General features: G+C 43.6%; 2 protein-coding genes and 2 pseudogenes across 3 annotated transcripts; 2 read left to right on the top strand and 2 right to left on the bottom strand.

Annotated features, from left to right (window-relative positions):
- Positions 1 to 10807: 10807 nt before the first annotated feature.
- On the top strand, positions 10808 to 34891 carry GJD4 (gap junction protein delta 4). Of its 2 annotated transcripts, none has more exons than XM_036350076.1 (3): positions 10808 to 10966; positions 30175 to 30310; positions 32147 to 34891. In XM_036350076.1, the coding sequence occupies exons 2-3, from the start codon at positions 30208 to 30210 to the stop codon at positions 33181 to 33183; spliced, it is 1140 nt and encodes a 379-aa protein (XP_036205969.1). In that variant the 5' UTR covers positions 10808 to 10966; positions 30175 to 30207; the 3' UTR covers positions 33184 to 34891. The 2 variants fall into 2 exon arrangements, with proteins under 2 accessions (XP_036205969.1, XP_036205961.1); XM_036350068.1 differs by lacking the exon at positions 10808 to 10966 and adding an exon at positions 29193 to 29243.
- LOC118669636 lies at positions 25738 to 27506 on the top strand (annotated as a pseudogene).
- A 405-nt stretch (positions 34892 to 35296) lies between the features above and the next one.
- LOC118676333 lies at positions 35297 to 35856 on the bottom strand (annotated as a pseudogene).
- An 18164-nt stretch (positions 35857 to 54020) lies between these two features.
- LOC118676320 (protein-S-isoprenylcysteine O-methyltransferase-like) lies at positions 54021 to 56504 on the bottom strand. Its single transcript, XM_036350042.1, has 2 exons — positions 55948 to 56504; positions 54021 to 55859 (listed from the first exon to the last, which is right to left on the bottom strand). The coding sequence occupies exons 1-2, from the start codon at positions 56408 to 56410 to the stop codon at positions 55459 to 55461; spliced, it is 864 nt and encodes a 287-aa protein (XP_036205935.1). The 5' UTR covers positions 56411 to 56504; the 3' UTR covers positions 54021 to 55458.
- Positions 56505 to 71409: the final 14905 nt, after the last annotated feature.

Below are 71409 nucleotides of genomic sequence, written 5' to 3'. Positions count from 1 at the left end.
ATCCATGTGCACTTGAGAAGAATGTATATTCTGCTGTATTGGGGTGTTCTGTTCTATAAATGTCAATTAAATCTATCTGATCCAGTGTGTCCTTTAGTGTCTCTGTTTCCTTGTTAAGTTTTTGTCTAGAACATCTATCCAGTGAAGTCAGAGGGGTTTTAAATTCCCCTACTATGACTGTACTGTTGTTGATCTCTCTGTTAAAGTCCTCCAGAAGTTTTTTTTACATATTTAGGTGCTCCTATATTGGGTGCATATATTTTTACCAGGGTTATATCCTCTTGTTGGATTGATCCCTTTAGTATTATGTAGTGATCTTTGTTGTCTCTTGTGATGGCCTTCATTTTATTTTATTATTTAAAAATATATATTTTATTGATTTTTTACAGAGAGGAAGGGAGAGGGATAGAGAGTTAGAAACATCAATGAGAGAGAAACATCGATCAGCTGCCTCCTGCACACCACCTATTGGGGATGTTCCTGCAACCAAGGTACATGCCCTTGACTGGAATCGAACCTGGGACCCTTCAGTCCGCAGGCCGACTCTCTATCCACTGAGCCAAACCAGTCAGGACAATTGCCTTCATTTTAAAGTCTATTTTGTCTGATAAGAGTATTGCTACTGCAGCTTTTTTTTCCCTTTCCCTTTGCATGTAAAATTTTTTTCCATCCCTTCACTCTCATCCTGTGTGTGTCTTTTGTTTTGAGGTAGGTCTCTTGTAGACAGCATATAGTTGGGTCATGGTTTTGTATCCATTCAGCTACCCTACACCTTTTGATTGGAGCATTTAGTCCATTTACATTTAGAGTTATTATTGATAGGTACTTATTTATTGCCATTTTAATTCTCTATGGCTAGGTTTCTCTCTCTGTTTTTTCTTCTCATTACACCAGTCCTTTTAGCATTTCTTATAATGCTGGCTTGGTAGTGATGTACTCCTTTTGCCTTTTTTCTTTTCTTTCTTTCTTTCTTTTTTTTTTTGTCTGGGAAGCTCTTTATTTGACTGTCTATTTTGAATGATAGTCTTGCTGGATATAGTAATTTTGGTGTCAGATCCTTGCGTTCCATTACCTTGAGTACTTCATGGCATTCCCTTCTGGCCTATAGAGTTTCTGATGAGAAATCAGGTGTCATCCTTATGGGAACTCTTTTGTAGGTAACAGTTTTCTTTTCTCTTGTTGCCTTTAAGATTCTCTGTCTTTATTTTTGGCATTTTAATGGTGATGTGTCTGGGTGTGGATCTGTTTGGGTTCTTCTTGTTTGGGGTTCTATGTGCCTCCTGAACTTGTGTGACTTTTTCCTTAACCAGGTTAGGGAAGTTTTCTGCCACCATTTCGTCAAACACTTTCTCTATCCCTTTCTCCCTTTCTGCCTCTTCTGGCACACCTGCTATTCTAATATTGTTATGTTTCACATTGTTCTACAGCTCCCTTAAGTGGTCCTCCTGTTTTTTAATTGTTTTTTTCTTTTTGGTTCTCTGATTAAATGATATTTTCAACTCTTTCTTCTAATTCACTGACTCAATCCTCAGCTTCCTCTAATCTGCTGTGTATTCCTTCCGATGTGTTCTTTATTTGTGTTATGTCATTCTTTATCTCAGACTGATCGTTTTTCATTGTTACTGTATCTTTTTGCATGCTGTTGCACATTTTTACCATCATTACTCTGAACTCTGTTTACAATAAGTTTTTTTTTTATTTTTTTTTATCTCTGCTTCATTTATCTCTTCTTCTGGGGAATTCTCTAGTTCTTTCATTTGGGGGTTGTTTCTTTGTCTCCTCATTTTGGCTTCTGTGGGTTTGTGACTATATAGTAAATAGATCCTCTACACCTCTCAATCTCTAGTGTAGGACAGTGTTAAAGGCTGGTTTCTGAATAATTAGATCAGGCAAAGACTCAAAGCCTCCCGAGACCACCTCTGCCTACAGACTGATAGGATTCTGACTTGAATTGCCCCCCCCCCCATAAATTGTTCTCAAGTGTGGCAAGAGTTTTTTCAACAGTGTGAGGCAGTTGCTTCTGCCTGGAGGCTAATTGTTATTTTTAATCTCTTAAGTGGCCTCAGGGCAAGGTGTTTTCCAATAGGGTGTGCCAACTTTATTCCCCCCAGGCAAGGCAAATTGGGAAAGATGTCCTCTGCTGAGTGAGGGAATGACTCAGCCCAGGAAATTTGGGGTGTCTGCCTCTGAGCTCTATTCCCCAAGTCCCTGTCCTGGCTTCTGCTCTCACAGCTCCAGTTCACTTCACACTCCCTCTGCCAGAGCACAAGGTTGGTGGCTCCACAGGGAATTTTGTGCATTGGCCCTTTAAGAGGGTGCCTAAATTTTCAACTGTCATTCCCTGGCAAACAGCATCCCACTACTTTTCACAGCCATATGTTATGTGGGTACCCTTCTCAGTTTTGGTGCTGCCTGCAGGGGGCCCCTGTTCGGGTATTAGATCCCAGAATTCTCAGTGGCAACCCCCCACAGCTGAGATATCTCTCTGGGACTTCAGTTGCTGTCTGTGGATGTCTAGCCAGCTCTTTTGCACCTCCATCTCTTCTGCGAATCTCTATGTAGTCTCCACTTTCAGTCCTTGGATATCAGGGTTCTCTCTGGTGAGTTTTCTATCAATTATTCAAGAAGTTTTTCTGTATTTTAGTAGTAATTCCATTTTGTTCCTAGTAGCATATCCATGCAGCATCCACTTACTCTGCCACCATTTTTAATCTCCAACCATTTTCTTCATTAGCTTTTTTTCGATGTTTGTGATTATAAAATAGAAATCTTAAAAAGGACCGCAGAGATCACTTAGTTCAACCTACTCACCTGAGAGATGAGAAAACTGACGTCACTCAACTATCTGGAAGATGAGGATTTGAATGGTTTTTGACGTCACTCCCACCCCACTATACCATACCATAATCATTCTTTTTAATATATATATATATATATATATATATATATATATAGTTGATTTCAGAGGGAGAAAAAGAGAGATAGAAACATCAATGATGAGAGGAAATCATCAATTGGCTGCCTCCTGCATCTCCCCCCCCCCCCAAACTGGGGATTGAACCCAAAACCCATGCATGTGTCCTGACTGGGAATCAAGCCATGACCTGTGGTCCATAGGTTGACACTCAACCACTGAGCCTAATCTTCCGGCCATAATCATCTTTAATTTGTACACATATTTGTGAGAAAGAAGAGGTGTGTACCTGGGATGTGAATAGTGCTGACAGCTTTAATGCCTGATTCCATGGACAACTGGGTGAGGACCACCAGTATAATCCATATTTAAATAATAGAAGATACCATCTCACTGCATGCTTTACTGGATATGGACACATTAGAGGTTATTATCATTGCCTGCACCCAGTTCATCCAGTGAACTTCTCTTAGAGACACATGGACCTGCTTCAGTGGAAGAACTCATGGGGGCACCACTTTTAATTCACCTAACAATCCCTGAAAAACCATACACAGATTTGAAGATTCTAAGAAACAACTTTGAGAATCATCTCTTGCATTTAAAAAAAATTCCCCAATTGTCCTATGCAGTGGTATTTCCCCCACTTGCCAGTTAGTAAAACTTAAGTAAAGATAAATTAATTAACTTAAGGATGGAAGAATAAGGATTCAAACTTACACCAGTTTGATTCCTAAATTCATGCTCACAATCTCTCTACCATACCACCTTCTAGTGGAGTGAAACAAACCAGTCCATTGTTAAAAAGCCCTCCAGGAAGAACAGCACCATGTGATTCTTGAATTTGCAGATTCTATTTGTTAATTTTGCTTCCCTGGAAATACTAGTGACATAATTTATTAACGACAAGGATGAATCAAGAAGATAATGCTTTCTATTTGTTCAATTCCTTTCAAGCAGTGAAAGGAATTGAACAAATAAAAAAGGATTTTTCCACCGAATGATCTATTTATTAAAGAGTCTAGTACTGATACCAATGAAAATATTTCCCATCTCTTGCCCTATTAGGTGTCCAGCTCATTAATCCACAACTTTGTTTCCTGTCACCACCTTCATGTTCTACTTAAATGGGCATGTTGAATGGCCCACTAGTTGGTACTAAAGTTATTTTGAACTTGAAATTATACATTTGTGGGTGCTTGAGGTTTTTAGCTCCAATTACATTTTATCTTTTCACTCACTGGTTAATAACATAAATTACAGCAAAGCATACTCAAATCCTATATTTTGTTGCTGCCACTAGAGGACCTTTTCTTTTGCAAATTGCTTGACTTTTCCCTTTCCTATGCTTTTTAAAAGTTATAACTGTGTTACAAACATAAGCTCTGGGGACACCACTACAATAGAAGAATTCAATACTAACAGGGAAAATAGTTTCTAAATCTTCCTCTGTGATGATTTCAAACCTGTTCTTTGGAGTTTACTGAGAATGCAGATTTGCCCTGCAGCAAATTTATTCCCATGCTGCCTGATTAGTCTAATTTGCTGCAACATCAAACTCATTCTACTACTTTCCCTGATCAAGGACCATGGCCTTTTTGCAACTTTCTCTGAATCCCAGTTATCAAATCTCTTGGAACCAAATACTGGGGGAAACCTGAATGTTCCTAGCTGTTGAAATAGGTTTGATTTTGTGAGTAAATATTTTCATGTCCTTTGGCAGTCTGTTGTATATGTAACCCATTATGAAGGAGAATTTTGGTATTAAATTACATTAAGACATTTTCCCCATCCAGATTCTGCCTGCATATGATACTTGTTAGAGTAAACAAATTCTATTCTTAAGCCCTCAGATCGAACAGTTTGTCAGCTTTGAATGAATTGGGTTGACAACTTAATGCTCCCATGGAAATTTTGTGCCAAACAGAGACAACCTGTTAGCAGAAAAATGTCCTGAAATAACTGCATAACAGGATTTGCCAGCACTGCAATTCACTTAGTTAGAACTCCAGCTCAAGGCTGATGCTCAGGGCCTTGCGGGTAGTGGGAGATTCTAGAGTGATACATACCAGTGCTAGATTTAGAGGTGCAGCTTTATGAGAGCTGACATTTATTCAAATCAAGTCTCTATTGATTCAAGAGGTCTTAATGATCACTTCCCTCCAGCTTCTCTTGGAAGAAGCCATCCAAGGCAAGCCAGTTGCCACCACTAAGCATATTCCTCACCAACTGGCCTAACCAGCTGGCATCTGAAGAGAAAACAACTCAGCTTCCCATTAATGATTCTAGCAGAAAAGAGTTTGTGAAAGTGCTGATGTGAGACATGTGACCTCATTCTCGTTAGCAAAAGAGGCTTGAACAAGTAGTCTGGGTACAAAGGGGTAGCTACATTTGGAGGGGCAAGGATGAAAGAGGAATAAGGAGCAGGTGGCAGCAAAAAGTTAAAGTTAGAGAAAGGACATTTTCCAGTGGGTTGAATATCTTTGCTTCAGCAAGTCCTTCCACAGACAGGCTGATACCATATATATCAAAATAGAGGTCTCACTCTACATGTACAAAAAAGAAAGTTATGTTTGGTGGGGATTTCTGGTACAGGTGATAGAAATGGAACCTTTCGAGGAATTAAGGACATGCCTCCAGAGAGCAGGCCAAGCACCAATAGGTCTTCTACTCGAGAATTTCCAAATCTTTGACTCCAACCCAGAACACTCTCATATCCAACTGTCAAAGACATCTCTGCTTGACTGAGGCTGCTTTTCCTCCCTCCCCAGCTCCACCCTGTCCTTCTCTGATGGCCCATCTCAATGAAAGGCAGCCCCACCTGCCTAGTCCCTGGACCAGGGAAACTTCCCTTCCTCGGGCACTCACTCTTCCACCCTAACACACACACACACACACACACACACACACACACACACACACACACACACACACACACCTATCACTTGGGAGAGAAAAACACCCTGCAGATAGCAGAGTACCATGTTGCTATAAAGTACTATGAATGATATTATCAGGTTAGTCATTTTATGAAGAATAGTTTCAGAGTGAAAACACACTAGGTAACCCAAGGCACAGAGAGAGGGAGAGGGCGGGGAAGAGAGAGAGAGAAGCCCATAGAAACGGTCTACATTAGAAGAGCATCTAGGGAGCTGACCTTGAAGCAGCTTGCAGTTCAGTAGGAGTTATTTATTCATTCTTTGTGTGAAATTGTTCAAAAATAGCATTGATCCAAACTTTAAGGCAACATGGGAATGCATAGATATTTCCCCTTCAGCTTGGCATGTTTGGTGGTGGCAGCCAAGGCACCTGCCACTTAGAGCAGGCTGGAGCCAGATGGAAGGGGAACAGAGAGCTTGCAGCTTAACTTAGCCCCCCAGTGTCATGGGCTTCCCCTTTGCTGAGTACTCACACATCACCCTTTAGGTAGTGTCTGAGTCCCAGGATACCAGATTTAGTGTTCACTACTCATTCTGCTTCTAATTTGTCTCCAGAGCTAGGCTTCTTATGACCACCTTAAGTAGTGTTTAAATTGTACATATTTTCCCATTATAGGCTTCTTTGCCTTCATAGGTCTCTACAGAAAAGACCCTCTTAAAGTATGAGTGAGTCCCCTATTACATATATACATGTGTATATGTGTGTAAGACAGCTCTGTGGTTAAATGAGAAGATCTCAGTCCTTAAAGATTGACCCCAAATTCTTAAGTCAATTTGGGCAAATTCCTTTACTTTTTGTATTAGTTTGACTACCATAACAAAATACCATAGGCTAGGTTGTTTACACAACAGCAATGTATTTTCTCATTTGGAGGCTAGAAGGCCAAGATCAAGATGTAGGTTGAGTTGGTTTTGTCTGCAGCCTCTCTCCTTGGCTTGCAGATGACTGCTTTCTTGCTGTGTCCTCATGCTGTCTTTCTACTGTGTGCACATATCTCCAAGGTGTTTCTGTGTGTCCTAATATCCTTTCCTAAATGGACACCAATTCTGAGGTATTGAGGGTTGTGACTTCAACACATGAATTTGGGAGGAACAAAATTCAACACATAACACTTTTCTTAACTTCATTTTTGCTTTTTTATGTCTGAAGTAGTTGGGTTAATGACTTTTGAGGTCCTTTCTCAATCTACCAGTGCTGCCTGAGAGTGTGTGCTTCTCTCTCTCTCTCATGAGACTATATATACTTAAATGCACTAGCCATGTTGTTTTTTTCTTCATATGTTTCCCCATCTAAAGGTAACACCTCTTCCCTCCTATCCATTGTTAGTTGTTGGGGCTGTCATTGCCAAGGTTATCTGAGTTGGTTCCCTATCTCGCTTGGAATTCAGAATGGCTGTGGATGAACAAAGGAGCCTCTTGGGAGAACTGAGCCCAACTACAGTGGCTGCTGTGTGCTCTGCCTTCCCTAGGTCACTGACACCCTTCCTTGTTAGAGCCCCACTTGTTGAGAGGCATAGGCATACCCCTGTGATCCTTGTTTTGAGAATGTAGATCAATGCACTCCCACCCCACAGGTCCTGACTGGCTCCCACATCTGCTCATAGTTCCATAGTTCTAACTTCAAATGAAGTTAGAATCAATGAGAGTACCCTCACTCACAGGAAGGAGAATGATGCACTGAGCAGGAAAACCCAGCAAACACTCATGTTGGTGGCTAAAAGAAATTCTTGCTTGAAATGAACCTTTAGGGGAAGGCTTTTCTCTTCTCTGCTCCAATTAGAGGAAGCATCCACATAGCTACTTTCAGAAGTTCATGCACATACTATCCTTGGTCACCGACATTGCTCCCAATGGCCATGTTGCAAAAGCTGTACTTTCAGACATCTTTTCACATCTTCAGCTCCTACACTGCTTCAGTGTTCCAATTTAACAAAAAAGAAGAAATAGGAAACAACCAGTTTTAGATTTTGGTTGATCCTGAGAAATAGTAGAAAAACGTACCCAGGAAATGTCCTGCGTTCCCAGCGTGTTTAGTCTATTGCTGAGGCTTTTTACTGAATGAGGACATTATTTCCCCACTGAGCCAAAAAACAAAACAACAAGAGCACATTATATTTCCAGCTATCTGTCTTGTCAGAAAAAAAAGGCCCTCAGTTTTGATAACCCTAACAACGGTATGGGTTTTGTTTCTAAAGAGCTAAGTTTGGAACAAAAGGAAGAAATGAGAAATACAAATAAAAAGTAAGAACTTCACACCTGTTGCCCTTTAGGATGGATTATTTACTGAGGTCATAACGTGCTGGTAGTAAGCCTTGTGCTCCAGAAAATGAAAGGCATTACAGTGCATGAGCTGTATTATTCAGCACAACTAGAATGCTTAGAAACAGTAACTCACTGAAGTCTCTAGCAGTCAACATCTATCTTCACTCCGGTGCCAAAATCCATTGTCTTCATTTTTTAATTTTTAAGTTAAAATATTTTTACTATTATTATCACTTTTCACTGCCATATTCTAAGAATTTCTTATCAGAAACATACCTTTCCTTGCAAAAGGGAATAAATGCAATGAGTAGAAATAAATAATTTGGCCTCTTTTTCTAATCGTGCCTCAATGCTCCCAGCACTCCAGGTGAGTCACAAGGATTAAGGCAAAAATGTTCTTATTCTTTTGAAAACTTAATTCATGAATTTGTAAAATTCTTTTTTTGTAAATCTTTATTGTTCAGATTATTACATTTGTTCCTCTCCCCCCCCCCCCCGCCATATCTCCCCTCCTCCCAGTTCCCACCCTACCCTCTGCCCTCACTCCCCACCCACTGTCCTCATCCATAGGTGCACGATTTTTGTCCAGTCTCTTCCCGCTTCCCCCACACCCTTTTCCTCCCCCAAGAATAGTCAGTCCACTCCCTTTCTATGCCCCTGATTCTATTATAATCACCAGTTCATTCTGTTCATCAGATTATTTATTCACTTGATTCACTTAATTCTTAGATTCACTTGTTGATAGATGCGTATTTGTTGTTCATAACAACAGAGTCCTGGCTTTTCCGGTTGGGTGTTTTTTGCTGTTTCTTCTTCTTCCTCTTCTTAAAGAATACCTTTCAGCATTTCATATAATACTGGTTTGGTGGTGATGAACTCCCTTAGCTTTTCCTTATCTGTGAAGCTCTTTAACTGACCTTCAATTCTGAATGATAGCTTTGCTGGATAAAGTAATCTTGGTTGTAGGTTCTTGGTATTCATCACTTTGAATATTTCTTGCCACTCCCTTCTGGCCTGCAAAGTTTCTGTTGAGAAATCAGCTGACAGACGTATGGGTATTCCCTTGTAGGTAACTGAGTTTCTTTCTCTTGCTGCTTTTAGGATTCTCTCTTTGTCTTTTGCTCTTGGCATTTTAATTATGATGTGTCTTGGTGTGGTCCTCTTTGGATTCCTTTTGTTTGGGGTTCTCTGCGCTTCCTGGACTTGTAAGTCTATTTCTTTCACCGGGTATGGGAAGTTTTCTGTCATTATTTCTTCAAATAGGTTTTCAATATCTTGCTCTCTCTCATCTTCTGGCACCCCTATAATTCTGATGTTGGTACACTTGAAGCTGTCCCAGAGGCTCCTTACGCTATCTTCATATTTTTGGATTCTTTTTTCATTTTGCTTTACCAGTTGGGTGTTTTTTGCTTCTTCGCATTTCAAATCTTTGACTTGATTCTTGCGCTCCTCTGGTCTGCTGTTGGGAGTCTGTATAATATTCTTTATTTCAGTCAGTGTATGCTTAATTTCTAGTTGGTCCTTTATCACAACATCGAGGGTCTCATTAAATTTCTTGAGGATCTCACTATATTTATCGGCGGTCTCACCAGTCTTTTCGAGGGCCTTGCTAAATTTATCGGCAGCTCCTAGACAGTTCTTAAGAGACCTTAAAAGTGTGGTTTTGAACTCTATATCCAGTAGTTTGCTTTCCTCCATTTCTGTCATTTGTGTCCTGTTTCTTTGTCTCCGCATTTTTTATGCTTTCTTGGTGCACCCCCTAGTGGTCTTTGTGCGCCATCTTGTAGTTAAGCCTTGGTTGTTGTAGGTAACACTGGGGGGGATTTGACCTCCAGGCCAACTGGCTGTGAGAATCAGCTGTGTCTACAGTGAGAGAACTTCTGTCCTCTAGGGAGGTGCTAATCTACCCTCTGCCTGAGGCTATCCAGCAAATGCCTCTGTGCAAGGCTTCGGCAGGGCGGGTCCCAGGGGATCAACAGGGTGGGCCGAGGGAGCAGTTATGGCTGCTCTCAGTCCTGTCCCCAGAGGCTCTGTCTCTCAGTGTCCCAGCAACCACTGCAAGTACCTCGGAGAGAAAGCTGCCCTCGAGTTCCGACTGATGCCAGACAGTCCGGCTTCTCCCATTTGAGTCTGGGTCCCTAGACACTCACCCGGAACTGGAGCCCAGAGCCTGAGACTCCCTCCCGATTGAAACAGATAACCGCGCCCTCAGCCGCCATCCCTCTGCACATGCACCTCCGCACCTTTGTATTTTACTTCCGCACCGCGCCTCCTCTGAGTCTCGGTATGCTTTTCTCTTTCCTTCTAGTTGTAGAATTTCCCCTCAACCAGCCTTCCTGTGGTTCTGGGTGATGTCCGTTCTGTCTTTTAGTTGTATTTTTGAAGTGGTTGTGTGGGGCAGCAATCTCCGGTGTTTACCTATGCCGCCATCTTGGTTTCTCTCGAATTTGTAAAATTCTTGTTCTTTTCCTTATCTGCTCTTTTGGTGTGTGTGATTCCCCCCCCCCTTCTCTTTCCTTTGTTCTTTTTCCTCTTCTATTCTCTTGCTTTTCACTTCTCTTTCTTTCCTAAGGGTACACAGTCTGTTCCACAGGTGATTATATCCAAGTTTACCTATCATTTTCATGGTTCGGTTAGATACTTCAGATCAAATTGCTTGCAGAGTCCTGGCATCAAATACATACCTTCATATAGCAAGGATAGATTAAGGATTAATGAAAGGAAAATTCTTGTTCTTTCTCTATGTCTCCAGGGTAAAGGGGAATTGGAGCCAAGGTTGACACAGATCATGAAGGAGGGTTTCTACCCATCATCATGACAGAATAAATGATACTGAACTAGACCTCCCACTGTAAGTAACCAACAAAGCACACCAAAAAACCTGATAAAATATGTGAAGTAAAACTTTTCAAATATTAAAAACGGGCAGCAAAGGAGTGTGATCCCTGACATAAGGGAAACATGGGCAGTGAACTTTATGATTATTTTAGCTTTTCATCTGGAGACAGTTTGGGACTGTACCCAGGGGAAACCCAAACAGATCATGGAGGCCTACTGAGTTGAGAAGACAGAGATTAGAGTTTGGGGAGACTGATACAGCTAGAGAGTGTAGGGGAGATACCAGAGAAGAGGGAGCTATATAGAACCCCAGAAATGTATACAAAAGTTCCCTTGAGTCTTTAGCTAAATGCTAAGCTATATGTTCAAAGAGTAAAACTAGGTAAGGTCAGGAAACCAACAACTTCAAAGAAGTTTTAAGCTGAACAATTCCTAGGTCTCACAGCTAACTTTTAAATTATGGCCAGCCAGAATGAAGATACTGCACCTTGTTAAACACCTGGGAAAGTGAAGACTAGAAATGCAATATGGCCAAATTAGATCCATTCTAACAAAGCTTAAAATAAGCCTCAGGAAGATCAAGCTAATCAAACAACTTAACTGCCTGTCAAATAAAAATTTAACACTTATTGGAGGGAGATAAAATCCAGATATTCAACAACATAACATACACAAGGTTCAGCATTCAATAAAAATAATGAGACCTATGAAGAAGCACATAGTAAGAAATATCAGCCAAGATCAGGAGACTAAGAAATAAATCCAGATGATGGAATTAGCAGGCAAGGACTTTAAATCTACTCAAGAATTTAAAAGGAAACAAAATGAGAAGAATGGCTATATTAACATTAGAAAATACACTTCAGAATGAGGAATATTACCATACACGAAGAGGGATATTTTATAATGATAAAAGGGCCAATTCATCAAGAAGACACAATTTCAATACATATGCACCTGGTAACAAAATTGTAAATTACATGAAACCAGGTAATCAGGAAATAACAACATATATGGCTACTGTTTTAAATTAAAAAGGAAAATACTACACAGCTATTTGCAAGGTCATGTTAATCATCATAGATTTATTGAGTAAGTAAAACATCCTAGGGCATTATTGGGGTGACAGGAAAACAGTTTAACAGATTTGTATTTAACTTCAAGGAGCTCACAAGAGTTGAAATACAGAACACACATGCACAAATACACCGGCAGACTGAAAAATTAAAATAATGTCGAGCATTTTTCCTTTAATGTCTGCCTTTCAATTTTTGAATCTAAGAAATCATTAAGCTCCTGTTGGCTGTTTCCATCCTGAACTATTAGTGGTTGGCCTTAGAAATATCATAGTAGCTGCTTAGTCATCCTGTTCTGCCAAGTGGCTAACTGACTACCCTCCTAAGTTTAGCTAGATACAGGGGTGGGCAAACTTTTTGACTCGAGGGCCACAATGGGTTCTTAAACTGGACCAGAGGGCCGGAACAAAAGCATGGATGGAGTGTTTGTGTGAACTAATATAAATTCAAAGTAAACATCATTACATAAAAGGGTACAGTCTTTTTTTTTTTTTTTAGTTTTATTCATTTCAAATGGGCCAGATCCGGCCCACGGGCCGTAGTTTGCCCATGGCTGACTAGAACCTACAGAACTGGGACCTTGATGGATGATCATTGTTAACATTGCATAAGACCAGAGATCTACTTTGGGGTTCTAATAAGGCTTACGATGAGCTGCTTTAGGCGCCTGTTTTCTACTCATTCTCAAAGCAAGCATTGAGCCTTTAGGGCACTTACATTAAGAGAATGTAAAAATATATTAGTTCTCAGGGTGATTCATATTCATTATGTTTAATTGAACCAATAAAGCCCCACTGAAAATGAGAAAGGAGCTACTCTTTTGGAAAAATCATTTTCAAATATCTACTTTATACACACAATTTAATCTTTTAGAATTCAGTCATATTTTCCAAAGAAACTGTCTGGAGGTAGTGTTGGGAATAAAATAGATTAACCCTTAAAGAGCCTTTTCATAAATCCAAGCTCAGCTAACAGGAAGGGCTTTTTGTTGCCTTTTAATAAATGATTAAATATTTTTATGCCACTTCTTTTCAAGAAAGATTAAAGTAGCTTACCAACAAACCTTCTATGGATCTTAGAAGGTTCCAGAAAGGAAGAGCAGAGGCTGAAAGATATGTTTCTTCTAGTCTTGCCTGAGAGTGAGAGCTTGTTTCTAAAGCTTGCTCCCATCTCTGTGGAACATGGAAAGACTATGGGCCTTTGAGTCAAATAAATTGGAATAAAATCCCAACCATTTCACCTACAACCTCTGTCTTAGGCAGTCATGAAACACCATGGAGCTGTATTTTCTTCATTTATAACATACTTCAACGCCCCCACCCCTGCCATACACACATTTGCAAATATTCTCTTCTTCATGCTCTCTTCACACCTCTATTAGAAGCCTTGAGGTTCAATACTGTTACATGACCATGTGTCTTAGATCTTTAGGGATCTGGAAAGTCAGTCACTGTTCTTACTGTTAGAAATGTACTTGTCTGCCTCCCTCTCTTTGTCTTACTCTCTTTGTCTTACTACATCCTTTTTTCCCCTCACAGTGTCTGCTATGGAGGAGATATCAATATATTGTTAAATAAAGCTCTTATTCTTTTTCAGGAGTATTCAACAAGCTTTTTGTTTCCTTCTTTAGAGAGGAAAAACAACACAAAACAACTTCCAGTTGCTCTTGCAGCTCCCTTACACAGCACTCTGATGTAGTAGAGGGTGAAGAGCTTTGAAGTCACACCCTGTGTTTCAGTTCCAGCTCCCCCACCTACTAGCTGTGTGACCTTGAGCCATCAAATTAGGAGATGTGTGTACATTGGCCAAGGTAGGGTTGGCTGATGGGAAAGACACAGGACATTTTGTCCCTGTCCTGTCCCCTGCTCCTACCCAGATTACACTCTTAGATCTAAGTGACCCCTTCACAAATGCTGCCTGATCCACTCTGCTCCATCAGGTGCTCTGCACTGCAGTCTGTCCATCCCCTCACACTCCATTCCCTGCCTTGTTGTCTTCACTTTCACATGGAAATAGAGCCTGGTAATTGTAGGGCTGGTTTCTGGGGAGGTCCTGGCTGTTCCCACAGCACTGCAGCAGTGAAAGGGGATACTCCTTAACTTCCTTTCATTCTTGTTCCTTAAGAGAAAACGAATTAAAAAGACTGTCTGAGGAGATCCCCATCTCTCAAATTGCTGAGGTACAGAGTACGACATTGGCTCAGAGACAAATTAACTGTCGTCTGCTCTTTGAGACACCCCTGTCTGGAACTTCTGAATATATCTTTCATTTGTAACAAACTGGCTGATCATTTGTCTCAAATCAAAGTGGTTGTGAATGTTTTTAGGATTAGTGTTCAACAGCTGTGCGTTTTAATATAGATCAAATTCCTTCATTCCCCCTCCTAGTATTTCCTGGTAGAAAACAGGCAGAGAGAAAGGCACAGAAAGGGAACATGAACTGGTCTTGTTGAGGCTCCACTAACTTGGCATTCAGAGGGGCTTCCAGTGTTGTCATATTTGCAGCCACTCAGTGTCTCCCTCATTTCCTTCCTCTTTCTCCCTTTTCTCTGCTACTGCCTAAAACATAAAAATGAATAAGAGGAAAGCACAAGGACTTATAAACCTGAATGTGGCATTTGAACTGTGTAAGAAGGTTGGAGCTTAGGAAAATGGGACAGTGTTTATTTATTTTTTTAAGATTTAAATTTTTTTAAAATTCTTTATTAGTTAAGGTATTATAAATGTGCCCTCATCCCCTCCATTAAACCCCCATTCTCCCCCCCCCCCCACCCATGCTCTCATCCCCCTGTTGTCCATGTCCATTGGTTTGGCTTATATGTATGCATACATGTCCTTTGGTTGATTTCTTCCCCTTACCCCCTCCCTCCCCTACTTTCCCTCTGGGGATTGATAGTCTGATCGCTGTTTCTCTGTCTTTGGAGTGTTTATGATACCCCACTGGCTCCTTTTCCCTAACCAAGGTCCTTACTTTTATATAAAAGCCTGCTTCCAGAAATGATGTTTCTAAACCAGGGGTGGGCAAACTTTTTGACTCGAGGGCCACAATGGGTTCTTAAACTGGACCGGAGGGCCGGAACAAAAGCATGGATGGAGTGTTTGTGTGAACTAATATAAATTCAAAGTAAACATCATTACATAAAAAGGTACGGTTTTTTTTTTTTTTTTTAGTTTTATTCATTTCAAACGGGCTGGATCCGGCCCGCGGGCCGTAGTTTGCCCACGGCTGTTCTAAAATCACACTATTGTGAAAATGACTGATAGGAATTAGTGTGCTGCCTCTCTCAGAGGTATTTTCGTTGTCATCACTTTTGAAAGCCAAAGGACTTTAAGCATTTAACATTGACTATTAGATAATAGGTAGAGGTATGTTTAGCAAGAGGTCCTACCTAGAGCCCCTTAAATTGCCTCTCAATTATTCAGAGAGGGAAATAATTAAAGCCATCATCACTCTTTTTCCCCTCATCTACCTGTATTGAAAAAAAACAAATATAAAAATAAAGCTTAATTAAAATTTTGTAACTTAAAAATTTCCAAAAACAAAGCACACACACTGGTTACAAATAGAGAGGACCTCTTCCCCACAACGTCATTTGTGAAATAAATTTAGTAGAATCAAGCCCTAGCCAGTTTGGCTCAGTGGATAGAGCAGCGCAATGACATGCGCTGACCACCAGGGGGCGGGCGCAGACATTGGCGGGCTTTGGCAGCAGGCAGCAGAGCGTGGAATATGGTGGGCATCGGCTGCAGGTGAGTGGGGGCGCCAGACCAAAGCAAGGTGCCAGTCGCTGTCATCAGGGTGAGCCTCTGGTGGTTACTGAAAATTCTTTGTTCCCACGTGCCATGGTCCTGCCCAGCACTCGCATCTGCTGCCGGCGCTGATGACTTGGTGCCATCACTGGGTGCGAGCACAGCTGCCGCCCCAATCTTCCCTCACGGCTTCTCCACCTCCCCCTGCTCCTAAGGGGCAATTGGAGCAGCAGCTGCCTCTCACACCTGCTGTCAGCAACGGCACTGCTCACACCCACTGCTGTTGCTGGCCCCGCTCACACCTGCAGCTGGCACTGGAGCCACTGCTTGCACCTGCTGTCAGTGCCCGGCACCCACCGGTCCTGATCGCTCAGCGCCATCAGTAGGTGCAAGCAGCAGCTGTCAGCCTGATCACCCCTGAGGGCTTCTCTACCTCCCCCTGCTCCTAAGAAGCAATCAGGGCAGCAGCCACCACTCACACCTGCTGATGGCACTGGCCCTGTCATACCCACTGCCAGCACCAGCCCCAATCGCTCTGCACCGTCAGCGGGTGCAAGTGGGGCTGGCTCCCTGGCTCTGTTAGCGCATGATAGTGGTGGTGGCGGGAGTGGGGCTGCTGGCAGACAGGGAACTGGGGCCATGGTGGGAGGGGCCGGGTGGGGGTGCAGAGGATGGGCCAAGACCTGCCCCTGTGCCCACCACAGCCTCTCGGCCCACAGTTCCTTTCAAGGTGCATGAATTTGTGCACTGGGCCCCTAGTATATATATAGTCAAGTCAAGAATACTCAGACTATGGTTAGCAAAACACTATAGGTGGGTTGCCTGTACAGAGGTCCAGAGTTCCTCATGGGACAAGTCCTCACCATTCAGAGGGGCTTCCAGTGTTGTCTAGGGAACACCATGGGCTCATGGATTCTGTTTTCTCAGGGGGAAAAATGTAATATACAATGATTCTGGGTAATTAAGATTTGGATAAAATGTTAGGCTTCAGGAGCCCTATGCTTCTGGGCTGAACACAGAAAAGTTGGAACAAAATAATTGACACTAAACAACCAGTCCCAAGGAAAATTGAGTCAGGAAGGGTTCATATATAAGAAATAGTCTCCGATGTGCTGTGACTGCTCTCTTTATTGAGCAAAGGGAAAGAACCACTCTAGCTGGTTGACCAGGCCAAAAAGGCCAGCCCTGTATGCAGAAGTAGGAGACACACACAAAATAAACTTAACTATACCTGCCATTTATTGAATGTTTCCATTGTACCTGGGAGCTTATACGTTTTACCTCATTTAATTATCTTACCCCTGTTTTATAGTTGAGGAAATAAGACCCAGAGTAAGTGATAGGAGTAAGATGCAAATCCATTTTCCTATTGTGTTCTTTCTATTTCTTTGACTGTTAAGTTGAACTGATGCCCAGCTGAGAGTCAGTGAAAATAAAGGAAGATGGCTGGACAGTGAGGCGAACTGGAGTCTGACTGTAGTCTTGTGGGGAAGGGGGTGGCAGGGTGACGAGGCTGGGCAGGGGCAGACCCTAAACAATTTATAATGCCTAGTGTTGCGCATTACGCAGGATCACAGGGGCTATAAGAAGTTCAGTTCTGCTGGAAGGCAGAAAGCAGGGTGGGGAGAGGGGAGCCTAGGTCCTCTGGGGCTTGGTGAACTCTGTTTGACATTGTCCCAGAGGCAATGGGAAGCAACTGAAGAGCATTTAGCAGTGAGATTTTTTTTAAGTGTTTAAAGCAAGTTAAGTGCTAGGATTTTGGCTTAGATGAGATGGATCTTGGTGTCAATCACTTGGAGAGAGAACACAGGTATAGTCTGTTTGTTAATTTGAGGTGTAAGCTCTCTTGGTGACATCCAGAATGGAACTGATTTTACAGTCTCCTATTTTCCCACACAAGACCTTTCTGAAAATTCTCATTAAATTAGATATGTGAGAGACTGATTTATATGACTGTTTGATTTGATATCAACTGATACTACAGTGTCCCAGTCCAGTTGGTCTGCTCTAATAAAATATCACAGGGTGGGTGGTTTAAAACAATAGAAATTTATTTTTCACAGTTTTCGAGGCTGGAAGTCCAACGTCAAGACACTGCAGATATGATGTCTGGTTAGGGGAAGCTTCTGGTTCATAGATGGTCATATTTTCCCTGTAAACTCATATGGCAGAAGGAGCAAGGGATATTTCTCAGGCCTCTTTTAAAAAAGATCACTAATTCCATAGATCACCTTCCAAAGGTCTCGCCTCCTAATCCTATTACCTTAGGGGTTAGGATTTCAAGATATGAATTTTGGGGGAGACATTCAAATCATAGCACCCAGGAAGGATGTTCTGACATACTGCCCAAACCTGTGAACAAATGGCAAGCTAAGAGAGAAGACCTTTGCTTTCTTCACAAAGAAAACCCAATTCTGAGTGGCTGCTGGGTACCTGTGCACCACTACTGTCTGCATAGGCTGCCCTACTCATTTACTTAGCTTCCAAAGGGTACCATAGAATATTTCCTTGAAAATGTTAAAATAATACTATTTCAAATACTTAAAGGGTTAATACTGTGCTATGCAGATGATTGGATTTCTTTTAACATTCTGAACACCTGAAATGTTTTTGGACTTTTGATCAAAAGTTTTCTGGCCAGGGTGGGGACACCAGATTGGCTGCCTCCTGCATGCCCCCTGGGGGATTGAGCCCGCAACCCCGGGCATGTGCCCTTGACTGGAATCAAACTCAGGACACTTCAGTTCGCAGGCCGACCCTCTGTCCACTAAGCCAAATCAGCTAGGGCCCAGGTATGTGCCCTTGATCAGGAATCGAACCCAAGATCCTTTGGTGTATGGGTGATGTTCCAACCACTGAGAACACTGGCCAGGGCAGATTTGCATTCTTCATCTGACATGCTCTCCTCTGACGGGCAGATTAGGCAATCACTTCACTTCAAGATCTTTGGCAGGCATGCCTTCCTGTGACCTGGGGAGGCTACACTATTTTGTCATGCTTGAGGCTGGATGATCTTGACCCATCTTTGATTTCACCTGTAGAGTTAGGAAGATGGACTAAATAGATTTTAAAATAGACTTTTATTTCCAAATTTGCATGAGTCAGCAAGTCTGTGGAAATGGATTCGGGGCGGGGGTGGGGGGGGGGGTGGGGAGGGGTTGGGACCTGTCTGTGCTAACGTCTGGGTAATGTGGTTTAGTGGATAGATGACCAGCCTTCCGAAGTAATGTTTATTAACTTGCAATTGTTTTTTTTTTTTTTTGGTTTGTTTTTTTCTTGTTAATCCTCACCTGAGGATATTTTTTCACTGATTTTTAGAGAGAGTGGGAGGGCGGAGGAGGAGGGGAGAGAGAGGGGGAGAGAGAGAGAGAGAGAGAGAGAGAGAGAGAGAGAGAGAGAGAGAGAGAGAAAGACTGATGTGAGAGATACATAGATTGACTGCCTCACCTACATGGACCAACTGGAGCCAGGGATAGAACCTACAACCCAGTTATGTGCTCTTTAAATTTTTTTAAAAAAATTTTATTGCCAGAACCGGTTTGGCTCAGTGGATAGAGCGTCGGCCTGCGGACTCAAGGGTCCCGGGTTTGATTCCGGTCAAGGGCATGTATCTTGGTTGTGGGCACATCCCCAGTGGGGGGCGTGCAGGAGGCAGCTGATCAATGTTTCTCTCTCATTGATGTTTCTGGCTCTCTATCCCTCTCCATTCCTCTCTGTAAAAAATCAATAAAATATATTTAAAAATTTTTTTTTTATTGATTTCAGAGAGGGAGAGAGAGAGAGAGGCAGAAACATGAATGATGAGAGAGAATCATTGATTGGCTGCCTCCTGCATGCCCCCTGGGGGATTGAGCCCGCAACCCCGGGCATGTGCCCTTGACTGGAATCAAACTCAGGACACTTCAGTTCGCAGGCCGACCCTCTGTCCACTAAGCCAAATCAGCTAGGGCCCAGGTATGTGCCCTTGATCAGGAATCGAACCCAAGATCCTTTGGTGTATGGGTGATGTTCCAACCACTGAGAACACTGGCCAGGGCAGATTTGCATTCTTCATCTGACATGCTTTCCTCTGACGGGCAGATTAGGCAATCACTTCACTTCAAGATCTTTGGCAGGCATGCCTTCCTGTGACCTGGGGAGGCTACACTATTTTGTCATGCTTGAGAAGACAACTTTGTGTTGCTGAAATGTCTCCTAAAAGATCTCAGCTGAGCTTATTATCTGAAGTGAGAACAGAACCTGGAAGTTCTTTTTCTCCTTTGGGATAGAAGTCGCACCTCTCTGCTTGTAAGAACCAGCTCAACTGCTCAAAAACAAATTCCAAGTGATGTCAACAATGCCATGGTGGTAGGGAGAACACATTTGCCTTTGTTCTTGTGAAGTTGAGTTGAACTGGAGTTTAAAATACAGTTCAAGAATGACATCTTTGGGATCCTAGGAACAGGAAGTGGCTCAGTAGAACATTGTCTCCTTGTACCAGTTCTTCAGGTGTCCTGTTAACCAGATTGTTAATTTTCAGCTGTAAGTCTAGTGTGGGAGAATATGTGGGTGTGGGCGGGAGAAGGTTTGCACCCAGCTGGTTCACACTACAGTACCTATGCCCGTGGTAAGCTATATTGTAAAAAAAAAAAAGCAATCCTACATAATAAAAGGCTAATATGCAAATTGTCCCCATGGGCGGGAGTTCAACCAACCAGGAGTTAGATGTGTGCTGACCACCAGGGGGCAGCACGAAACATGGCGAGAGTCGGCAATGCGGCACAGGCAGCGGGCGACAGTGGAGGCACTGCTGGACCACAGTGGGATGGTGGAGCAGGTGAGTGGGCAGTGCCAGGCCAAGGCGGGTGAGAAGGGAGGCCTCGGCCTGCAGCCAGCAGCTTCTAGGGACCCTACCTGTGCATGAATATGTGCACTGGGCCTCTAGTTGGTTATAATCTCTTTTGTTACTAGATTTTACAGATGCAGATGTGACTCTAGACATGGTTTGTTTGTTGGTACAGCTGTTGAAACTTGCTTTCTATCCACAGTTCTGAAAAGTCATTTAAACCCCGAGAACAAGCAAAACATTAATTTCTAAAATTAGATAATTAAGATATTCCATAATCACACACACATACAAAACAAAACAAAATAAACACCATTATTTCCAAGCCTTCCAGAAGCTGAGTTCAGCTTCCTGAGGTGCCCTGGTCATTTGGGCCTGGGATGAAACATATCCTTCTATTGCCAGGTTTCTGGGCTGGACAGTTAGGAGCCTAGAGCACCCATCTTCTGGAAAAGCCACTCCAAGCCACACTCTTCACTGCTACTTATTCTTGGTAGATAATAAGAATGAAGATTGACAGTTATTGTGTACACATCATTGGCTGGGCACTGTTTTACATTCTTTACATATTTTCTTATTTATTCTTCACAATTATTCTAGGGTAAGGAAGGGTTAGACACTGATTTTACAATGAGGAAACTTAGTAAAGTAACTCTCCCAGGGTCAAGAAGCTAGAATTTTAATCCAGGCCATCAGACTCCAGAGCATGGATACTTTACCTTCATGTACTAGGCTGCCTTCCATAATTATGTTCATGTAGGCAGATGTTTTCTAACATATCTTTTTTGGATACAGACTCCTTTATTCAAGTTGAGTCTCAGCCAAAGCATAAAAAATAATGCAGATAATAGTGGAGGTGTGTGGCTGAAGTAGTAGGAGTGGGTCAGATCTGGAACTTTGATTCTTTCCTCCACTTTAAATACCTCTCTAGACCCCATGGCTCTTAGGGATACATTCCTCTTGCGAATTGATTAATATAGGCCTTGATTTTTCTTCCCTCTAGTACAATAATTTTCAAAACATGCAATACCTGACTATTTAGTCAGTGGCACTGACCTCTTTTTTCTTAGATTATCAAATAAATATGACAACAGCCAACAATATGTCAAAAAAGAAATGACAATATCTGTTGTGTGAATGCCCTGTCTTGAATCATAAATATGATATGATATAATATGATATGATATGATATGATATGACATGTAATAGAGTTGCATCTTATTGGTTATGTTACATAATAAGGTTGCATCTGATTGGTTAATTCTTGGTACCAGAAATCCTTATATACAAGTACTAGAGGCCTGGTGCATGAGTTCGTGCACCAGTGGGGTCCTTTGCCCTGACCTGCGGGATTAGGCCAAAACCAGCTCTCTGACATCCCCTGAGGGGTCCCGAATTGTGAGAGGTGCAGGCCAGGCAGAGGGACTACACTGATGCACGATCAGGGCCAGGGAGGGATGTGGGAGTTTAGCTAGCTGGAGAGGGACTGCAGGAGGGCTCCAGAGCATGTCCAGCCCATCTCGCTCAGTCCCTGTCAGCCAGACCCCAGCAGCAAGCTAACCTACTGGTCAGAGCGTCTGCCCCTGGTGGTCAGTGCACGTCATAGCAAGCAGTTGGGTGGCCTTAGCATATCAGCATATTATGCTTTGATTGGTTGAATGAACGACCAGACACTTAGCATATTAAACTTGTATTATATAGGACTAGAGGCCCGGTGCACAAAAATGTGTGCACTCGGGGGGGGATCGGGGGCACAGCCTGGCCTGTGCCCTCTCGCAGTCTGGAACCCCTCAGGAGATAACAACCTGCTGGCTTAGGCCTGCTCCTGGGTGGCAGAGGGCAGGCCCAATCCCGAGGTGCAGCCCCTGGTCGGGCTCAGAGCAGGTCCAATTGGGGAGTTGGGGCACCACCCCCTGTCATGCACAGAGCAGGGTGGATCGGGAGGTTGTGATGCCACCCTCAGTCATGCTCAGGGTAGGGCCGATTGGGGGATGGGGCACCGCCTCCTGTCACACTCAAGTCAGGGTCGATGGGGAGGTTGTGGTGCCACCCCCTGTCATGCACAGAGCAGGGCGGATCAGGGGGTTGGGGCACTGCCCCCTGTCACGCACAGAGCAGGGCCCATCAGGGGTTGGGAAGCTCCCCCCTGTCACGCACAGAGCAGGGAAGATCATGGGGTTGGGGTGCCTTACCCTGTCACAAACAGAGAAGGGTGGATAGGGAAGTTGTGGCCCCGCCCCCTGTCACACACAGAGCCCCAGGGCGATCAGGGGGTTTGGGCGCTGTCTCCTGTCATGCTGATCCTGCTGCTGGGAGGCCTCGCAGCTCTGCTGATCCCGGTGCTGGGAGGCATATTACCCTTTTACTATATAGGATAGAGGCCTGGTGCATGGGTGGGGGCCGGCTGGTTTGCTCTGAAGGGTGTCCTGGATCAGGGTGGGGGTCCCCACTGGGGTGCCTGGCCAGTCTGGGTGAGGGGCTGAGGGCTGTTTTCAGTCTGGCGGGTGACTGAAGCTCCCAACCACTCCTTTTTTTCTTTTTTCTTTTTTTATTCTGGGCCAGCTTTAGCTCTGAGACTTGGCTCCAGCTCTTAGGCCTTGGCTGCTGAAAGCAGGTATCTGGTTTGTTTGGGTTCTATAATCGAAACACTGTTTCAACTCCAGCTCTGAGATCCCGGCTAGCTGAAAGCAGGTTTCTGGGGTTTTGTTTAGCTTCTATATTTGTAACAATGTTTCAAACTGCAAGCTCAGAGGCTGGCAGCGGCAGGCGGGGAACGTTGGAGTCCTCCGTCACTGAAGCAAGCAAGCCTCATGTTCGCTTCAAGCTGCCTGGCTGCCGGCCGCCATCTGGCTGGCAGTTAATTTGCATATCGCCCTGATTAGCTAATGGGAAGGGTAGCGGAGGTACGGCTAATTACCATGTTTCTCTTTTATTAGATAATATATATATATATATATATATATATATAATATGACAATATATTATATATGTATGATAATATGTATATTATGTAATATGTATAATATGACAACATACAATATATACATAATATGTTTATATATATACTAGAAGCCCATTGCAGGAAGATTCCTGCAAGAATAGGGCTTCACTCCGTCTCTACCGCTGCTACCCCACCCGTCTCTGTCGCTTCTCTCTCACCCATCTCTGCCGCTTCTCTCCCGCCCGTCTCTGCTACCTCAGTTCCATTGCTTGGCTTCCTTCTACAGTGTCTTCAGTCTTCACTCCCAGCCAGTATATGCAAATTAACCGCCATCTTTGTTGGTGGTTAATTTGCATATCACGCTGATTAGCCAATGGGAGGCATAGTGAAGGTACGGTCAATTACCATGTTTGTCTATTATTAGATAGGATGTGTGTGTGTCTGTGTGTTACATAAGATGTCTTTAAATAGAAACACACATAAAGCACAGTTATGTATTGATTGGTTGACAAAGATGTTGGACTAGAGGCTCCTAGAAACCTAACTCTGTCTTTCCCCTATGAACCCCTAGTATTCACTAATTTTGTGTTGTGGTAAATTTATAGAATGTAACTACCACAAATAATGAGAATTGACTGCAGTAACCATTCATTGAGAGAGTCTTAAAGTCTCAATAGTGAGCCAGAACTTCATTTAAATTAATCCTAATTTTCAGTAACCCTATAAATGAAATATCATTGTCTCCAATTTATAAATAGTAAAACTAAGGCCTAAATAATTTTCCAATGTCACTAAGATAGAGGGGATGAAGTCCAAGCTTAATAGCAGATGACTCTGTTTTTCTCTTTCCTTTCTGCTAAGTTCATTTTGTGAACTAATCCTAGTTGGTCATCTTGCACAAATTCTGCCATAGAAATTTCTGCCATATTCATGTCCCTGACACCCACTAGGTTTCTTTTCCATTGGGTTGAGCACAATACTCCCCCAAATCTTTTATACATGCCATAGACACACACATGACATTTCCTATTGATTTAGGATTCTGTTATATAGACAGTGCCACATGTTTGATGCTCTAGCCACATCCATCTCTTCCTTCTCTTTCATACCCATCAGGCTTCCGGCAGCCACTGAGGTTAGGATATCAGGCAAAGCAAAAATGTCTCCTAGCATGAGAGAGGAGGCACAAAAGAGAAAGAGGACAAAAGAAAAAGACTGGGGACAGTGTGGACTTAGAGAAGAAAGAAGAAGTGGTAAAGTTGGGAAGGGAATAGGCAGCCTTGTCTGTTCAAAAGATGTGCAGAAGCAAAGAGTAAGACCAAGGGTGGGAATAGAGAGGAGTGGACCCTGTGCTGCACCAGTCACTGACAATTGTGTAATTCATTATATTTGAAAACAATTTTCATTTATATAATCTCATTTGCATATCACAACTACTCCGTATAGGTGAAGGACACATTTGTTTTCTACTTTACTGGTGAGATAACCACAGCATGAAGAGCTCTAGTGATTTACTCAAGGTCACAAAATTCTAATTTATTTCATATCTAAAAATAGGCTATTCATATCACACAGCAAAACTCAGTAATTGCTTTCCTAGTGTTTTGATTTTTAAGCCAATTCCATGAATAGTCTATCAGGCTGCAAAGATATTTTCTTTTATTTTATGCTTGAACCATATGACTGTTTTAATAGTTTTACTTAGCTACAACTTCTGTAAGTTGTATTGCTCATGTTGAAACATTTGACTTAAATAAATTAGAACTGCTATTCTTATAGAGGGCCAAAATGTTTTCAATGGATGGAAACATCATGTGAATAAAGATGAAAGCGACTTTGTTGTACTCCTCTTCTGGGAATCTTTCTAGGGATATTACTAAAGTCAAGAATATATCAGAAATGAAGAAAAGATAGGAATATAAAGAATAACTTTCATGGAAAATTGAAATCATTCCTTTTAAAGTTTACAATTTCTACCCTCAGCCTTGAAGGATGGGTTCTTTCCAGATATAAAGGTGACAGCCACAATACGATTTTGATTCAACTATGGTTAATGTCAGGAGGTCTAGACAGTGATATTTTATTACAAATTTAACAGACATTTATGTAGCTAATTCAATGGGAGAAGACCTGGGCTAGACGGGGCTGAGAGATACAAAAGAAAATGAGAATAAAGTCCGGGGGCGGGCGGAGATGCAGGTGGCGGCCCTGAGCGGCCACCAGCTCACACACTGGTCTGTGAGCAGCCTCGCCACTGCAAGGAGACCCAAGCAGTTAACAGGTCATGGCACATTAAAAAAAAAGATTACAGGCAGATACAAAAGCTCTGTATTGAGAGTATACAGAACCAGAAGCAAATTTCCAACATTGGTGGACTTAGGGAAGAAAGAGCAAAAGTGATAAAAATGGGAAGGGAACAGGCAGCCTTGTTTGTTCAGACGATGTGTGGAAGCAAAGAGAAAGACCAAGGGTGGGAATGCAGAGTTGCAGACTTTGAGATGCACCAGTCACTGACACTAGAGTAATTTTTTATATTTGAAAATAATTTTTATTTCTATAATCTCATTTGCATATCATAACCACTCTGTAAAGGTGAAGTCCATCATATGCATCCAAAAGAGACCACCTGTCAGCTGAGCTTGGCTGTGAAAGACGGTCTTATTGTTGAAAGTCTCACTGTGGGATGCAAAGGTTCAAAAGCTGGTATTGAACAAGAAGGGTATTGGCTGCCAGGAGATGAAATTAGGAAACAGAAAATCATGACTGGTATTGTTTTGAATGCCATCTTCCTGGAGAGGTGTTGATATGTGATCTGTGTTTTCATGTGTATCATTCCAAGTTTTTGTCTGATGACTACAGGCTTAGATACAGCAGTAGTCACTGGCAGTGCCTTGTTTGCAGGACCATCAAGAAGAAAAATACAAACAAACAAGAGATGAGCACATACCTGAGGTTTATTGTCTCCTCATGAAGGAGAAGGCTATAGACCTCAATAAAAAGGGGAAGGACAGCAAACACCCGATGTACCAGTGGCTGGTGCACTCAGCAGTGGATGTCCCCCATACAAGAGAAAGTGAATGAAGGGAAATATCGAAGTTATGAAGAGTTCAAAGCTGATGGTCAGCTACTTCTCCACAATACAGTGATTTTCTATGGAGCAGACAGTGAGCAAGCTGACATAGCAAGGATTCTGTTTTAAGCCACCTGTCATGAGATGGATGAGCTACAGCTTTGTAAGAACTGCTTCTATTTATCAAATACTGGTCCTGACTATTGGTTCTGCTATCCTTGTATACCTAATCATGAACTGGTTTGGGCTAAGATAAAAGGTTTTGAATTCTGGCCAGCCAAGGTAATGCAGGAGGACAATCAGGTTGACATCTGCTTCTTTGGTCACCACCATTAAAGAGCTTGGATTCCTTCTGAAAACACACCGGACATTGCAGTCAGTGTCCATCGGCTTTGTGTATAGCACATTGTGGGTTGGGGAAAGGCCTGTGATAAGCAGGAACTGAATCAGCATTTCCTCTGTGATGGAAGATTTTGGAAGTCTAAGAATGAAGACCTTAAGGAGGAGGAGGCAGAAACCAGTATCTCCTCTCCCAGCAATGAGTAGCTCACGATCACTCAGGAACCAAGAGCAAAGAAAGGGCATTGTAATCAAAGTGTGGAAGCAAAAAGCAAAGAACCGGAGCATGAAACTAAAGCAGTCAGTTCCAGCCAGGAAATCCCCATAATGCCTCAGCCAACTGAAAAAGTTTCAGTGCCAACTCAGGCTAAGAAGTGAAATGCCTCTTCACCAAGAATGCTGCAATGAAGCACCAGACCATTAGTGATGGAGTGTGTCAAAGCATGTGCCATTAGGGTATTTATAACATCATTCTCGGGTCATACAAAATTATCAACTTAAAAATTAGCCTGAGAGAACCAAGATGGCGACATAAGGCATAAACCTGTGTGTGCTGCCTCCCACAACAGCACTGAAATTACAACTATAAGACAAAACAGCTATCATCCAGAACCATGGGAAAGCTGGCCAAGTGGAAGTTCTACAACTAGAAGGAAAGATAGAAGCGCATTGAGACCTGGTAGGAGGTGCAGATGCGCCAAGAACAGAGGTATGCAGGCATGTGTGAGACGGCTGCACCTGGGTGCATGGTGTTTTTCAATCGGAAGGGGATACAAGCTCTCAAACACACTGAGCTTGTTTAAGGTGAGATTCTGGGGTCCCAGACTCCTATGGGGAGAAACTGGACTGTCTTGCAGCAATTTGGAAAGTGAGGGGGGCTTTCTTGCAGAGCTGCTTGCAGGAATCATCGTTGCTGTGGGGGTATGGGACTGCAGAAATGGGACTGCAGAGACGTGGAGTCATGGAGACTCCAGGAGTTTCGAACACACTGACGACAGTCGCTCTGCCCTGGTGATTCTCTGAGACCCCACCCCACTCAATTTACATCCCCTCCCAAGCTGTGCTCAGCGGTGCAAAGGAATCACCTTGGCTTTTGCAGCCTAATCTAACTGCAGCTGGGTTAAAGAGCTCCAAACCTTCCAAATTCCAAACAAAGAGGAGAAATCTGCTGATATCGCTGTAGCTCCTGCTGGGTGGACTCACACAGTGGTTGACTTGGAGATCCAGGAGCCAGGGTACCCCTGGTCAGATACCAGATTTCAACTCCTCACATCCATAAGGGACACACTCAAGAGGCAGACTCAGTGAGCACCCTCTGAAGCAAGTTGTGCCCCATAAGGGTGTCTCCAGCACAGCAGTTCTTCTTATAGACACAGTGGGTCCTCGCAGTCAGCCAAAAATCCGAAGACAAAAAAACATGTCACAAATGAAAGAAATGGAGGAAAGCAAACTAACGGAGGACATAGAGTTCAGAACCACAGTTATAAGATTACTCAAGAATCGTCTACGAACCTCCGAAGAACTTAGTGAGACCTTCAAGGATCTTAATGAGAATGACAAAAAAATGGAAAAGGACCAGTCAGAAAGTAAACATACACTGACTGAAATAAAGAATAATATACAGAGATCCAACAGCAGACGAGAGGATCCCAAGAATCAAGTCAAAGATTTGAAATATGAAGAAGCAAAAAACACCCAACTGGAAAAGCAAAATGAAAAAAGAATCCAAAAATATGAAGATAGTGTAAGGAGCCTCTGGGACAACTTCAAACGTACCAACATCCTAATTATAGGGGTGCCAGAAGAAGAGAGAGAGCAAGATACTGAAAGCCTATTAGAAGAAATCATGACAGAAAACTTCCCCTACCTGATGAAAGAAATAGACTTACAAGTCCAGGAAGTGAAGAGAACCCCAAACAAGAGGAATCCAAAGAGGACCACACCAAGACACATCATAATTAAAATGCCAATGGCTAAAGACAAAGAGAGAATCTTAAAATCAGCAAGAGAAAAACAGTTAGTTACCTACAAGGGAGTACCCATACATCTGTCAGCTGATTTCTCAACAGAAACTATGCAGGCCAGAGGGAGTGGCAAGAAATATTCAAAGTGATGAATGCCAAGAACCTACAACCAAGATTACTTTATCCAGCAAAGCTATCATTCAGAATTGAAGGTCAGATAAATAACTTCACAGACAAGAAAAAGCTAAAGGAGTTCATCACCACCAAACCAGGATTATATGAAATGCCGAAGGATATCCTTTCAGAAGAGGAAGAAGAAGAAAAAGGTAAAGATAAAATCTATGAACAATAAAGTGACAACAAATAAATACCTATCAACAAGTGAACCTAAAAATTAAGTCAGAATAAACTGGTGAATATAATAGAAGCAGGGGCATAGAAAGGGAGTGAAGGGACAATTCTTGGGGGGAAAGAAGTGTGGGGGGTGCGGGAAGAGATAGGACAAAAATCTTACACCTATGGATGAGGACAGTGGTGGGGGGGTAAGGGCATGGGGTGGGGTGGGAACCAGGTGGAGGGGAGCTATGGGGGAAAAAAAGAGGAACATCTGTAATAATCTGAACAATAAAGATTTATTATTAATAAATAAATAAATAAATAAAAATTAGCCTGCTATCTTTGGTCAAACATTTAATTAATAGACCTAATGCCTTGGCAGGGCCACATCAAATGATTTCTTGGGCTGGATGTTCCCCAACCCTGCCAGGAATTGAGAATGAGGACAAGAGCCTTTCGGGTTATAATGGGTTATGCTTCTCTTAGAGAAGACAAAACATGAACATTTTAGTGTTTCTTTAACAAGTGAGATGGTGTGGAAATGTTTTCAAGGAGAAAACACCTTTTTTCATAGAGAATTTACTTGGCTAGTTAACAGAACTTTTCTTTCTTGGGTTAAAGTGTAGTCACTTCTATTATATATCCTAAAGCCTCTGTCTCTCCTGGTGAGGACATGTGAGCACTACTAAGGGCCTGGAATGTCCCAAGAGGGTAAGAATAGCCCACATGAGAGATGACTCCTGCTGTCTTCTGGTCCCTGCAGTTGTCAGGAACACTTTGCCTTAGAGGCAAACAGCTCGGGGGCGTCTCAACAGAGACAGAAAAACTGACCTCCTGTTCCTGGGCTCAAATTTTTCCTTTCATATTTACAGCTTTCCTTTTTCACTCTTTTGTGGCTAACATACATTTGTTTCTCCAAAGATTTCCCACCTCCTTGGAGACAGCAAGCTTCTGATGTCCCCAGCAGCCTTGAGTCTTCAACATTCTGGAAGCATGGACCGTTTGGACTTGCTTGGGTTCCTCATCATCACGTTAAACTGCAATGTGACTATTGTGGGTGAGTACAGGAAACACCCCCAAAGCTCTTATTCTATTTTTTGTTTTTATTGGTTTTCCACACCCACACCAACACAAAGTGCAAAGGTCTGTGCACTGCTAGAGTAAAAAGGGGCTGTGGGTTCAAGCTTCTGATTTCACCATGGTTCCTCTATCATTTAAGGAAGTCTGGGTGTGAGTGTTTTTCTCTCCTGGGGCCTCTTCTTGCTGATACTCTGGTGCTGAGTCTAAAGCCTGAGCAGGTGAAAGGGGTAACACTTCTCTGGCTGCATTACCAGGAAAAGATAAATTAATGCCTCAGTTATGCTTTCTTTTTGTTCTAGAGTTTAATCTTGAAGCTTAATTTGTAAAGATTAGCAATTTCTTTTGTGCTTTAAACCACAAAAGTTATAGTTATATTTTAAACAAAAAAAGTAACAAGGACTTCTGAATTTAGTGCAGATAAGACAAATTTTTAGAGAAGTATGGGTGTCCTAGAAAAAGGGATTGAGAAAAGGACTAGTCGTTGATATTTTTCTTACTCTTTATTTTGTATAATTGAAACAAAATCAAGTTGGTCTTTAAAAGTTTGAGTCAATAACTTTATCACATAATAATATTATTTAACTGACTTCATTTATAATAGAGTTTTGTTTTTCTATCAGGTGATGTTTTCTGTATCTCATCACAAAACAAAGTATTTACAAATTATTTTCATTGAGTCTTAAATATATTTCAAAATAGTTGACTCATGACATGAAAAGAAGACTTTTGAAGTTATTTTGATTCCCCAGGTTGGCCATATTTATTCATGATAAGTTGAAAAAAGACAAACCTCATTAATTCATAATAACTGAAATAGGGGAAAAGGAATTCTAAATTACTGAAAATTCTGAAAAATTGAATATTCTTAAATAATTTTTTTGTTAATCCTCACGGGAGGACATGTTTATTGATTTTTAGAGAAAGGGAAAGAGAGACAGAAACATAGATTGGTTGCTACCATAAACGTGCGCTGAGTCGGGATGGAACCTGCAACCTCGGTATGTGCCCTGATGAGGAATTGAACCTATCACCTTTTGGTGTACAGGACACACTCCAACCAACGGAGTCACCCGGAGAGGGTTTAAAGAAATTTGATTCTAAGGGCCATAAAGCAATATTAAATACAAGCCCTATTGCCTGGCCAGTGTTGCTCAGTGGATTGAGCCTTGTCTCATGAGCCAAAAGGTCGCTGGTTCAATTCCTGGTGAGGGCACATGCCCACATTGCAGCTCCATGCCCAGTAGGGGGCATGCAGGAAGCAGCTGATTGAAGTTTCTTTCTCCCCCTCCCTTCCTCTCTCAAATCAATAAAATATGTATTTAAAAAAATAAAAACAAGTCCTGTTATTAAATGAAGGAGGCCTTGTGGACCATTATCATAAATAAAGACTTATTGTATTTGCTCTACAGAGTTACAGGAATGCACTAACATCGTTTAAAAAGTTTACTCTCCTAAAAAAGTAAGATCTTATTTGCGTCATTTATTTTCTCAGCTCAACTTTCTTTCTAGAACTTTCAGTCCAGGAGACATTACCAAAAGTCTGAATTAGCAGAGCCAAATTAAACATGTTCTGTAATTACGCTTCTTTAACATCTGCTAATTTCAAAGCATTTTACAAACAAGTAGTTCACACAGTGTCTGACACATTGTAAGTGCTAGATAAATATTTGTCACATGCAAACTAGGTGATACTGTTGCTGTGACTAAAATGAATGCTTTTGGACCTTACACTTCACTCTCAGCCCCAGGATATATGTAAACATCATTGTTAGGAGGAAGTCTGTTTTCATGGTGGTGCCCTTCTCTTTTCCAGGGAAGATCTGGCTTATCTTCATGATCCTGCTAAGGATGGTGGTGATCATTGTGGCTGGGTCCCCCGTTTACCAGGATGAGCAGGAGAGGTTTGTGTGCAACACTCTGCAGCCCGGGTGCGCCAATGTCTGCTATGATGTCTTCTCCCCAGTGTCCCACCTGCGCTTTTGGCTGGTCCAAAGCGTGTCTGTTCTTCTCCCTTCAGTGGTTTTCAGTGTCTATGTGCTGCACAAAGGAGCTGAGCTTGCTGCCCGGGGACCCTGTGGGCCAGATGGTGGTTCAGAAAGCCAGGACCTTGCAGATCTGAGCCCCAGGGATAGGCTCTGCCCTCTGCCCTGCAGGGAGGGGCGTAGCCTAGTAGTGCCAGACTTCTCCTACGGCTACATTGTGCACCTCTGTCTTCGGACCCTGGCAGAGACAGCTTTAGGGGCCTTGCATTACCTCCTCTTCGGATTCTCGGTCCCCAACAGGTTTTCCTGCGACCACTCTCCCTGCTCTGGCTCAGTGGATTGCTATGTCTCTCGGCCCACAGAGAAGTCCATGCTGATGCTCTTTCTCTGGGCACTCAGCGCGCTCTCTGTGCTGCTCAGCGTGGCCGACCTGCTCTGCAGCTTGGGCAGGAGGACTCTCAGGGAGCCGGGACCCGCCGAGTGTCCCCGGGAAAGGAGGCCAGATCCGGTGGTGCTGGATAGGCTGGGGGAGGAAAGGGTGTTGCTAGCACACCGTGGCCTGTGGACCAGAGGGCACGGTGCCCACAGCCCCAGTGGTCAGTGGGCTGTGTCGGGGCGGATGGAGCTTCCAGAGGAGGATGAGAGTGAGGGGGTGTCCTTTACCAGCGACAAGGTCTCCAGGGCTTGCACAGAGCCTGGGGGCAGGCCTCGCGCAGAGGCCCCTCCGGACTCCCGAAATGAGCATCCCTTAAAACCCCACCGTCTGCAGGCCCAGCACTGCCCGTCCAGTCTGTGGCAACCCTCAACCCACCAGGCTGGTGCTGGGAGCGCCCCTCTCCTGGGGACCAGAAGGTCCGAGTGGGTGTGAAAAGGGCGGCCAGGCAGTGCAGTGACTGAAAGACTCGCACCCTAACATCACCTTGGCACATGGAAAATCTTTATGTTCCTGGAGAATATCAATGGGCAGGAAGGCCAGCTGGCCTGTGACAAGGACTTCATGGGACACACACAGACTTATACTATTGCTTTAATTTAGATCACCCTGTCTGCTGAAAGAAACCCTTGCATTCAAATTTGGACTGGAAGCTAAAATGATTGATTGCAGTGTCAGGTTGCTTAGGGATTATGCTATACTCTGACTGGCTTGTTATCTTATTCTTTATCATAGTATGTGCTTTATGTAAAGCATGTTCTTTTACATTAACAGAGTTCATTACTGTTTTAATATTTTCCAGTGAATTATTATGATTCTTTTCTTTTTATTTGTTTTTCATTTTTTCCTTTTTGTTTATTTTTCTGCTTGGATAAAAAAAAAAAGGCATCTTAAGCATGTCATCAGTAGAGACACATTAGTTTAACTTCTCCAAACCCCTTTAATAAAATTAATGGTGATTGCTTATGATATCCCACTTCATACTTCATTGTTATAGGAGACAAATGACAAATGCAGAAAATATGACTAGTTGGGGTTTTAGAGGCAATGTTGATGGTTATAGCATGCAGATGGAAGGCGCACAGAATGTGGGTTGGCCCTGACTTACTTGTTTGTTCTGTGTCTCTGAGTGGTTGTCCTCACTGATTAGAGGGCCCGCTTGCACTGGAAATTGTACCTTCAGGTTGCGCTGAGTCTTCATGCTCCAGTGTAGCAGATGAGAAGCATGGGGAATGCTGTGGTTTCACAGTTCCTGCCCCTCTGCTCATGGAATGGGCACAAGCTTATTGCTGCACTTCTCTGCATTGCTTTGGTTTGTGTGACTCTGTTAGATCTGTAATGCTGCCTTTAATTGCCTGATGGGAGGATGCAGTGCAGCAGAATGAGCTACTATGGGACAGGACAAACCTGCTCACTTTCATCAACAGAGGAGAAGCCATCTGTTATACTTTCAGAATTTATAAATATCCTCTGGTCCCCAAACACAAAATGGCCTAGGAAGACATATTACTCTCACCATTAAAATAATAAAAAAAGGTGAACAAATGTACCTGTGAAATCAATGGACATTTAACTGTTCTAAAGAAGACTTTGACAATGAAATATCTGCCGAGATAGAAAATAATATCCTACTCACTATATCTACAGGCTATTAAAGCAATTGGTTACAACTGAAAAAAAAATCATCCAAAATTGGTTTTGGCATAAAACCAATGAATGTGCCTATATTTAATATATGCAGAAAATCAATTTCTTTCTCTCTTTCTCCTCAATTTATTGAAAACTGAGCCATGACTCAGACCCTTTTCTTCAATACTTAGATCAATGTCTGCACATACAAATAAATCTGTTTTTTGAATCTGATATTCCTAAATGATTCAGGGGCAAATCTGGTTTTTGTCTCTTGTAGCATGCAATTCTGGTGGACTTCCCAAGGGTAGGTGTAGTCTTAGAGATATAAGGATTCTCTAGGGCTTCATTACTATTCCCCACCCCCCAAATTAATACATGCTCTTACTGCATCTTTAAAATATCACCAGTAAACCTGAGGAATCATTCGGCATCTTGCTGTTTCTATAGCCAGACACTTAGCTCTTATTCATCAGCCTGCTGAGCTGTTCCTTTTTCAGAAACATAAATACCACCTGACATTTTTCTTATATCCTTATTGGGTTTTTTAAAATCCTCACCCAAGGATATTTTTTCCATTGATTTTTTTAAAAATATATTTTATTGATTTTTTTACAGAGAGGAAGAGAGAGAGATAGAGAGTTAGAAACATCGATGAGAGAGAAACATCGATCAGCTGCCTCCTGCACACTCCCCACTGGAGATGTGCCCACAACCAAGGTACATGCCCTTGACCGGAATCGAACCTGGGACCTTTCAGTCCACAGGCTGACGCTCTATCCACTGAGCCAAACCGGTCACGGCTCCGTTTGATTTTTTTAAAGAAAGAATGGAAGAGAGGGAGAGAGACATCAATGTGAGAGAGACACATTGATTGATTGCCTCCCCACCTGCCCCGACTGGGTGGGGATCAAGCCTGCAACCCAGGTATGTGCCCTTGACCAGAATCGGACCTGTGACCCTTCAGTCTGCAGGCCTAGGCTCTAAGCACTGAGTAAAACTGGCCAGGGCTGATATCCTTGTTTTTAACTGTTGTGACTTGCTGAATTTAGTACAAGTTCACTGTCATTTTCTTCAGGAATGAACTCATCTTTCTGGGCTTGAGATAATGAACTAGCAATACCTGACATCATCTGAAATCTAGGGCTGTATTTTTCACTTAAGAAATTTCTGATTTCAACAAGAGAACCATTCTCCTGAATAATTGAGCGTATATAGTCCTCATCTTGTAAAGAAAGCCCAGTGTAACACCTTGATCATGTCTGTAAATGACTGTAGATGGTGGGAACAGTGGCCAGTTCCTTTCTATTTCCCCACTGTTTTGTTAACCTGGAGCCTCTTCTCTTTCTTTCCGAGGAGGTTGAGTTCTATATTGATGTGATTGAAGTCCCTGGGGCGCTTCACAACTGTATGTTCCTTCAGAGTGATGTCCACATTTTCTGGAATGTCAACAGTCTGTTTGTTGAAAATGGTCTTCATCCTCATAGTAGCTGTGAAAAATAACTTTATTACTATTTTAAAAGTAAGGTCCACAGGCCCCTCAAACCCCCAGTGTTAGCATTGATAATTTTGACTGATGGAATCAACTCAACTTTGGTGGTGCACACCCAGTCAAGGTACCTGGATAATAGCTGTGAAAGGAAAGTGGCAAATGCTGAGCTGGGGTTCTTTCTTGCTCAGGGCCTGAGTGAAAACTGGGCAGAGCATCTCTGTGTCCTTCTCCTATTGGAGTCTATGCTCAAGTTTGGATTTACAAACAAGTGTGATTTTATTTGAGTGGCCTGGGAAGGGGTTGCTTTGTCCACTCTGCTGATGCCCACAATCCTTCTATCAAACAGAGACCTGAGTTTGTTCCATGGAAAGATATACATAGTACTCATAGCAATGGGTGTAAGAGGAAAGGAGAGAGGTAAGGAGTCAAGAGTAAGACTCTGAATTCTTATCACATGTCCATCATTACTTAGCAGGTCACTTTATTCTTCTGAGTCTGTTTCCTTCTCTGAGTGAAAGGGACCCAAACTCAGGATGGTTCCTTAGTACTCTACAAGTTTAAAAATCCATCAATGAGATATGCAGCTGTCATTCATTTTAACCTGATAGGGGTTAATTATCTAGGTCAGTGATGGCGAAACTATGACACATTTTTTTTGGTTGATTTCTCTTTGTTGAATGGCATTTAAATATATAAAATAAATATAAAAAATATAAGTCTTGGGATTTTTAGGAAAACCAAGATGGCAGCATAGGTAAGCACCAAAATTGCTGCTTAGCACAACCACCTCAAGAATACAACTAAAAGTCAGAACGGACATCATCCAGAACCACAGGAAGGCTGGCTGAGTGGAAATTCTACAACTAGAAGGAAAGAGAAAAGCATACCGAGACTCAGAGGAGCTGCGGTGCGGAAGTAAAGTACAGAGGTATGGAGGCGCATGTGGAGAGGGCTGGTGGCTGAGGACACGGTTGTCTTTTTCAATCGGTAGGGAGTCTCAAGCTCTGAGCTCCAGTTCCGGGCGAGTCTCTGGGGACCCAGACTCAATACAGGAGAAACTGGACTGTCTGGCATCAGTTGGAACTCGAGGGCAGCTTTCTCTCAGAGGTGCTTGCAGCAATTGCTGGGACACTGAGAAGTGGGGCCTCTGAGGGCAGCCATAGCTGCTTGCTCCGCCCTGTTGATTCACTGGGACCCCCGCTCCGCCCAAGGTGTGCGCCGGCTTTTGCATATGAAAGGCCTGGCTCTTGAAATCTGAAAATTACCTAACAAACTTGCAGCTGGCCCAAGGCCCCACAGCTACTTGCATTGCTTCACAGCTGAGCTCCTGCTGGGTAGCCTCAGGCAGAGGCTAGATTAGCACCTCCTTAGAGATCCAGGAGCCAGTGTGCCCAGTGGTCAGAGTGGGACCATCCAGATTGCAGCTCCTCGAAACGATAAAGGACACACTCAGGGGGCAGACTCAGTGAGCACCAAAGCCCCACTGAAGCAAATCATTCCCCGAAGGGGTGTTTCCAGCACAGAAGTTCTCCCACTGCAGACACAGCTGATTCTCACAGCCAATTGGCCTGGAGGTCAATTCCTCCCAGTGATACCTACAACAATCAAGGCTTAACTACAACAAGACTGTGCACAAGGCCCACAAAAGGGTGCACCAAGAGTATCCACCTCAGGTAATTGGGGAGGCTGAGCCACTGGACCCTATAGGACACCTAGCACACAAAGCCACTCTATCAACACAGGGAAGCATAAAAAATGTGGAGACAAAGAAACAGGACACAAATGACAGAAATGGAAGAAAGCAAACGACTGGATATAGAGTTCAAAACTACACTTTTAAGGGATTTCAAGAACTTTCTAGAAACCGCCGATAAATTTAGTAAGACCCTCAAAAAGACTGGTGAGACCGCCGATAAATGTAGTGAGACCCTCAAGAAATCTAGTGAGATCCTCGAGGTTATGAAAAAGGACCAACTAGAAATTAAGCATACACTGACTGAAATAAAGGGTATGATGCAGAGTTCCAATAGCAGACTAGAGGATCGCAAGAATCAAGTCAAAGATTTGAAATACGAAGAAGCAAAAAAACACCCAACCAGAAAAGCAAAATGAAAAAAGAATCCAAAAATACAAAGATAGTGTAAGGAGCCTCTGGGACAGCTTCAAGCATACCAACATCCGAATTATAGCGGTGCCAGAAGAAGAGAGAGAGCAAGATATTGAAAACCTATTTGAAGAAATAATGACAGAAAACTTCCCCTACCTGATGAAAGAAATAGACTTACAAGTCCAGGAAGTGCAAAGAACCCCAAACAAAAGGAATCCAAAGAGGACCACACCAAGACACATCATAATTAAAATGCCAAGAGCAAAAGACAAAGAGAGAATCCTAAAAGCAGCAAGAGAAAGAAAATCAGTTACCTACAAGGGAATACCCATACGACTGTCAGCTGATTTCTCAACAGAAACTTTGCAGGCCAGAAGGGAGTGGCAAGAAATATTCAAAGTGATGAATACCAAGAACCTACAACCAAGATTATTTTATCCAGGAAAGCTATCATTCAGAATTGAAGGTCAGATAAAAGCTTCACAGATAAGGAAAAGCTAAAGGAGTTCATCACCACCAAACCAGGATTATATGAAATGCTGAAAGGTATCCTTTCAGAAGAGGAAGAAGAAGAAAAAGGTAAAGATACAAATTATGAACAACAAATACACATCTATCAACAAGTGAATCTAAAAATCAAGTGAATAAATAATCTGATGAACAGAATAAACTGGTGATTATAATAGAATCAGGGGCATAGAAAGGGAATGGACTGACTATTCTTTTTTTTTATTATTGCTTAAAGTATTACAAAGAGTATTACATATGTCTCCTTTTTTTCCCCTGCCCCTGACAATCCCCTGGCCTCCTCTACCCCCGGTGTCTTATGTCCATTGGTTATGCTTATATGCATGCATACAAGTCCTTTGGTTGATCTCTTACCCACCCCCCTCCTGCCCGCCCACCCTCCCCGGCCTTCCTGCTGTAGTTTGACAGTCTGTTTGAGGCAGCTTTGCCTCTGTATCTATTTTTGTTCATAAGTTTATAATGGTCTTTATTATCCAGAAATGAGTGAGACCATGTGGTATTTTTCCTTCATTGACTGACTTATTTCACTTAGCATAATGCTCTCCAGTTCCATCCATGCTGTTGCAAATGGTAAGAGTTCCTTCTTTTTTACAGCAGCATAGTATTCCATCGTGTAGATGTACCTCAGTTTTCTAATCCATTCATCTGCTGATGAGCACTTAGGCTGTTTCCAGATCTTAGCTATGGTGAATTGTGCTGCTATGAACATAGGGGTGCATATATCCTTTCTGATTGGTGTTTCTGGTTTCCTGGGATATATTCCTAGGAGTGGGATTACAGGGTCAAATGAGAGTTCCATTTGTAGTTTTTTAAGGAAACTCCATACTGTCTTCCATAGTGGCTGCACCAGTCTGCATTCCCACCAGCAGTGCACAAGTGTTCCTTTTTTCCACATCCTCTCCAGCACTTGTCGTTTGTTGATTTGTTGATGATAGCCAGTCTGACAGGTGTGAGATGGTACCTCATTGTTGTTTTGATTTGCATCTCTCGGATGATTAGTGACTTTGAGCATGTTTTCATATGTCTCTTGGCTTTCTGAATGTCCTCTTTTGAAAGGTGTCTATTTAGATCCTTTGCCCATTTTTTTTTAAATTAAATCTTTATTGTTCAGATTATTACATTTGTTCCTCTTTTTTTCCCCCCCATAACTCCCCTCCTCCCAGTTCCCGCCCCACCCTCCGCCCTCACTCCCCACCCACTGTCCTCATCCATAGGTGCACGATTTTTGTGCAGTCTCTTCCCGCATCTCCCACACCCCTTTCCCCCCCAAGAATAGTCAGTCCATTCCCTTTCTATGTCCCTGATTCTATTATAATCACCAGTTCATTCTGTTCATCAGATTATTTATTCACTTGATTCTTAGATTCACTTGTTGATAGATGCATATTTGTTGTTCATAATTTGTATCTTTACCTTTTTCTTCCTCTTCCTCTTCTTTTTTTTTTTTATTTTTCCCACTGATTTTTATTTTTATTTTTTATTTTTTTTAATTAAATCTTTATTGTTCAGATTATTACATTTGTTCCTCTTTTTTCCCCCCCATAACTCCCCTCCTCCCAGCTCCCGCCCCACCCTCCGCCCTCACTCCCCACCCACTGTCCTCTTCCATAGGTGCACGATTTTTGTCCAGTCTCTTCCCGCATCTCCCACACCCCTTTCCCCCCCAAGAATAGTCAGTCCATTCCCTTTCTATGTCCCTGATTCTATTATGATCACCAGATTATTTATTCACTTGATTCTTAGATTCACTTGTTGATATATGCATATTTGTTGTTCATAATTTGTATCTTTACCTTTTTTTTTTCTTCTTCCTCTTCTTAAAGGATACCTTTCAGCATTTCATATAATACTGGTTTGGTGGTGATGAACTCCTTTAGCTTTTCCTTATCTGTGAAGCTCTTTATCTGACCTTCAATTCTGAATGATAGCTTTTCTGGATAAAGTAATCTTGGTTGTAGGTTCTTGGTATTCATCACTTTGAATATTTCTTGCCATTCCCTTCTGGCCTGCAAAGTTTCTGTTGAGAAATCAGCTGACAGTCATATGGGTATTCCCTTGTAGGTAACTGGGTTTCTTTCTCTTGCTGCTTTTAAGATTCTCTCTTTGTCTTTTGCTCTTGGCATTTTAATTATGATGTGTCTTGGTGTGGTCCTCTTTGGATTCCTTTTGTTTGGGGTTCTCTGCGCTTCCTGGACCTGTAGGTCTATTTCTTTCACCAGGTGGGGGAAGTTTTCTGTCATTATTTCTTTAAATAGGTTTTCAATATCTTGCTCTCTCTCATCCTCTGGCACCCCTATAATTCTGATGTTGGTGCGCTTGAAGCTGTCCCAGAGGCTCCTTACAGTATCTTCGCATTTTCGGATTCTTTTTTCATTTTGCTTTTCCGGTTGGGTGTTTTTTGCTTCATTGCATTTCGAATCTTTGACTTGATTCTTGCGCTCCTCTGGTCTGCTGTTGGGTGTCTGTATAATATTCTTTATTTCAGTCAGTGTATGCTTAATTTCTAGTTGGTTCTTTATCACAACATCGAGGGTCTCATTAGATTTCTTGAGGATCTCATTACATTTATCGGTGGTCTCACCAGTCTTTTCGAGGGCCTTACTAAGTTTATCGGCAGCTTCTAGACAGTTCTTAAGAGACCTTAAAAGTGTGGTTCTGAACTCAATATCCTCCATTGACAGTTTTGTCCTGTTTCTTTGTCTCCGCATTTTTTATGCTTTCTTGGTGCACCCCCTAGTGGTCTTTGACCGCAGTCTTGTTGCCTTTAAGCCTTGATTGATGTCGGCAATACTGGGGTGATTTGACCTCCAGGCTAACTGGCTATGAGAGTCTGCTGTGTCTGTAGTGGGAGGGCTTCTGTGCTGGATCTCTAGGGCGGTGCTAATCTAGCGTTTGCCTGAGGCTATCCGGCAAATGCCTGTGTGCAGGGCTTGGGCGGGGCGGGTCCCCAGGGATCTACAGGGCGGGCGGAACAAGCAGTAATGGCGACTCTCAGTTCCTTCCCCAGGGGCTCTGCCTCTCAGAGCCCCAGCAATGGCTGCAAACCTCGGAGAGAAAGCTGCCTTCGAGTTCCGACCGAAGCCAGACAGTCCCGTTTCTCCCATTTGAGTCTCGGTCCCCAGAGACTCGCCCGGATCTGGAGCTCAGAGTCTGAAACTCCCTCCCGATTGAAAACAACAACCGCGCCCTCCGCCGCCAGCCCGCTCCGCGCGCACACTCCGCACCTGAGTATTTCACTTCAGCACTGCGCCTCCTCTGAGTCTGGGTATGATATTCTCTTTCCTCCTAGTTGTAGAATTTCCACTCAGCCAGCCTTCCCGTGGTTCTGGGTGATGTCCGTTCTGTCCTTTAGTTATATCTCTGAAGTGGTTGTTTGAGGCAGCGATCTCCGGCGTTAACCTATGCCGCCATCTTGGTTTCCTCCTCTTCCTCTTCTTAAAGGATACCTTTCAGCATTTCATATAATCCTGGTTTGGTGGTGATGAACCCCTTTAGCTTTTCCTTATCTGTGAAGCTCTTTATCTGACCTTCAATTCTGAATGATAGCTTTTCTGGATAAAGTAATCTTGGTTGTAGGTTCTTGGTATTCATCACTTTGAATATTTCTTGCCACTCCCTTCTGGCCTGCAAAGTTTCTGTTGAGAAATCAGCTGACAGTCGTATGGGTATTCCCTTGTAGGTAACTGAGTTCCTTTGCCCATTTTTTGAATGGATTGTTTATCTTCCTTTTGTTAAGTTGTATGAGTTCCCTATAAATTTTGGAGATTAGGCCCTTATCACATATGACATTGGCAAATATGTTTTCCCATGCAGTGGGTTTTCTTGTTGTTTTGTTGATGGTTTCTTTTGCTGTGCAGAAGCTTTTTATTTTGATGTAGTCCCATTTGTTTATTTTCTCTTTAGTTTCCAATGCCCTAGGAGCTGTATCGGTGAAGAAATTGCTTCGGCATATGTCTGAGATTTTGTTGCCTTTAGATTCTTCTAGTATTTGTATGGTTTCCCCTCATATATTTAAGTCCTTTATCCATTTTGAGTTTATTTTTGTGTATGGTGTAAGTTGGTGGTCTAGTTTCATTTTCTTGCATGTATCTGTCCAATTTTCCCAACACCATTTATTGAAGAGACTATCTTGACTCCATTGTATGTTCTTGCCTCCTTTGTCAAATATTAATTGAGCGTATTGGTTGGGGCTGATTTCTGGGCTCTCTATTCTATTCCATTGATCTATATGTCTGTTCTTGTGCCAGTACCAGGCAGTTTTGACAAGAGTGGCTTTGTAATACAGCTTGAAATCTGGTATTGAGATCCCACCTACTTTGTTCTTTCTCAGGATTGCTGCAGCTATTCGGGGTCAATTTTTATTCCAGATGAATTTTTGGAGAGTACGTTCTAGGTCTGTGAAATATGCCATTGGTATTTTAATGGGAAGTGCATTGAATTTATAGATTGCTTTGGGTAGTATGGACATTTTAATGATGTTGATTCTACCAATCCAAGAACATGATATGTTCTTCCATCTCTTTATGTCTTCCTCTATCTCTTTTTTCAATGTCATGTAGTTTTCTGAGAAGAGGTCTTTTACCTCTTTAATTAGGTTTATTCCTAGGTAGCTTAATTTTTTTGGTGCGATGGTAAATGGGATTGCTTTTTTAGTCTCTCTTTCTGCACATTCACTATTGGTGAATAGAAATGCCATAGATTTCTTGGCATTAATTTTGTATCCTGCTACATTGCCGAATTCTTTTATTAAGTCTAATAGTTTATTGATGGAGTCTTTAGGGTTTTTTAAGTATAATATCATGTCATCTGCAAATAAGGACAGTTTTACTTCTTCTTTTCCAATTTGGATGCCTTTTATTTCTTCTTCTTGTCTAATTGCAATGGCTAATACTTCCAGTACTATGTCGAACAGGAGTGATGAGAGTGGGCATCCCTGTCTTGTTCCTGTTCTTGGGCAAATGGTGTTAGTTTTTGTCCATTGAGTATGATGTTGGCTGTGGGTTTGTCATATATGGCTTTTATTATGTTGAGGTATGATCCTTCAATTCCCACCTTGCTGAGAGTTTTTATCAAAAATTGGTGTTGAATTTTGTCAAATGCTTTTTCTGCATCAAATGATATGACTATGTGGTTTTTTTCTTTCAATTTGTTTATGTGATGTATCACGTTTATTGATTTGCGGATATTGTACCATCCTTGCATCCCTGGGATAAATCCTACTTGGTCATGGTGTATGATCTTTCTGATGTACTGCTGGATCCAATTTGCTAAGATTTTGTTGAGGATTTTGGCATCTATGTTCATGAGGGATATTGGCCTATAATTCTCTTTCATTGTGTTTTCTTTATCTGGTTTTGGTATTAGGGTGATGCTGGCTTCATAGAATGAGCTTGGAAGTGTTCCTACCTCTTGGATTTTTTGTAGTAGTCTGAGGAGGATAGGTTTTAGTTCTTCCTTGAATGTTTGGTAAAACTCCCCTGTGAAGCCATCTTGTCCTGGGCTTTTGTTTGCTGGAAGCTTTTTGATGACTGCTTCAATTTCTTCCATAGTTATTGGCCTATTGAGATATTTAGATTCTTCCTGATTAAGTTTTGGAATGTTGTATTTTTCTAGGAATATGTCCATTTCCTCCAGGATGTCTAGTTTGTTGGAGTAGAGTTGTCCATAGTATTTTTTAACAATCATTTGTATTTCTGTGGGATCTGTTGTTATTTTGCCTCTATCATTTCTGATTTTGTTGATTTGGGTCCTTTCTCTTTGCTTTTTGGTGAGCCTGGCTAGAGGTCTGTCAATCTTGTTTTATTATCTCCTTCCTTCTGCTCACTCTGGGCTTTTCTTGTTGCTCTCTTTCTAATTCTTTGAGCTGTAGATTTAGATGATTTACTACCATTTTTTCTTGTTTGTTGAGACAGGCCTGTAGAGCTATAAACTTCCCTCTCAGGACTGCTTTCATTGCGTCCCAAAGGTTTTGGATTGCTGTGTTTTCATTGTCATTAGTTTCCAGGATGTTTTTAATTTCTTCTTTGATCTCATTAGTAACCCAATCAATATTTAATAATGTGCTATTCAGCTTCCAAGTGTTTGAGTATTTTGAGTTGTTTTTATTGTAGTTTATTTCTAATATTATGGCCTTGTGGTCTGAGAAGATGCTTGGTATGATTTCAATCTTCTTGAATTTGGGGAGACTTTGTTTGTGACCCAATATGTGTTCTATTTTTGAAGATGTCCCATGAGCACTTGAGAAGAACATATATTTTGTGGCTTTGGGGTGAAGTGTTCTGAAGATGTCAATTAAGTCCATCTGATCTAGTGAGTCATTTAGGATTGCTGTTTCTTTGCTGAGTTTTTGTCTAGCGGATTTATCCAGTGATGTCAGTGGTGTATTAAAGTCCCCTACTATGATTGTATTGTTGTCGATCTCTCCCCTGATATCTTCCAGGAGTTTTCTTATGTATGTGGGTGCTCCTGCATTGGGTGCATATATGTTTATCAGGGTTATATCCTCTTGTTGTATTGATCCCTTTAGTATTATGAAGTGGCCTTCCTTATCTCTTGTTATGGCCTTCACTTTGAGGTCTATTTTATCTGATATAAGTATTGTTACCCCAGCTTTTTTTTCATTTCCATTTGTCTGAAAGATATTTTTCCATATCTTCATTTTCAGTCTGTGTGAGTCCCTTATTTTGAGGTGGGTCTCTTGTAAACAGCAAATATATGGGTCATGTTTTTTTATTTTTTCAGCCACTCGATGTCTTTTGATTGGACCATTTAGTCCATTTACGTTTAAAGTTATTATTGAAAGGTACTTGTTTGTAGCCATTTCTTTTTTCTTTTCTTTTTTTTTTTTTTGGCTGTTTTCTTTCTGGGCTTTTTAGTTCTTCTTTTTACACCAGTCCCTTTAGCATTTATTGCATTGCTGGCTTGGTGGTGATAAACTCCCTTAGCCTTTTTTTTGTCTGTGAAGCTTCTTATTTCCCCTTCAATTTTGAATGATAGCCTTGCTGGATAGAGTATTCTTGGATTCAGTCCTTTGCTTTGCATCACTTTGTAAATTTCCTTCCATTCTTTTCTGGTCTGATGTGTTTCTGTTGTTAAATCATTTGATAATCTGATGGGGGATCCTTTGTAGGTAGCTCTTTGTTTCTCTCTTGCAGCTTTTAAGATTCTCTCTTTGTCTTGTACATTTGCCATCATTATTATGACGTGTTTTGGTGTGGGTCTTTTGGGGTTCATCTTGCCTGGGACTCTCTGTACTTGTGTAACTTTTTTCTTCCCCATATCTGGGAAGTTTTCTGACATTATTTCTTCAAATAGATTTTCTAATCCTTGCTGCTCTTCTTGTCCTTTTGCAGCCCTATTATGCGTATGTTACTTCGCTTCATGTTGTCCCGAAGCTCCCTTAGGCTCTCCTCCTGCTTTTTAATTTTTTTCTCCAGTTGCTGTTCAGATTGAGCTTGTTTCTCTGCCTTATCTTCTAATTCACTAATTCAGTCCTCTGCTTCTTCTAGTCTGCTGTTGAAACTTTCCATGGTGTTTTTTATTGTAACTATATCACTTTTCATTTCTTCCTGATTCTTGCATAGGTTGTTGATTTGCGTGGGCCTGGGCCGTGTGCAGTGGGAGCCTCCCACCACCCTCGTGTCACTGAAGAGTTCTGACACTAAGATGTGTGGTTGTGGTGGGTTGGTGGGATCCAGGCTCGCTCAGAGTCAGTGTGTCAGCGCTCAATGTGGCCTCGTACGCGCCCTTAGAATCAGGGACCCTGCCTGCACCGTGCTGAAACAGAGACCCCCCTGAAGCGTGTTGAAAACCAGAGCCCCATAGCGTGCGCCAGGAGTCAGAGTTCCCCAGAATCCAGTATCAGTGTCTCTGTTGCTTCGTGTGACCTTGCCTTGAGAATCAGGGTCCCTGTGTGCCCTTGCACCAGGAATTGGAGTCACTGGCTCTTAGTATGAATGCACAGGGAATCAGGATCTCAGGTGCAGGTGATAAGAAACACAGTCAAGTCACTGGTGCTTGGTGCTGCCTCCTGCCCAGAGAATCGGGGTCCCTGGGCCTGTGATATGCGGGACAAATTCCCGGTGTCCCAGCCCAGGGCTCCGAAGCCGAAGCCGGCAGTGCGAGTAGGCTCAATTCCTGGGGTTCGCGTGTTTGCTCCCAGCCCAGGGCTCAGAAGCTGGCCCTACGCGGGATCAGTTCCAAGGTGCTCGCGCACTTCCAGGCGCACTTCCAGGCTAACGTTCCTGGAGTGCTGAGGCCCAGGCAATGGGTGGGTGTATCAGTTAGTTACTCTAGCGCTGCCGGCAAGCCTGCGGGAAGGGGGGATGGGCTCTGTTACTCACGGATCTGCCGTGGGGATTTCTGAACTTTTGGTGTCCGCAGGTCTGTAACTGTGGTCACAGGTCTCTGTCCCCAGTGGCTGCAGGGTCCTGGTATGCGTCTGAGATCAGACTGGGTGGTGCTGAGGCCAGGATCCTAGTCTCCAGCAGCTCTGTTTCCCAAGATGGCGTGGTCGCTGTGCCTGTGCTGGCCGCCCAGGAGTGTCCGCGCAGGGAGCGGGACTCCGCCGCATAAGACTGCCCGGTTTAGCAGTCCCTTAGAAGACCTGCAGAATCTAACTGTCCCTAGCTCATACACACACACCACACGTGTCCACACACTCCCCTATCACTTCCTTGCGCTCCCACACTCTCTCCCTCCCTACCTTCCTGCTGGTCGCCATTTTGATGCTTGACTGACTATTCTTGAGGGGTGGGGAAAGGGGTGTCGGGGATGTGGGAAGAGACTGGACAAAAATCGTTCACCTATGGATGAGGACAGTAGGGGGGGGGTGAGGGTGGGGTGGGAACTGGGTGGAGGGGAGCCATGGGGGGGAAAAAGAGGAAAAAATGTAATAATCTGAACAATAAATATTTAATTAAAAAAATATATAAGTCTTTGTTTTACTATGGTTGCAAATATCAAGATTTCTATATGTGACAAGGCACCAGAGTTAAGTTAGGGTTTTTCCAAATGCTGACACGCTGATCTCAAAAGGTTCGCCATCACTGATCTAGGTCCTTCTATCCTGCTGATTGCCTAAGCACAGGTTTTGATAAGATGGAGATGGACAGAACAAGAGAGGCCTTGGAAGTGTGTCCTGGGAAGAGCTGCCATGGAAGAGAGATGGGGATCCCATGGAAAGTTGGAGGAGGCTGAAGACAATTCACTGACTTCATGCCTTATTGAATGATGGCAGAGGGTTTAGAGACAGACACTATGGTCATCTGATGTGACCCCCACCCTGTGAGGAGCAAGCTTACTGACACGGCTTTGAGTGTTCTGGAACCAAAATGGCTGTTTTAGTATGACTGTGAATTGACTGTAGGAAAATACAAATGGAAGAAACCCTCTTCTTCTCTTTGCTGTCACATAGGACACCTAGTTTTGTAACTTAGGTTTTGAAGCCTTTAGAGATCTTTTCTAGATATGTAAGGAGAGGGAAAAATCTTAGACTGTATGTAAAAGGTGAAAAAGAGTAGAAAATCATGTGACTATCAATTTTCCTTTTCAAGATTTTAACGTGCTTCTCTGCATCTTTGGCATACTGGATAAATGAAAGATGGTTCATGGGTTTGTGTCCCTACTCCAGAGAGTTACTGAATCATCAGTTACGTAAAGCAGGGCTGTGGCAAGTTAAGGTAATTGTAGCTGCTGTAATACAGAAGTTTCATAAAGTACAAAGTGAGTGTTCCTGATTGATGAGTGGCTTTCCTCTGGGTGGTGTCTCAGGGATCCTTCCATCCAGTGGCTCCATCATCTTCTACCCACGAACCAAGTATCTGTGGCAGGGACAAGTCCAGTGCCATAGGTCAGGCCTGGAGAGTGCACCAGCTCTTCTGGCACATTCTCCAGTGAGAACTCTGTCCTGACTGCTCTGGAGGCCCAGAAAGAAGGAGGAAAAGTCTGGCCAACAGCTAGCCAGTGTTTGTCTCAAACAGCAACCATTTTCTGGGCATCTGTCCCATAAGAGGCATTTAATAAATCCTTAATGAGCAACACACTGGTCTCAGGGAAGGGGAAGCTAAAGAAAAGATCTTAGCTCAGGTTCTTGGGTGCATTGGGGCTGAATATAAGAGAGAGGATGATGTGACAAGCTTGAAGATAACTGACTGAATTAAGCCTAGAATCCACACCTTTTGCACTTAGAGATTGTCTCCTATATATGATTCAGAAAATAAAGGATTTGACTTTGGGTGGTGGGCACATGGTGCAATATACAAATTTTGTAATATAGAAACCCACACCTAAAACCTATATGATCATGTTTACCAATGTCACCCCAATAAGTTTAATGTAAAAAAAGAGAAGAAAGAATCTTGGTTTAAGTGTGTGTGTGGGTATGTGTTGTAGTTTCACTCTTTAGTCTTTGCACAGTATGACAGGCTCATTAGGTATTATTTAAGTCTATCTTTCCAGGAACTTTATTTTAAAAATCTTTTTAAAGTTATTAATTTTTTCATTTTATTTTTTAATATTTATTAAATTGATTGGGGTGACATTAGTCAAACCAGGAACTTTAATTCAGAAATTTTCCCAGGTTAGTGTTCAGGTGGATCCTCAGGTGGTTCAGCAATGGCGGGAACCCACTGGTGGGATCCATGCTGAGTTCATGCTACTGCAGCTGGCTGCCTGCTGAGACAAACACAAAAGAAAGATTATGAGGATCAATGAGATTATGCTAATGCTTTGCCAAGAAAAATATTATGTAGAGAATTAATAAATATGAGTCTTTTTTTTGTAGTATGTTGCAATCTCCTGTGAGATCCTATTTCAAATTTTCTGAGTATAGATTTGGTTTCAGGCAAGAAATGGTGATGAGAATGGTGCTTTGTAGATGAGGAAAGGGAGCATCTGGGCTTCTCAAACACATACTTGCCCTGGATTTCCTACAGTGTAAATGCTTCCCATCCATAACCTCAGCATCCCCTGTCCAGAGGCTGGCTTAGTAGCAGCATCTGTAAATCCTGCTGGTTGTGTTTTGGTTGTGCTGTGGGATAAATATTTCCTAGAAATGGAACATATGTCTCTTCCCCACTTGAAATATATGTACACATGTATGTATTTTTTCCTTCCTCCTGCCAGTCATAGAGCAAGTCTCTTCCTATGTAGTGTTGCAGAAAATAGAGCCGAAAGAAGTAACCAAATTTTCTCATAAGCTGAACTCTGATGGAGAAGTAGATGACATGTTTAAAATAGGAAGTGATTGTAAAGAGTGTGCTCACCTGGCCACGACATCAATTGGCCATTCACTTCCTTGGCCATCTTAGACTCCCAGGTTTATCACTCATGCATTACTGGGCAGTTCTCTCCCTTCAACCCTGCTTGCCCCTCTTCTGGAAGCCCTTCTGGGTTTCCACACAGCCCCGTATGTGTTTTACCAATAGGCTGAGAAATACAATATCAGATCAATAGAGCCACATTGACAACCAGTATTCATTGGTTTATCTGCACCTATCATTTCATCTCTTGCTTCTGTTTCTTTCTATGAAGCTAAAAAAAGTTAAAAATCAATTTATCACATGAGAAGCCAACCAAATAGTCAGAAGAGTTCTAACACATGGTTATTATTCCAGTGCCACTGTTCAAACAACTCCAACCCCTATAAACTGTCCTGTTCTCACTGCGGGATGGGCATAGAAAGACTGCCTTACTGGGTGGGCTTGCTGAGAAGTTCAGATGAGATAGTGGATGTGGAAGAAGCCTGAGAGGGACATAGTAATTTGTCATGGTAAAATGTTTCCTGGGGTGTGAAATTATCCAGGCATGACAGATCACTCTAAACAGGTTTCTTTCCAGGAATTTGTGATAGGACTTTTGCACGAAGAGAGAGGTGTCAACAGACTTAGGAATGCTCCCAACCTTCTTCCCCCATCCTTTCTGACCAGCAGAGGCCTTTCTTGGGCTTATATTTAGGATGCAATATTTATAAGCACCCAAAAGTTTATCTAGTTCTGCTGGTACTTCTAGACCATTTCCACTCTCCTCCTTTTTTGTTTATCTCTGCACAGGATTTCAGAACTCTTAGCAGCAGATCTAGGAATTGTATTAGGTTACTCTGGATGACTGAGGAGGTGATAGAGGTGGGATAATGAAGAAATCATAGGCAATCTGGCCTCATGTCCAGGAGGTAATTTAACATTCTCTTGGGGTTGAGATGCAGCCCCTTATTTCTAATTTTTATTTTTGCACACAGGGGTCTGATCTTGTCCTGTTTCTTAGCTTTTCACGTGATCAGGCCGCAAACTGCAAAGGTTTGGTTTGAGATGCCGATTTGTAATAGAAGACGACAGTTGAGTGGAATTGGATATCACAAACCCTATGTGAGACTGCTCAGGAAGCCATCTAGTGGTGCCAAGCAAAAGCACAACTCTCTCTCCCTTCATTTAAGATTCCTTCTTTCAGCTGTTTACTAAACAGCTACAAACCCCCACCCCCTCTTTGTCTGTAACTTGTCAAATAAGATATCTGCAAAGGTGTGTGAGATTTTTCACCTTGGTTTAAGAAATTATGTTATTTTATGTTTAAGTGCTTTAGAAAGTTAAAGTGCTTTTGATCTCACAAACAGTATTTGAGAGGCAATTAAATGTCTATAAATTGGTCTTCCTCTCCTGGGATACTTGATCCAAAAAAGCCGTAGGCATTATTCAAGTTTACACCAAGTGTTTCTGGTGCCATTTCTTTCAGAAATGAAAATCCAGTACTTTTATAGAGGTGGTTTGTGGGATTGGCCATTAAAAGGAAGTAACGCCTTATGTTAAATTAAGTTCATTAAGTTTTGTCCTGTGCGCAAAGTGGTTCTTCAGACTGAGAGAATGATTAAGACTTATACTCCAGATCCGAACCGGTTTGGCTCAGTGGATAGAGCGTCGGCCTGCGGACTCAAGGGTCCCAGGTTCAATTCCGGTCAAGGGCATGTACGTTGGTCTGGGGATGTGCAGGAGGCAGCTGATCAATCTCTCTCATCAATGTTTCTGACTTTCTATCCCTCTCCCTTCTCTGTAATAAATCAATAAAATATATTTTTAAAAAAAAGACTTATACTCCAGAGACAATGAAATATTTCCATTTGCTCATTAGCTGAGAACATTAGTTTTTCTTTATGTGTCTTCATTTTCTCATTTATAAAAAAAAAAAAAAAAAAAAAAAAAAAAAAAGCTGAGAAGGAGTTGTCTACAGGAAACGGATGTTCAAGGAAATGGAATCTAAATTACTGCTACCAGTTGAAGGTGGGAGAATAAGAAAAAGGGATGAGATCTTGGCTTGGTTTACTTGGTTGCATTCACCCAAAGAGAAAACCCTGGTGGAGAAGACGGGTGCTGATGATCCCTAGTTTAGAAGTGTCCACGTGGAGTTGTTTGTGGAGCATTTAGGACAGCCGTGGGCAAACTGCGGCCTGCGGGCTGGATCCGGCCCGTTTGAAATGAATAAAACTAAAAAAAAAAAAAGACCGTACCCTTTTATGTAATGATGTTTACTTTGAATTTATATTAGTTCACACAAACACTCCATCCATGCTTTTGTTCCGGCCCTCCGGTCCAGTTTCAGAACGCATTGTGGCCCTCGAGTCAAAAAGTTTGCCCACCCCTGATTTAGGAGGAGATGCATAGTAAGGAAGTTGGCTCAGAGAAGGGTTTGTCAGGAGATAGATTTGGGAATCTATCAATATAGAGCTGCTGTCTAATTCTTGGGCATTCTTGCCCACACCTTGGTGACCCTAGGGACTGGAAAAGCCAATGGTGTCAGCAAGTCTATCAGGATCCCTACAGTGACTCTTTTTTTTTTTTTTTTTCGTAGTGAAACCGAGTACAGTTTTATTTCAGATTTGGAAAGAGTCTGTGTCTGTGAACGAAAACCCAATTTAAAATATTTAAACAAACATTTCTGCATGTAGAAAGAGTAGAATAATTACTCCATTAAGTTATCCTCCTCACCTTGCCGGCTTCCCCAGAGCGGCTGCCGGTAGCCGGACCAGGGATGGCCAGTGCCCCAGGCCGGCAAGCTCTCAGAGCGGGGCCCGGGGAGCAGGTCCCAGGTGGCCGGGCCGGGGATGGCCAGTGCCCCAGGCCGGCAAGCTCTCAGAGCGGGCCCGGGGAGCAGGTCCCAGGTGGCCGGGCCGGGGATGGCCAGTGCCCCAGGCCGGCAAGCTCTCAGAGCGGGCCCGGGGAGCAGGTCCCAGGTGGCCGGGCCGGGGATGGCCAGTGCCCCAGGCCGGCAGGCTCTCAGAGCGGGGCCCGGGGAGCAGGTGCCACCGCGCGGCAATGCTGAGGTTGCCCACCCTCGCAAGTCTCTACAGAGGCAAAAACGTCGGGAGATGGCAGCTGTCTAAGGCAGTAGGAAAGTGCAGAGAAGGGACAGTGGTTAGGTCACTGCACCCGTTATGGAGGGACTGTTACCAAGATGGGCTGTGGCTGAGACCTCACTGAGCCGCATCTATTGATGCAATGTGCTGGCGTAGGAACGCTTCCCCTATCGGTCATCACCGGGTGCTGAATGGATGGGAGGGACTGGTAACATTGACTCTGAGGCTCCAGAAGCAGCTCACACCAGGAGGGAAGGTGGGGTCTCGGCCTTTTGCTTCCTGCCCAGCTCGCTCCCTCTCTTGGCTATAAGCTGCCACGCGCAGCCCGCAGATTCTGTGTGAGGGGTCCGTCCACGGCTTCCAGGCAGCGTGGCTCTGCGCAATGCCCGTGTTCCCCTTAAGAAGCCGCACGAGAAATCTCCTGGCGGTTTCACTGGAGGGCACTGGAGACGGCCTTGGCCCAGGAAGCTGGGGGAGCACCCAGAGAGCCCGCACCTCATTAACCCAATTCCCTGCCGGGCAGGCCATCGCTGCTAAATCTGTCCGGTTAAAAATAACCTGCAGAGCTAGGGCCAGATGAAAGCCAGCCCCTTGCCAAACCCTGTCCCTCACGGGTTCATCTTCTATCCCGAGTCATCACGGGCCTCTGCCCTGGGACTGACTGCAAAGGAGGGCGCCATGTTCTCCCTGCCCCTCCCCGACCTGCTCTGGAAAAGCCCAGCAGCATGTCAGCCCCAGTGGCCCAGGGCTGAGCTCCCGGCAGCAAGAAGGCGGGCTCTGAACTCCGGGCAGGGGGAGGAAGGACAGATCTTCACACCCGACACCTCACAAAGCCCGGGGCCCTCAGAGCTGCTCCCCAGCTGCTAGGGAGACAAATCCATGGCCCAGAAGGGGCCTTAGATCTGGGTCCACACCGGCTCCACGTGGCAAAAAGTTTCCCTCAAAGAGCTGGGGGTGGCTGCCCCCACCCCCCTCCATCCTGCAGTCCTACTAAGTGGAGCTGATCTCACGGAGCGCGGTCTGGGGAACAAGGTTGGCTCAGGCCAGCAGTGGCCTTGGCCAGTCTGACTGCACAGCCCTCCCCGGGCTCAGGCCGGGTCCCTGGGTCTTGCCCCAGCAGTTCGCGAACCCGCACGCCTCTTTGGTATATGATGATGAAAGGATCAATTAGGCCGTGAAATCTAGAAATTAATACTATTTTGAGTTGGTAAAATGCTCTTTTGCACACATTTCCAGCATCTGGTACAGTTAACCGAATGTCCATTTTTGCACAACTCACACAGTACAGATTCCACAATGTCCTCTGTCCTCTAAGCATTAAAAACGTTTGACGTTCTTCTGAGTCTTCACAACACCCCTGTGAGGTAGGCGGTATTGACCCCATTCTACAGATGGGGAGGTCTAGGCACGGAAAGGTAGTGGCTCCTCGGAGGCCGCAGGTCTGGCTCCGCCGCGGTCCCAGCGCCGCCGCCGCCCTGCGCGGAAGGATCTCACAGACCACGCTCCTGTCCGTCCGGAACTAAACGAGGGTCTTCACAGCTCATGTTTGACTCCTACAGCCAACCCCTCTCCCTGAACTGGAAAGACAGAAGCAGGGCTAACTCTCAGTCGGGACTGTTTGCTCTGGGTAAGACTTTCACGAGTCGCCTTGCATTGTGCAGCTGTGCGAGCGCTCACACCCCTTTGGAAGACAGTTTGAAGTGGCATCAGGGACGATGAAACTTTGAGAACGGAACATAGAAATCAAGTTAATAGATTTGAATCAAAACACAAAACTACACGCTATGGTAAAAAATAGAACCCAAATCGATGGAGGGCAGTACTTCCCAGCGTCTGACAAGGCCTCGCACAGAGCAGGCGTCCAGGAACCGTTTCTTGGACAAAGGACTAAGGACACATCTCGGACATGCCTGCCAATGATGACAGCCCCACTGGGGGAGGCCAGGAGGCCATGGGGGGCAGGGCTCCCTGGTAACACAAAGCCAATCGGCCAGGTGTGGATGCTTCCTTTGTGCCAAATAAGAGTTGGGGCTGTAAACACCGGGCCCCTCTGCACGCACACTGCCATTCATAAAAACAGGTGTGTCAATAGGATAAATACATGGAGAGCCTTATCAGGAAGAGGCTTAAAACTGGATAGATGCTCATGCGCCCACGGAGGATGGGAAGGAGGTGGTTAGGGCTGTGCTGCTCGTGTTCAGGTTAAAATGTATCTTTTCGGTTAAAATGTAACTCTAACGCTAGAAAGCCCTGGTGCCCACACCCTTCCTGGGGAAGAAACCTGATTCCGAGTAATGAGCCCACCTGCCCCAGGGGGGCGGGGGCTCGGTTACAGGCCGAGTGCAGGGAGGCCTCCTACGGCCAGGCCCGCCCAGCGCGCTCCTCGTTCATCTTTCATCCCCGTCCCAGCTCTCAATTCAGCCCAAGAACAGATGCTCCGGGAAGTTGGGGGAGGGGGCCTTTGGTCCTAAGGCCGCGGACCTTTGGTCTTGAGGGATGTCCCCGAAGAGGAAATGGTGAGTATAAAGCGATTAAGAGTCCATCCTGCAGAGTGGCCCACCGGAGGCCGTTTGTCCCGGGCTGCGCGGAGTGGGAGGCGCCGCGCCCCGGGGGTCATAGCTCCACCTTGACCCCTTTTATGAAGGGCAAGCCCGTGGGCACCCGCTTCTTGTACTCCAGGTACTCCTCCCCAAAGAAGTGGATCAGCGAGATTTCCTCCTCTTCCGTCCGGTCCCGGAAGAAGCGCCACACTGTCAGCGCGTAGCCCACGCCGCAGATGGGGTTGCAGAGCATCACCTGGGTTCCGATACTCCAGTAAAACCACCCCACGTAAGAAGGGTGCCGGAACCAGGCATACACCCCGCTCGTCACCAGAGTGTGGCTTTCTGACTTTTCATTCTGCACCACGTGGTTGAAGTTGGAACCAGCTGTAAACATCGCCGCTTTCCTCAGACACTCTCCGAAGACCACCATCAGCAGGCCCGTGGTGATGAGCCAGGTGACCTGCTTCAGTTCTGCAGGGGACACGTGACAAGCGGACTGCTGAGTTCTCCCTTTGGATGCTTAAAACGAATCCATTTTTCCAAGACAGGAGCCGGGGACCGCACCTCGCTGGCCAGAGCAGGTTCTCAAGGGTGAACTCTATCCAGGAAGAAAGGGCGGCCACGGTGTACTCCAGGCTGTGGTTCAGGAGGAAGGAGTCCAGGGACAGGCTTTTGGGGTTGTTGACCGCCGTGACCAAGTATTCAGAGTAGTGGAACAAGGACAGGGAGCACATGTACCAGCCAAAGTGATCCCAAGAAGACTGGCTGAAACTCAGCAGCACCCCGCAGCCGAACACGAAGCCCAGGAAGCAGGCTCGGACGGCGATCTGGTAGCGCGGCGGCCGGTAGAGCAGCAGCAGCAGCGCGTTGAGCCCGGCCACGTAGAGCGCCAGCGCCGTGCGGCCCTGCAGGCCGGCGCGCGTGAGCAGCGGCAGCGCCAGCACCGAGGCGCCCAGCAGGAAGGCGGCCAGGCTGAGCCGCGCCTCGGAGCCCGGCGGAGCCCGCGCCGCGCCGCCCGCCATGGCGCAGCCGGCCGACAGCGGGCGCGGCGCCGGCTGTAGCCCCGGGAAACCCGCCCGCCGCGCCTGCGCGCCGCGCCGCCGACGCCGGCCGGGAAGAGCCGCGGGAGCTGCGCGCCGCCCGGGAGCTCTCGCGATACCCTACAGTGACTTCTAAGGGAGTAACTCCCTTGTTTTCCAGTTTAAGAACCAGATCTTCACCCTGGCTGGTGTTCTCAGTGGTTAGAGTGCTGGTCCATACTCCAAAGGGTCTCAGGTTTGATTGTTGGTCAAGGGCACATACCTGGGTTGAGGATTTGCTCTGGTTGGGGAGTATGCAGGAGGCAACCAGTAGATTGCGCACTCTCTCTCTCTCCCTCTCTCTCTTCCTCTCTCTCTTCCTTCCTCCTTCCCTCCCTCCTTCTCTCCCTTCTCTCTTTGAAAAACAATGGAAAAAATACCCTCTGATGAGGATTAACAACAACAACAACAATAACAACAACAGAAAACAAACAAAAAGAACCAGACCTTCTAACAAAGTAACCCTGTTTATTTACCCTGAGCAGCATTCCAGTTCTCAAATATCCATGCTTGAGTTTACATATATCTTTGAAACTCTAAATTCCTTCTGTGTTCCCTTTTTTGACACTACCCAGGTTTCTATCCCAAAATTTTGAAGGGATGGATGGTTTGTACCCCAGGTGGGCTCAATGCCCTTACCTCTGTCCCCTTGTATTTTCATGTCAATACAATAGGGGAGTGCTCAGGTGTCCTACAAATTTTATTCGGTGGAGGGAGCAGAGTTACTTATTACTCAACATTAATTTTATAGGCATGAGTTGGTGTTAAATCTGATCTCTTTTGTTTTTGTTGTTTAACTGCCCTCATACTGTTATTTTTATGTTCTTATTGCTATATTATCTTTTTCTAAAATTAAAATTTACCTCTTTTGGGGGAAATAATTTAAATTTCAACATGCCAATATATCACTTTTTTAATATATAATTTTATTGATTTCAGAGAGGAAGGGAGAGGGTGAGATAGAAACATCAATGATGAGACAGAATCATCTATCGGCTGCCTCCTGCATGCTTCCTACTGGGGATCCAGCCCACAACCAGGGCATGTGCCCAGACCAGGAATCAAACTGTGATCTGGTTCATAGGCTAATGCTCAGCCACTGAGCCACACTGGCCTGGCCACCAATATATTTTATTTCCAATTTTATTTTCCAGACACAAATGGACAAAATGACCCAGGGGCAGTGCACAGATCACTGGGAAGTGATGACCAGGGCCCTGGCCTAAGAGGGCTGCCTAGCACTGGCTTTTCTGGATAAAATGGTCCATGCATCCAAACAGGTGCCATTATAAATTCATGGTCTGTAGTAGGGCCCTTAACACTGTTTCTCCAAATTCCCTAGTTAGCTCACTTTTGTTTTTACTCTCCTCATACCTTAGCAATGATAAAAAGGTCAATGGGCTTGTGTTTTGTGCCTTGTCTGTATTGTCTAATTTAATCTGTCTCAATGCCCCTATGAAATAGGTGGAATACAGTCATGGCTCTCAGGATACAGATGAAGGACTGTGGTTAAAAAAGGTTCTATAAGCTCCAAGTTCCCCTCCATAGCCCTAATGTTGGGATAGCATCTGGGACTGGGTAGGTGTTCAATAATAAATTTTTAAAATTAATCTTAATATAGGAGAAACATAAAGCCTTTGGGGCAAAGGCACACAGGAAAGGTTTGAAGACATGTGATAGAGAGGAAATCAATAATGGAATAGTCATTCAAGTCTATAGCAGACAAAGAACACATATGAGGGGATTAATCCTGAGAAGGGGACGGAGGGAAAGGGGCAGGTGTGGAGCAAAGAAAGCTCTTTGTGTTAGGGTGAGGGAGTTTCTACAGTCTAGTGTGTTTGGAGAGAGATGAGGAGAAGTTAGTCAAGTTTGGAATAGCTGCTGTAAGGAGTGAGGAAGTAAGGTGACCAAAGGACACACAGAAGATATGATCTGGTATCCCAGTGGCTGGAGGAGGAGGGCATTTATTAAATGCCTTCTATATGCCAAGAGCACAAGTACCATCATTTGATTCTCCCAGTAGCCCTGTGACTGTTATTTTACAAATATGGAAACTGAGGCTCATTGCTAACTGTCTTAAGGTCAACAAACCGGGGTAGGAATTTATAACTGATTCCAAAAACCTGTTCTTTCCCACTGCCTCTAGTAAGCTTTTGGCTCATTATGAAGAAAAGCACTTCCCACTATTATATTGTAAATCAGTGAGCGGAACATAGGACGCCTTAACAAGCTAATTAATTAGGAGTCTTCATTAATGCCAGTGGGCCTAGAGGGAGATGTCTCCCAAATTTCTGAGCAAAAACATGGAGGAAGCCCTAACCGGTTTGGCTCAGTGGATAGAGCGTCAGCCTGCAGACTCTAGGGTCCCAGGTTTGATTCCGGTCAAGGGCATGTACCTTAGTTGCAGGCACATACCCAGTGGGGAGTGTGCAGGAGGCAGCTGATCGATGTTTCTCTCTCATCGATGTTTCTAACTCTCTATCCCTCTCCCTTCCTATCTGTAAAAAATCAATAAAATAGATTAAAAAAAAACATGGAGGAAGCTTTCCCTATTTATATCTTTCTAGCTCTTTGTCTGCAGACTTTACAAAGAGCTCTGTGTAAGTTATTTTTGCAGATAGCTTGTAACCTTGAGTACATAATTAACAAACACCTGGCATGAGTATATGGGAGTATTATCAGTACCAGTATTAGCCCATTACATTAGATTGCTCGTTTGCAAAGTCAGACAGTTAAGTTTTTATCTTCTCTATTATTCAAACTAAAACACTTATTTTATAGAATGAGGGACCATCTAAAAATAACAGAGTTGACCTACAGAATAAGGAACTATCTAAAAATAACAGAGAATTTCAAATAGCAGTTTTAAACAGCAGTTTTCCAAAGGAGGGATTATTATGCTTCACCACACTGTAATCAACTCTTGGCTGGTTCAAGGCTTTTTATTCACTCATTTTCTGGGTCAGGAACAGAGGGAGGATGCTTATGGTCACAGAGGTCCTACCTTTGCCAACTACTGAATTTTTTAATCAGAAGAGGATTTTTCAGTTGCCTGATTAATTCATTCTATGTGTCTCTCTCTGATTGACTATGTAGAAGTCTGTTTGTACCTGCCTCTTTATCAGATACCCACCATGCACTAGTCCAGTGATGGCGAACCTTTTGAGCTCAGTGTGTCAGCATTTTGAAAAACCCTAACTTAACTCTGGTGCCGTGTCACATATAGAAATTTTTTGATATTTGCAACCATAGTAAAACAAAGATTTATATTTTTGATATAAATTTGCTTATATTTTATATATTTAAATGCCATTTAACAAAGAAAAATCAACCAAAAAAAATGAGTTCGCGTGTTACCTCTGACACGCGTGTCATAGGTTCGCCATCACTGCGACTAGTCTGTGTGTAGGTCACTTCAACTGTGTGTTTTTTACACGACTGAAATTTCAAAAATGATGTAAAACAAAATACAACAACAAATCTTTAAGACAGAGGTGTGAAATAGTATTTCTATAATTCTTGGTATTTTTTTTCTAGTTGGGTAGGTCCTACTTACAGCTGATTTTTGAAATTACCCATCAAAGATTTAGCTCTTGAATTAAGTATTCAAACATGGATACTTTAAAAAATCTAAATGCCTTGGGAAGAACTGCTCCCTGTATCAGTCAATTATACTTTGGTGAGCATGACTAACTGATATGTTGGTAACAATATCTCTAAATGGGGCCATCATAGGTCTAACAAAGACCCCTTTGAATCAGTCCAGGGTAAAAGAATGTATGTAGCTTCTTTTGTGATAAGATGGATGGGCTGTTGGAAGATTCAGCCCAGGGCCTTATCAATAACTCTGGGTGTATTTCTAACACCAATGTTCCCTAATAAATTGTTGCTCATTAGGTACTATTGGGTCAGAAAGCATACTTTCTATGTTATATATTTCTTATATCTGACAGAAATTCTGATATGAATAGGGTGTGTTCTCTTCTATATTATTTTCCTTGGAGTCTTGATGTATTTGGTTAGCAAAGAGACAAATAATGAATTTCATTATGAATGAAAGAATGCAGGACAGAATTTGGTACCTGAGAAGGAAATATGGAAGTTATCAAAGAGGAGGAGAGAGAAAGAGGGTTGGAGGATTCCAAAGTCACATTTCACCTGTTTTCAAATTGGTCCTTGCCCCAACCACAGCACGGTGCTTCTAAATAGGCACTGGCCCAATAGGGGATGTTATTTAGCAGCAAAATATAGGTCTGGAGAACTATTCCTTGGAGAATTTTGAAGTGTAAATATACAAATCATAATGCAGCGTTAGCTTCTGTTAATCTAAGAGTATGTGAGTCATTTTAACCCTGGAGTATTTTAGACTTAGTCATTTCCTTCATATGAAATCCATTCTCCAGCATAAAAATGACTAAGTGTGAAGTTTTCAAGTATACAGAATTTCAAGCTAAAATATGGAGACTGTATCTGAATGTAACATTGCTAATGTGACTGCAGCATTTTGTTGCAACTCTGATTTAAAAAAAATTTTTTTTGCCTAATCTGTGCTATTCTTTCTTGCTTCTTTATTCTTTTCACTGATTTAGCTTATCTCTAAGTTCATTTCCTCCATAAGCAATTGAGTTTCCTATAAAGCAAATATTTATTTACAACTAAATATGGTGTTTTGAATGCCCTCCCATATCATGGTAATTAATGGAGACACTGAATGGAATTCCTAGTTCTCTGTGCACAGGAGTTGCTTAACAAATATGTGTTGAATAAATGGAATTTTAGAATGACATAATTTTTAATATTTAAAAAATAATAGAAATTCTCTCTTTGAATGGTTTAAAGCAGTGATACTTAACCATCATAAGTACTTTGGAAGTCACAAATATCTCAGTGAGGAATATAATATCTTTAATTTTCTTCTTTTTTTGTAAATGAAGATTTAAAACATACTATTATTTCTCTATCATGTCAGTTGTTTCTCAGAAGAATTGAGAGAGAAAGGCAGAGCAATAATTATCATCCTCATTTCATGGATGAGGAAAATCAAGTCCAGAAAAATTATTGATATTACAGGCTAATTTAAGGAGAGCAAGAACACAGAAATTCTGCTCTCAGTCTACATGTTTTTGAATTTTGCTTCACTGCTTTCAGTAGAAGGCAGGCTGAATGATGGCACAGAGAGAAAAGACATGTGAGTATATTATTGGGGAACTGTGGTCATTATTAAAGCCATTCAATACATAACTCTAGTTCTTTTTCTGGGCACATGGTAGGATTATTTCCCTGCACCCTTTAAGGTGCCATAGGACCATAAGACTTGCTTTGGCCAATGACACATGTGAATTTAAAACATATTATTTCCAGCAGTAGGACTCATTTGACACATTCCTTCCCAACCAGTGCAAGGATCATGGAAGCACAGGCCAAAATAAACCTTTTGCCAACCTGGATCTCTGAGTACCAAAGGTGAATAGAATGCCTTTGCTAACCCATGGTGGACATGTGTAAGTGATAAATTATTTTTTGTTGTGTTAAACCACAGAGTTTGGAGTTGTTTGTTATTGTAATAAAACCTAACTTATTTTGATTGATTCAGAAACTAAGGAGCATAAGTGGGTAAAGAATGCATGGATCAATGGGTGAATAGGTGGATGGATGGTTAGATGAATAAATGAATGGGCCAAAATAATCATTGGTGACTGAATGATGTACAAGAGATAAACCTCTTCTCTTTGTACCAATGTCTTAAATGCATAGATTCAGATAAAGTACAAATCATTGGGCACTGGAAGGGTACTTTTTTTTACTAAGAATGCACTTATATGAAACAAAGTGTTTACAGCTACATATTATACTTCTAACCCCAGCATGGTAGGCAGAATAATGCCACTCCATCCAAGTATCCATGTCCTAATCCCTGGAATTTGTGACTATGTTACCTTTCATGGCAAAAGGGACTTTGCATATATATTAAGTTAAGAATGTCCCAATGGGATTATATCTTTTCTTGGATTGTCTGGGCTGGCCCAATGTAATCACAAGGGTAAAGTAAAGAGGAAGGCAAATGAGTCAAAGAAGATGTGACAGCAGATGCAGAGGTTGAACATGTGGGAGCCTCTAGAACAGCGGTTCTCAACCTGTGGGTCATGACCCCTTTGGGGGTCAAACGACCTTTTCACAGGGGTCACCTAAGACCATCGGAAAACACATATATAATTACATATTGTTTTTGTGATTAATCACTATGCTTTAATTATGTTCAATTTGTAACAATGAAATTGGGGGTCACCACAACATGAGGACTGTATTAAAGGGTCATGGCATTAGGAAGGTTGAGAACCACTGCTCTAGAACAAGCATGTCAAACTCGCGGCCCACAGGCCACATGCAGCCCACAATGAATATTTTTGCGGCCCCGCCAATATAATGGTATGTAAGAAACGTTTTAATAAAAATTTCATAACTTAATGTTTACAATGGCCTGTTATACATAATTATTAATGAACTACAACGTTCGCTAATGACTGATTACTATCATCGTGTTGTATTCATTTCCCTTACGCACAGGCGCACCATTTCTCTCCACTAATACTAGCAGTGAATATTTTAGCAGCTGATTGCCATGCCATTAGTCTTGGGCTAATTGTTTGGTGTGTGCAATAGGAAATATTTTGCTTTCGAAGAACAAGAAAAATAGGTTTATTTGTGTTACGGTTATTAATTTGTGCAGTTATTCAGTGTCTGGTAAGTTAATGTTCAAGAAAAATATTAATTTTTATTAAAATATTCTATTATTTTATGTTAATGTTTACTCATTTCAGACTTTTGTCTTATCGAAATAAACCTATGATCCTATGAAAATTGAAGCTTTTGGTTTTTTGCAGCCCACATAAACTTAAACCTTGTTTATTTGGCCCGTGTTAGCCTTTCAGTTTGACATGCTTGCTCTAGAAAGTAGAAAAGGCAGGGAAACAGATTCTTCCCAGAGTCTCCAGAAGGAATGGAGCTCTGCTGGCATTTTAATTTTAGCACAGTAAGACCCATTTTTGGACTTCTGGCCTCCAGAACTACAAGGTAATACATTTGTGTTGTTTTAAGTCACTAAGTTTGTGGTAATTCGTTATAGTAGTAATGGGAAACTAATACACCCAGTTACCTATTATTGCAAGCAAAGCCCAGCTTGGGTGGGAATGTTTCATGTGGTACTGAAAGTTCCTAAAGTAATTATTGTTGTAACATTTTCATGGCATTTGCCTTTTCTGCCTTATAGTTCTCAAAGAAGTTGGCTAACTAGACTTTTGTTTGTTACTGGAATAAACCAGTTGCCCATTGTACCACTTGAAAATTGTCACTTAGCACCATCACAGAGCTGAGAGAAAATTCTGAAATCCATGAATCCTGTTTGATGCTTAACCCAGAGCACAGGATTTTCATTTGCAACTACTCACCTGAAATTTCAATGAAGGGAGGGTGGTTCAGGCTGGAGGTGCCTGATGAGAGGCTGGGGTGGGAAGCACTGGGGATGTGGAAAAACGGTGGCCGGGAGACCTGCATTTGGTCGTACCACTCCCAAACCGAAAGAGCCATTTTTCCTAAGAGGCACTGTCCCCTCTGAGAAGCCACAGCTCAGGAAAAGGAAAATACTAGAGGAAAATACCCCACCTTAGGTGATACAGCCCTGCCCAGCACACCCTGCATGTCAACCTTAGCAGAGGAGATAGCAGCAGAGGACAAGCCTAGGGTTTGAACAGTCTCAGGGAGTGTCACTGACTGGCTTGGGGTGGGGCCATCCATTCCACTGTCCTGGGAACCTGACTAGTGCTTCCCCCTCATAGGAGAGCTGATAGAAACTCCTGGTTTCCAGAGGATCCCATTGGACGGCATATAAGGATCTCTGCTCAGTCAAGGGCAAGGAAATATTCTGGGATACTCTCAGAGGAGTAGCTCTGGGATGGGGAAACACACACACCACTTTCCCTGAAATATAAATGGCACTTTCCCCTCACTGGAGACTCAGAGGACTATATTCCCAATTTTCCCAAAAGTTCTTCCAGAAACAGACTTTTGAGTGATTAAGATTGACAGCTGGGGATAACATTGGCAAATATGTTCTCCTATGCAGTGGGCTTTCTTGTTGTTTTGTTGATGGTTTCTTTTGCTGTGCAGAAGCTTTTTATTTTGATGTAGTCCCATTTGTTTATTATCTCTTTAGTTTCCATTGCTCTAGGAGCTGTATTGCTGAAGATATTACTTTGGCATATGTCTGAGATTTTGCTGCCTGTGGATTCCTCTAAGATTTTTATGGTTTCCCATCTAACGTTTAAGTTCTTTATCCATTTTGAGTTTATTTTTGTGTATGGTATAAGTTGGTTGTCTAATTTCAGTTTTTTGCATTTATCTGTTCAATTTTCCCAACACCATTCATTGAAGAGACTGTCTTGACTCCATTGTATGCTCTTGCCTCCTTTGTGTTTAATCTCCAACATTTATAGGGAACTCATACAACTTAACAAAAGGAAGATAAACAATCCAATCAAAAAATGGGCAACAGACCTAAAAAGATACTCTTCAAAAGAAGACATACAGAAGGCCAAGAGACATATGAAAACATGCTCAAAGTCACTAATCATCTGAGAGATGCAAATCAAAACAACAATGAGGTACCATCTCACACCTATCAGAATGGCTATCATCAACAAATCAACAAATGACAAGTGCTGGCGAGGATGTGGAGAAAAAGGAACACTCGTACACTGCTGGTGGGAATGCAGACTGGTGCAGCCACTGTGGAGAACAGTATGGAGTTTCCTCAAAAAACTAAAAATGGAGTTCCCATTTGACCTAGTGATCCCACTTCTAGGAATATATCCCAAGAAACACCAATCAGAAAGGATATATACACCCCTATGTTCATAGTAGCACAATCTACCATAGTTAAGATTTGTAAACAGCCTAAGGGCCCATCAGCAGATGAGTGGATTAAAAAACCTGTGGTACATCTACACAATGGAGTACTATGCTGCTATAAAAAGTAAGGAACTCTTACCATTTGCAACAGCATGGGTGGACCTGGAGAGCATTATGCTAAGCGAAATAAGTCAGTTGGAGAAAGATAAATATCACATGATCTCACTCATTTGTGGAATATAATGAACAACATAAACTTATGAAGAAAAACAGATCCAGAGACAGTGAAGCATCGATCAGACTGTCAAACCTCAGAAGGAAGTCAGGGGAGGGGGAGGGTAAGGGGGAGAGATCAACCAAAGGACTTGTATGCATGCATATAAGCATAACCAATGTACACAGCCACCAGGGTGGTAAAAGCATGTTGGGGGGCAATGGGGGGATAAAGACACATATGTAATACCTTAATTCTCACCAAGTTCTTTGAGCTTGTAATGGTTATAGGGAAGTAATGGTTATAGGGAAGCTCAAGGAACTTGGTGAGAATCTCAAGGAACTCAGTGGGAACTAAAACAGTATGAAACAAGAAATAGAAACCATAAATAAGAACCAATTGGAAATGAAGAATAACATCTGACATCAAGAATACACTAGAAAGAATCAAAAGTAGATTGAATGAGGCAGATCAAATCAGTGATCTGGAAGACAAGATAGAAAAAAAACACCAATTAGAGCAGCAAAAAGAAAAAATATTAAAAATAGTTTAAGGGAACTTTGGGACAACATGAAACAACATTCACATCCTAGGAGTCCTAGAAAGAGAAGAAAGTGAGCCAGGAGTAGCGAACCTACTTAAAGAAATGACAGAAAACTTCCTCAACCTGCTGAAGGAAAAAAAAGTCACACAAGTTCAAGAAGCACAGAGAGTTTCAATCAAGATGACCCAAGGAGATCCATTCCAAGACACATCATAATAAAAATGACAAACATTAAAGACAAATAAAGACTCTTAAAGGCTGCAAGAGAGAAACAGTTACCTGCAAGGGAGTTCCCATAAGATTGTCAGCTGATTACTCAACAGAAACATTTCAGGCCAGAGGGGAATGGCATGAAATATACAAAGCAATGAAAAGCAAGGATCTCAACCCAAAACTACCCTATCCAGCAAGGCTATCATTTAAAATTGAAGTGGAAATAAAGAGCTTCCCAGACCAAAAAAAAAAAAAAAAAAAAAAAAAAAAATGGCTAACGGAGTACATTATTACCAAAACATCATTACAGAAAATGTTAAAGGGAGTGCTTTAAGAAGAAGAAATTGAGAGAGAGGAACATAGTTTTAAAGAAAAAAGTTGGCAGTAAATAAGTATCTGTTAATAATAATCTTAAGTGTAAACAGATTAAATGCTCCAATCAAAAGACATAGGGTGGCTGAGTCAAGAGACCCATCTCAGAACAAAAGATACACACAGACCGGGAATGAAGGGATGGGAAAAAAATACCATGCAAATGGAAATAATAATAATAAAAAAGCTGGGGTAACAATACTCATATCTGACAAAATAGACTTCAAAACAAAGGCTATAACCAGAAACAAGAAAGGACACTACATAATATTAAAGGGATCATTTCAACAAGAGGATATAACACTGGTAAACATATATGCATTTGTTTATATAAAAAATGTCTTGACATTGTATAAAATGCATCTGCTATTGGCTGCACAGTCCTGATGGGCCACCAGCCTGCTGTCCTGGAGAAAGAAATAAGACCCCGAGGGACAAAATGGAATAGACAGATGTGTCCCAAGCCTTGTCCCAGAGCAAATAGAATGAGCAGCTGAAATGAATAACATCCAACCCGAATTGGCGAAGGAGACTCAGCTGGGAGACAGTTTGCAGCCAGGAAGGGCAGAGGATCCCTGGAGAAAGCCCAGGGCATTGCAACCACATGAGCAGCAGACATGTGAACAGCCTGCTCCTGTCCAAGGAGCAGCAGCCCCGCGAGCAGCCTGCCCCATGCCTAAGAGCAGCAGCCTCATGTTGCCTGCCCCTGTCCAAGAAGCAGCAGCTGTGCAAGCAACCTTCCCCATCTGAGGAGCAGCAGCAGCATGAGCAGCCCACCCACAATTGAGGAGCAGCAGCCCTGCACAGCCTGCCCCCGTCCAACGAGCAGCAGCTGTGCACAGCCCACACCCTGCACCTTCTGAGGAGCAGCAGCTGCGTGAGCAACCTGTTCCATCCAAGGAGCAGCAGCTGTGTGAGCAGCCTGCCCCTGTATGAGGAACAGCAGTGCTGCGAGCAGCCCTCCCCCATTTGAGGAGCAGCAGCCACACAAGCAGACCACCCACATCTGAGGAGTGGCAGCCCTGCGCAGCCCGCACTGGTCTGAGGAGCAGCAGCTACACGCAGTCTGCACCTGTCCGACAAGCAGCAGCTGGGTGAGCGGCCTGCCTCAGTCCGAGGAGCAGCAATCGCACGTGCAGCTCACTCCCACCTGAGGAGCAGAAGCCATGCAAGCAGCCCGTCCCCTGTCCAAGGAGCAGCAGCTGTGTGAGCAGCCTGCCCCTGTATGAGGAACAGCAGTGCCGCCAGCAGCCCACTCCCATTCAAGGAGCAGCCTGCACCGGTCCAAGGAGCAGTGAAGCAGGGGATCCCTCGGGGGTGAGGATGATGGAGCCCCAACACGCTAGGGCAACTGCATGCACAACTCCGGGGACCAGGTTCATTGACGCAGATATGTTTTATTGTGGAACTACAGGGGTATATATAGCATGAGGGGACCAATCAGAGGGAGACACATTGCTATAGGCGACCAATGGCTGAAAGGCTGGGGTACTGTGCACGTGGCTCTAGGAGTTAGTTCAGGCGGGCGTTGCTACTTCCTGGTGTGCAGAGGAAGCATGTCATGGTGGAGTGTGCTCACACCATTGCATCAGCCGCAGTGCTGAGACATACTTCCCGAGCTCTACTACATCTCCCCCTTCCTTTCTAATTAGCGCCATAGCAAAGGAGTTGCCACTACTCAGAAGGAGATAGAAGGGTGGCCTTATAGACGGGTAAAAGATGTAGCAGAGGCACGTGCCACTGGAAACTGGGTACTGTCTACACCAACTGGCATGAGAAGGCCAGGGTGAGGTATCACAGTCCACAGTCCTTATCTGTGCGCACCCATGCTATTAGCTGTGATGATAGCACACATTAATAAGAATAACGTTCCTGCCGACGGGTTCCCCTCTGGTGCCATGCGCGCGGGTTGGTCTTGTAGAGCCTTGATGTCACCCCAGGTGATGGGGTGGGCTCGTCGGTGTCTAGGTTGTCTCCGCCGTCGGGGCTGGTTCTATTCTATGGTCAGGTCCTCCATTTCCTCCATGGGGGGCAATGTTGGCGATCTACAGCTCATCGCTGGTGGTGTAGGATTTGACTTCACGAGCAGGGATCCACGCGGGACTTTTGTCGCCTTCTGGAAAAATACAAGCAAACCCTCTCCCCTGGGTTAAGAGCGGGTCGGGGCCTCTCTAGGCTCTGGTGAGTGGGTCTCTCCACCGGACCAAAGGAAGAGGTGTTGGTATGTCCCGGAGTCCTCCCCAATGTTTATACATAGGGGTTAATCCATGCTCATCAAAATGAAAATAATTGAGGGTAGTTAAGGCTTGGGTTAGCAGTGTATGAGGATTTCTCCCTATCACTCCCCCTTTTTCTTTAATCAGTTGGGCCTTGAGTTCCCTGTGTAGTCTTTCAATAATTGCCTGTCCCTGGAGGTTATAGGGGATGCCCATGGTATGCTTGATGTCGTGTGATTTTAAGAAGTCTTGAAATAGAGTGCTGGTGTAGCATGGTCCATTGTCAGTTTTTACCTCCCACAGGAATCCAAGGATGAGAAAGGCAGCCTTGAAGGTGGCAATGTTATGTTTGACTTTTTCCCCCGTTTGGGCCTGGGCGAACGTAGCTCCTGAGCAAGTATCTATGACTGTGTGGACATATTTCAATTTGCCAAATGCTGGGACATGCGTGACATCTGCTTGCCGTATGGCATTGGGCTGTAGTCCTCAGGGATTGGCCCCTCTGGGTTGTAAAGGCCCGAGGGGTAGTAGAGGGCCGCAGGATCAGCAAGCACATATGAGGTGCTTGCACTGAGCTAGGGGCAGATGGGGGAAGAGCTTATGGAGAGAGGAGACTGACATATGAAATTTGGTGTGTAGGAGTCTGGCCTCTTCCATGGGTTGTAGGGTAAAAACTAGCTTGTCTGCTTCTGCGTTGCCTAGGGAAAGTGGGCCTGGTAGGCCAGTATGAGACCGTAAGTGTTGGATATACCAGGGCTGTTTATGGTTCTCTAGGATGTCCTTTAGGAGTTGGAGGCTCTGATCTAGCGGGGTATCTTTAACTCTTAAGGTGGAATACCCTATATTTTTTGTCGTATGCACCGCGTAAGCACTATCTGAGAATAAATTGACTGGAATATTTTGACAGTAGGGAAGGGCATATATTATAGCTCTGAGTTCTCCTACTTGTGCTGAGCCTTGATAAGTATATCTAAGATAAGTGGGGTTGGTGGAAGTTTTAGGGGACTTTATTATTGCTGCACAGTAATGCTTCCCCGCGTCAGTAGAAGGCGCAGGTTGCCCTTTGAGGGAGCCATTGACAGTTGGAGGTGGAATGCGGGAGTTGGCGCCCTTTGCAGCAGCCGTTGACAGTTGATGGTGGAATGGAGGAGTTGGTGGTACCTTTTGCGAATCCCACTGACAGTAACAAAACCATGGCAGTTTGGGATCTGAGCCCAGGGTGGAGGGAGGGATGGAGACACGGCTTCCCGGCAACGGGGCCGGAATATCAGAGAAGGGGGTAACAGTTTTTCCTCGTGGACCTCAGCGGGTCGAATCCTTTTCAAGATCTTCTCCCAAGTGGAAGGGTCCCAAATGGGGGCCTCGATTAACCACAGATTGGACTGTAATAGATACTCCCAATGAGTTTGGAGTTCCTTTTCAGAGACCTTAACTCGCCTGCTCTGCAGTAAGGCGTGGAGCACGCGCTCTTGTGGCACTCTCGCTGAAGGGGGAAAGTTTCCCATTTTACTGAAGAGGGTCGCTCACCCGTCCAGCCATTCCAGGGGCCCCATGTTCGGGTGCCAGATGAAGCAGGGGGTCCCTCGGGGGTGAGGATGACGGAGCCCCATCATGCTAGGGTGTCTGCATGCACGACTCCGGGGACCAGGTTCATTGACGCAGATCCATTTTATTGTGGAACTACAGGGGTATGTATAGCATGAGGGGACCAATCAGAGGGAGACACGTCGCTATAGGCGACCAATGGCTGAAAGGCTGGGGTACTGTGCACATGGCTCTAGGAGTTAGTTCAGGCAGGCGTTGCTACTTCCTGGTGTGCAGAGGAAGCATGTCATGGTGGAGTGTATCATTGCATCAGCCGCAGCGCTGAGACATACTTCCCGAGCTCTACTACAGAGCAGCAGCCACATGCTTCCCACCCCCATCTGAGGAGCAGCAGCTGCACATGCAACTTACTCCTGCCCGAGGAGCAGCAGCCATGCAAACATCCTGTCTCCAGTCCAAGGAGCAGCAGCTGCATGAGCAGCCCACACTCATATGAGGAGCAGCAGCCCTGCAAGCAACCTGCCCCTGTCCAAGAAGCGGCAGCCTCACAAGCAGCCCACACCATCTGAGGAACAGCAGCAGTGTGCAGCCAGCCCTGATTCAAGGAGCAGCAGCCACATTAACATCCCGCCACCATCTGAGGAGCAGCAGCCTCATGATCAGCCCACCCCCCTCCAAGGAACAGCAGCTCTGTGAGCAGCCTCCCCTACCAGCCAAAGGAGACACCACTACTGCGAACAGCACTCACCAGAGGAGCCACTGCCAACTGAGGAGCAGCCGCTTCCACTACCACCTGAGGAGCAACCACAGCCCGAGGAGCCACTGCCATACAAGGAGCAGCCCCTGCATGACTTGACATCTAGATCAGTTGGTGAGACCAAAAATGGGTAGGCAAAGAAACCCCCAAAGGAAAGAAAAGGAGAAATCACCAGAA

Source organism: Myotis myotis, unplaced genomic scaffold (genome assembly GCF_014108235.1).
Source record: "Myotis myotis isolate mMyoMyo1 unplaced genomic scaffold, mMyoMyo1.p scaffold_m19_p_1, whole genome shotgun sequence".
NCBI classification, from domain to species: Eukaryota; Metazoa; Chordata; class Mammalia; order Chiroptera; family Vespertilionidae; genus Myotis; species Myotis myotis.
This window is presented reverse-complemented; position numbering and strand designations above follow the sequence as displayed.

What these genes read in the sequence shown, in the direction of transcription:
- GJD4 (XM_036350068.1), top strand. Translation starts at nt 29,196, where the DNA reads ATGAAATGCCGAAGGATATCCTTTCAGAAGAGGAAGAAGAAGAAAAAG. An exon ending in AGAGGAAGAAGAAGAAAAAG is followed by an intron (nt 29,244 to 30,174) that starts GTAAAGATAAAA and finishes GTTTCTCCAAAG; the next exon opens with ATTTCCCACCTCCTTGGAGA. An exon ending in CTGCAATGTGACTATTGTGG is followed by an intron (nt 30,311 to 32,146) that starts GTGAGTACAGGA and finishes TCTCTTTTCCAG; the next exon opens with GGAAGATCTGGCTTATCTTC.
- LOC118676320 (XM_036350042.1), bottom strand. Translation starts at nt 56,410, where the DNA reads ATGGCGGGCGGCGCGGCGCGGGCTCCGCCGGGCTCCGAGGCGCGGCTC. An exon ending in GCTCTGGCCAGCGAGGTGCG is followed by an intron (nt 55,860 to 55,947) that starts GTCCCCGGCTCC and finishes TGTCCCCTGCAG; the next exon opens with AACTGAAGCAGGTCACCTGG.